The sequence below is a fragment of the Octopus sinensis genome, linkage group LG7 (assembly GCF_006345805.1).
Source record: "Octopus sinensis linkage group LG7, ASM634580v1, whole genome shotgun sequence".
In the NCBI taxonomy this organism is placed as follows: Eukaryota; Metazoa; Mollusca; class Cephalopoda; order Octopoda; family Octopodidae; genus Octopus; species Octopus sinensis.
Genome location: NC_043003.1, coordinates 91,998,865 through 92,070,953, shown reverse-complemented (window position 1 = coordinate 92,070,953; position 72,089 = coordinate 91,998,865). Strand labels below are relative to the sequence as shown.

Genomic DNA, 72,089 nt, shown 5'->3' with positions numbered 1-72,089 from the left:
ATTGCCAGTTTAGCCAATAAAAACACACGCACTATATATTTGGTGTTATTTTACTTCAGTGTTATTTATTTTTTACATTAATCTTAATCTTTATTGGCTAAACTGGCAATATGACCATTCCGAAATATAACAATATCTGTTTCAACACACGACTTCTCATAAAAAATCTTGCACAACAAATATTTAAACGTATATATATATATACATATACATATATACCAAAAGAGAGTTAGAAATAGAAGACTAATGTGGTTCAATCCTCTGTTTAACCATATGTCAAGTTAGCTAGTCATGCTTAGATAATATCGCGTCCAAAATCGCACACAACAAAAGGAAAATTACATATCCACCGACTCTATTTCATACTCCAGCCTGTCACTGCCTAAATACCACCAGCTGCTCATTAGATAGTACTACCTCTCAAAGGCTCCGGTTTATAGAGCTAGCAACACCTCATCCGATGCTACCAGAGGAACTACACGGATCTTACAGCCAATGATTTCAAAGGAAGTTTAAGACAACGTTCGCACTCTTTTGAATACAGGAAGAGGAAAATCTTTACTTCTCGACCCCGCTTCGTCTGGAAACTCTGGGGGACTGATGAAGCTATTTCTCCTCAACACATGGACTATCCTTGACACTGCTTCCTCTAATTTACCTGAACCTTGTAATTGTCAACTCTGTTTCCGTGAGAAAGTGCACATACTGCAACAACTGCACTATCCACTAACAAGAAAACTAAGCCATCGTATAGTTGCCATCAGCAAAATAATCTATTAATGAAATGACCTGTCGAATTAGTCACCAGAAAGGTTGTTTATTTTAGCTGAACAATACACACCTGCTGAGTAAATAATCTAAACCTGCCCATAGTAAGATTAACCCCTCTCTCAAACGGCTAGCGCAGTCTACCAGCGCTAATACTCAGCTATGAATGCATCACACAGCTAAGCATAACACACCACTAGGTGTCGCAGTGGTGTTGTAAAAATACTGATATGTAACATAACACCAAAAGTCCAATAACCGCCATTTAGAATAATATGGACATTCTTTTGCATTGCTATCTATCATCACTGCAGTGTAAAATCTCACTGTAGGTCAAGTAGGAGGTTACTAGATTATCTCCTATACTACGTGGAATTATCAGAGATAGCAGTTCCAACAATTCATCCACACAATATGAACTGATCAATGGGTCACTTCGAAGAGATTTCATGACTGACTCAGATCCAGAACATCTGACGACATCGGCAGTTATCTGCGTCTTCGAAACTTCAAACAACATGTTGGAGTATTTGGGTTCCATTTTCAATCGTTTATACAGCTATCAGCATGTATGTATGTATGTATGTATGTATGTATGTATGTATGTATGTATGTATGTATGTATGTATGTATGTATGTATGCACGCATGTGTGTGTGTATGTATGCATGCATATATGTAGTGTATGTATGTATGTGTGTATGTATGTACGTATGTATGCATGTGTGTATGTATGTATGTATGTATGTATGTATGTATGTATGTATGTATGTATGTATGTATGTATGTGTGTATGTATGTATGTGAATGAAGGCATGTAGCCTAGTGATCATGGTGCTGCTTTCACGATCGCAAGCTTGCGGTTTCGATTCCCGGACTGGGCGCTATATTCTTGAACAAAAAACTTAATCTATCGTAGCTCTACAATCACTTCAACATCTGGCGTGCGGTGCACCGTGCACCTTTACAAACAATGTCGACTGGATGGAGGAAGGAAGTTTATGTACAGCACAAACATTTAATCACTTTAAACAATAAATTGCAGAAAGCCCCATCAGTAGTATGGTTTTTGCTAGATTTTTTTTCTCGCCCTTTTCAAGCCTAGCCAGGCTCATGGGCCAGGTTTCCCGGTCTCTGTGGCGTATGTGCCCCCCCCCCCCAGCTGGACGGGACGCCAGTCCATTGCGGCGTTACTCAAGAAACAGGAAGAAAGAGTGAGAGAAAATTGGGGCGAAAGAGTACAACAGGGGTTGCCACCACCCCCTGCCGGAGCCTCGTGGAGCTTTTAGGTGTTTTCGTTCAATAAACACACACAACGCCAGGTCTGTGAATCGAAACCGCGAGCCCGCTGCCCTAACCACTGGGCCATGGCGCCTCCACTTTTGCTAGATTAAAGTTGTTTTATTAAATTACCAAATATATCCTGAAATACTTTCCGCATACTGTGTGTGTGTGTGTGTGTGTGTGTGTGTGTGTGTGTGTGTGTGTGTGTGTGTGTGTGTGTGTGTGTGCGTGTGTGTGTGTGTGCGTGCGCATATATATATATATACACGAGGAGCGGACGAAGAGTTCATAGGCTGACCAGGATACACTCATGGAATGTGACCAAATAAGGTTTGGCTGTGTGGTAAGTAGTTTGTTTACCAACCACATGGTTCCGGGTTCAGTCCCACTGCGTGGAACCTTGGGCAAGTGTCTTCTACTATAGCCTCGAGCCGACCAAAGCCTTGTGAGTGGATTTGGTAGACGGAAACTGAAAGAAGCCCGTCGTATATATGTATATATATATATATTATATATATATATATATATGCGTATATATGCGTGTGTGTGTGTGTGTTTGTGTGTCTGTGTTTGTCCCCCTAGCATTGCTTGACAACCGATGCTGGTGTGTTTATGTCCCCGTTACTTAGCGGTTCGGCAAAAGAGACCGATAGAATAAGTACTGGGCTTACAAAAGAATAAGTCCCGGGGTCGAGTTGCTCGATTAAAGGCGGTGCTCCAGCATGGCCGCAGTCAAATGATTGAAACAAGTAAAAGAGTAAAAGAGTAAAAGAGAGAGTATAGTTCCCCTTGCGACCCACACATTTTTTCCATTCGTCATTGGTGTTGCAGTGCTTGGATCCCATTGGAAGCTTTCATCCTGTTGGTTAAATCATCAACAGCAGATATGACGTCGTTATAACTGCTATATTCTTTCCCAGCCAAGTGTTTTGGGGAATAATTTTATTTTATTTATTTATTTATTTTGAGGAACAGATGGAATCAAATCAAGAGAATAGGGAAACTGATCAACCAGTTCAAAGCCATAATCACACACAGCAGCCATTGAAACTAAGGATTTGCTTGGTGAAACAAAACCCCTTTTGTCTCTTTTCCTGAGCTTTAGATTAGGTGTCCAAAGACGTGACATCCACCGAGCAGAGACCTTCGTCATGCCAAGTTCATTGCGCAAAATATTCTCATCTCTCTCACGGGAGATGCTAATGGCATTGGGTCTTTGATTTATAGCCAATCGCCTGTTATCCATCACCATGTGATGAACACGATCAATGTTTTCTTCGGTAGTGGTAGCCAGTTGCAGGACGTCCAGACCCTGGGTCATCTTCAAAATATATATATATATATTGGTGCAGATATCACTGTGTAGTTAAAACGTAGATTTAGTCCCACTGTGTAGCACCTTGAGTAGCAAGTGTTTTCTACTTAATCCAGATCTGACCAAAGTATTGTGAGAGGATTTGGTAGACGGAAACTGAAAGAAGCCCGTCGTGTCTGAATTATGTACGTGTGCATACACATGATCTACGCATTTGTGTCTTCTTGTCTTTACATCACGTAATAGCTAAAAGAAACGGTGTTATTTTTCCCTGACATTAGCAATAGAAATGAAGTAAAATGGTAACAATTCGTCGTTGAAATCAATCACAAGCCGATTTCTTCGAGAGTTAATTGCTATTCAAGGTTCTCGGCATCTAACAAGAAGCCTTGACTTACTAGAAATAGCAGCGAAATATCCCTCAAGATACACCAGTCTTAGAAAAGGTAAAGAACTCAAAGAACTGTTCTTTCCTAGTGCCTATTTGCAGCTATGTGTTATAAGACAACGTAAATGAAATATACAAAAATGGTAAAATAATGGTTTGTTGGGTCCAGTTTCAGCTCTCATCTGATTACTTGATTCAAGCTCATTTTGCATCACAGCTGTGGAACTTTGGGCAAATTTTCCTGCCTTAGCATCAGGTGATCAGGACCTTGTGATTGAAATTTGGTAAACGGAAAGTGTGCACAAGCTACTGTTTTCAAAGGTAGACTTAATTCCTTGCCCAGTTTAACTCTTTTGATACCAACCTACGTGAGACTGATACTTGGTTCTATGATATAAACATCCTGTTTTAAAGTGATCCTACTTTTCATTTTAATTTGTTCCAAACACAGCCTAATAGTGACTAAATTGTTTTTAAAATGCATCACCATTGACAAAATTTATTAAAACAAAGCAGTGTACTTCAACTGAAATATAAAAGGGTAACTCGTGTATCATTTGATGCATGAAAGCTTTTAGCAGAGTTCACTGTTACGAGAATTCAGATCAGTTCTCCTCCTTTCCATCCATCAGTCGTTGGTCGTAGAAACCTTAAAATAAAACGTCAGGTCGAACTTTAAAAAGATTTACGTGAATCAATTTTAACGCTGGGACTCGAAGTAGCTAATGCTATAAATAACAGCACGTACAATATTGAGTTTTAAAGAACCCTTAGACGAGAAAATCTCTTCAAGATTCTAAATTCTTATAAAGATCTTTCAAGTCTCAATAGTAAGAGCAGAACATCTAAAATGGAGGGAGAAACTTCAAACTGTTGCTTTAGACGCTCGAGCGTCTGTCATGTTTATAGAAAATACGAGTTCGTGTCCCATCTCTAAATATCTTTTGTTTCCCCCACCTCATCCAAGATATTTTAAGACCCAATTTTCTACAAACTGCAGCTTTATTTATTTCAAGCTTCACCGCTAAGAATAATTTACTTCACACCTCTCAAAGTTTGAAACACTTCTTATAAACATCTCAGAAAAATATGAGATGATCTTTATTGAAGGTACTGGTATGATAAAGGGTTCCATTTGTTGTTGGCGTTTTGTACTCAACTCGTCATCAACCTATATTAGCTAACAGCTAAGTGAACTAAGTAAATGTAAAACCATATCATAATAAACCAAATTGAAAATCATTTATCCTAAATTCCAAAATCCGAAAGTTATTTATTTTGATGCTGACATGACACGCTATCGTTGCATTCTTTGTATGTGAATACTGATAACTTGCCGAACTTTCCAATGCACAGTGGTGTCATTTATAATATACCCTCTCCTTCAAGTTTCTCGGATCTGACGTAATTGTAATATCTAGGTCTGCGCTTATGTTTAAATCAGTAAGCGGTGATCAATGTCTTTTGTTTTTTGTTTTTGTACAGTAAGCACAAAACGGGTTTTGTTGTTGTTTTTACGTAAGGTCTGAATTTCACCTCCATGTATGAGTGTAACATGACTAGATCAGTCCTTGCACATTACTTTAAAAATGAAATGCTGACTTTATTTCCAGCCTTCATCACATTTACATGTAATCATATTCAATACCTTACATAAAAACTAATATTTGTATAGCGATAAAATAAAATACAAATGGCGTACGTATATTGTAAACTTTTAATCAAAACATGACATCTTTGGTAGAGACTGACATCTTACTTTTCTGACGGTGTTATGTATAAAAAAATCATTAAAAAATTTATATAAAATTACATTCAGAGTATATGTATAAGCTATATTATGAAATGTAAATGGATGCTGTGTTTAGATTTAGGTCCCATCCCCAAGCTGCGCCGTTTTATAGATGCAAATATAAAAAATATTCTGAGATCTGAAACACGTTGGGGTCCCAGTAATTTCGATAAAGAATTGTCAATTGTAATACTGTGTAACTTCTTTTTTTTTTTTTTTGTCACTGTTATTCTCTATTTGCTTCTTTGTAGAAATCAAAGGAAATGACTACAATTCTCTTCAAACTTTGCTTTTGTGATTTGGACATCTGGACGGCAATGTTTTGAAACTGACCTATTTTCCATTACAATTCAGACAAATTCAGCGCTGAGTCACTCAAGCAGAAATATCGTTATAACATATTCTGCTCAGTACCATAGATTTGCTTGTCAGTTGTTTGACCTTAACCACTTGAGCACATCCTTTAGTGGCTGACTATGATGAGCAGGAGTAGTTGGGGAACATCATAGCCATGTGTTGAGAGGGATTCTTTGAAGTTTGAATAAATGTAATAAAAGCAAAGTTTGAAGGAAATATTAGCCGTTTCGTATTTTCTAGTGGTAAGCAAATAGCAAATAACAGTTGCTTCCCAAAGACAAAAATCGTTTTACAATGTAATGGATTTGAAATGACAGCTTTCTACAAAAATAGCTTCAAATAACTTTGCTTGTTCCGTCAGCATTACACTTTGCAGCAAAAATACTATTTTAATGGGGTCCTTTTTCATTTTCTTTTATATTTATATATAGACAGGTTAACAATGATGATGAGTTTACCACGCGTGGCTATTATTGCTTTAATTTGTACCTTGATGTGCAGTTATGGAAGCAGTATGACTCTGGACGAGATCAGAAGGTAAGACATTTTGCTCACATTTTATTTTAACATTTCATGCTATTCATCCGCAAAAACACTGAAGTTGTTGTTCACCTCCAGGTTTGCTCCCATCCAACAGAACTACGGTCAAACTTCAACGGTGTTCCAGTTGTGACGAGTCCATTGTTTTGTTTTTTTCTATCATTATATATATATATATATATATATAATATATATATATATATATATATATTATATATATATATATATGACTACCTTATCCAATGTGGCCTTTGCTTTTTCTTACAATGAAAGTGATTTGAAGATTTGGCTGCTACTTCTAGCAGACTGAGCGACTGCAGTTCAACTCTTTCAATTTGGTTCGCCGAAGTGAAAAATCTATGATCAAATGTTCCAGCTGCAGCTATCCCATCATTTTATTTATTTTTATTATAAGTATCTATGACTACCTTATCCTTTTTTTCTTATAAGGGAGATTTTGGGTGTTATTTATAGCAGATCAAGCGATGTGTAACACCTCCTTCGTTTTGGTCCATGGAACAGTGAAGCAGGACCAAACCGTAAGACAAATAGGTTCGATAAAATATTTAACCTATATTCTCGATGGTTTTTTTTTTTAATCAGCTACTGATAAATTTCTTTAGATTAAGAAATATGGTTTGAAACAGGTGACACAATCTTGGATGCTCAAATTTGAAACAGATGTCCAAATCACAAAAGCAAAGTTTGAAGAGAATAGTAGTCATTTTCTTTGATTTCTAGAAAGAAGCAAATAGGAAATAACAGTAGCTCTGCCTCACGCAATATTAACAGTGAAATTCAAGAATCCAAACTGACTGGAATCAAGGCCTACCTCTATGCACCGGAGCTTGCCACTCACACTTAGCAGTTAAAGAAAATAACATAGTATATAATAGTATATAGTATAGGCTAGATATTTTAAAGAGAAATCTGGACTGGGTGTTTGTACAGTTGATTTTGTAACAGAACGGTTTTAATTTGCTACAAGATCCAAAATCTTCATCATCATTGTTTAACGTTCACTTTTCCATGCTTGCATGGGTCAGACGGAATTTACTAAGGCAGGTTGTCTACGGCCGGATGCCTTCCTGTCGCCCAAACCTTAACTGTTTCTAAAGTAATATTTCCCCGTAACCAGTTATGGTTTTCACGGAAGGCAGGAAACGAACACGAACATCGCTCGCTCGTTTGTAACCATCACATAATGTCAAGACAAAAGTACACATAAAAACAGCTCTTGCTTTCTGGAGCTATTTTTTTTCTTCTTTTATTTGCTACAACCATTAAACTGCGGCTATGCTGGAGCAAATCGACCCCTGGACTTATTCTTTGTAAGCCTAGTGCTTATTATATTGGTATCTTAAGTCGAACTGCTAAGATACGGGGACTTAAACACACCAGCACTGGTTGTCAAGCGATAGTGGGGGAACAAACACAGACACACACATATATATATATGACGATCTTCTTTCAGTTTCCGTCTACCAAATCCACTCACATGACTTTGGTCAGTCCGAGGCTATAGTAGAAGATACTTGCCCAAGACGCCTCGCAGTGGAACTGAACCCAGAACCATGTGGTTGGGAAGCAAGCTAATTACCACACAGCTACATATACAAACAGATTGGCTGTATTTCTCTGAGATTGGTGAAATGATGTAAAAACCTCTGATGAGACCCTAATAAGGATTGAAAATTGATTGTGTACGTCATTTCTTCCAGTCAATTGAGAAACAGATAATCCTGCCACATTCGTATGTCCACGACATAGTTTTACATAATGCCAACCACTTCATAAAGTATAGTGGGTCCTTTTTTCTTTTTTGTGGTACCAGCACTAGTAACGTCGCCATGCAGTTTGGAAAACTAAAATCCCCTTTGACTGAGAGGGGCTACAAAACAGAGGGATGTGACTTTAGCTAGATGAAAGGTTAAAAGCATTAGGTCTGAGAATTATGTTAAGGGTACACGTCTGTTGAATGCTCAATCACTTGCATATTAATTCAGGGGCAGGTAATTCAGTTGATTAAACAATTGAATCCTCATCGTTGACCGACGAAAATCCAACACCACCACCACTGTCTCATTTTTTTTTTTTATAACAACGGTTATGATTTGAGGACGAATTGACTGCTGCTTTTAGCAGGTCAAGGTTCTATTGTATGACTCGAGATTAAATGTGCATTTATTCGTTGTAGATCAATTCCGAAAGGGGCGACTCTTTATTCATATGCTGGAACCTGTGAAGCCTGTGGTGAATTCTATGGTAGTAGCTATACTTATCGCTGTCTCACAGACAAAACCTTCGAAACTTACCATAAATGTAACATTGCTGTCAATGAGAAACGCAAATAAAATATTTGAAAGAAAGCAGAGTTTGGAAAAAGGAAGAGAATTCGTACAAGATGCGGAAAAGAAAGGGATGATAACTGAAATAGGAGACAGTGATGCTCCTTTTTGTGTGATGGGATGATGAACACCAGCGATGAAAGTGATGCTGAAAGTTATGCTTTGACATGTTTAGAAAAGGACGTTTATAAACAATTAGAAATTAAGATATTAACAATAAAAGTTTTGAAAAAAATATCTAAAAAAACGTGCATACATACAAAAACACACACCACAACGTCCATACAACATGCATACATCTGTTTGCTACTTATTTTGATAGTTTATTAGGTGGATTAATGATTTGTGTACATTAAAATCCCACAGCCTAACACATTTCAGCATCACCCATCACTAAAGGCTTCAGTGTCCACATTATTATTATTATTATTATTATCATTATTATTATGATTATTATTATTGTTGTTGTTGTTGTTGTTGTTGTTGTTATTGTTATTATTAATTAATTCTATTATCGAAATGAAGTGGGGGCAAAAATTGAAACAATTCTTTAAACAAGTGACTAGGGAAATACTGGAGAGGAAATTTTGTTTTTTTTTTAAATTTGTGCACAGATATATGCAGGTGAATGGAGAGTAAGAAACAAACACACAAATACACACACACCCATGTGCGCACGCACGCACGCACGCACACAGGCACACACGCACGCACACACACAGACACACACATACACGTTTTTCAAAATCAACGATAAAAAAAAGTAAATAAAGTGTATTTAATCAGTCCTGTTGTTAATTTTTCGTTATTGTTTACGAGATGCATATTATATGTTATTAACCTGATGGCCTGCTGCTTGTTCTCTTTGTGAACTGGTGAGAATTTGGTTAGAAGCCAACATCTAAAGAATAGCTTGTTTCATCATTATTGTTTTAATGTCCAGTTTTCCATGCTTGCATGAATCAAATGGAGTTTACTGAGGCAGATTTTCTAAAGTCAGATGCCTTTTCTGTCACAAACCCTTACCTGTTTCCAAGCAACACAGTATTTCCCCATGGCTAGACATGATTTTGCAGAATATTGGAAATGAATAGCGTTCATTTACAAGAATCACACCGTGTCAAGACATGAAGACACAAACCTACACACATCCACTTAAATTCTTTAGTTGGCCCGTGTAGATTCCATTCTTACTAGATAGTAGGACAGACAACTGGTTCTGAATTGTAAGTCCTTCCCCTATGAAGAATGTAATCAGAGGATAAGAGCTTGATGGATTCAGAGACATGACACCAAGAAGGAAAATATATAGAAGCTGCAAGATCCCTCAGTCATACATGGGTTCAAAGAAGTATTAGGTAACGTATATAATGGGAAGAGAGACTTACAATACGGACAACAGTTAGTTTTTACATCACCTACTGCAAATCAAAGGCAAAATCTGTGGATAGAACAAGGCTCCAAACAGCTGAAAGGTAACAAGGTCGTGGAATGATATGATAGGCTAACCCAAAGTTAAAAGACAGGCCTAGGTAAAAAAAAAAAGCGCAGGCAACAAGGTACAATATCAGGTATAACAAGGAGAGAAACTAGATGTCAGGAGAGATGCTGAAAGTAAGAGGTGATGATTGGATCAGTCATATTAGATGCTGTGGATCACAAAGCAGTGTCATCATCATCATCATCATTCTTATGTCCACTTATCCATGCTTGCATGGCTCAGACGAAATTCAATGAGGCAGATTTTCTATGGCTGGATGCCTTTCCTGCTGCTAATGCTCATCTGTTTCCAAACAAGGTAATATTTTCCTCATTGTCAGACATGTTTTTCATAGAAGACAAGAAATAAAATAACGCCGCTTGTATGATGAAGCTCATTTACAACCTTGATGTCATGGCAAAACAAGGGTACACAACCATATATACAATATGTTTCTTTCAGTTTGCGTCAACCACAGCTCTGGTCAGCCTGAGGCTATAGCAGGAAAACAGTACCATACAGTTGCCTGCATCTATATGACAAAACATTCAGTGAAGTAGAACACATATTGGAAAAAGTTGCAAGAGCTATTGGCTCTGCTAGCAACAAATGGATTCCCTTTGCAAGCGAAGGGCAGGTTGTAGGTTGCTTGTGTACAATGTATGATACAGGATTGTAGCGAAACATAGACATAAAATACAAAAGATGTGAGGGCTGGAAAGAAGGAAGGTGTATAATGTTAGTGTACATCAGGGGTCGGCAAAGTGATCAATATTGATCCTTGAAAGTCTATGTAGTTCTCCAAGGGGTCAATAAACTCTTGAAGTGATTCTGAGGATTAAGAGCACTCAATTATTAGCAAACTATTTTTTTCAACCTGAATAACATTCAAATATATGGAAATATAATATCTCAAATATATTATGGAAATTCAAAATGCCTTAGCAGGTATGTCATTGGCATACACCTAGTAAACATGGCAATGCCAACTAGCTAATTGACAGGCCTGTTAAGAATAAGAGCATAATTTTCATGAAGACATCATAAGAGGCATGCAATAGTAGTTTGCATTTATTGCTCATTTATAAGAGTGACTCTCTGCCAGTATGGAACCTGGACATTAAATGCTGACAAAGATGGCTTCAGTTGTCTGACAATTTTGAATTTACTCTAATTTCCAGCCAAATATTAATGCAATATCTAGTATTTACCAAACATATTTCACATTAAATATTCTGACTAAAGCAATATAATGACTGAATTTTTATTGTTCTTATCAATTTCATTAAGTATTTTCACTGAATTTCTTTAAATAGTTCTTAAGAAAAAGTGGTAATGACACAAAAGAACAAAGGAATTACTGTTTTTAAAAATCAAGAATTTTTTTATTAATTATACTTTTTAATTTTACTTTAGAAATTTACATGATGGGGTTGATAAGTTAACAATTCCATGAAAGGATCAGTGATTATAAGTTTGCCAACCTCTGGTGTAAATGAACAACAGAGTACAACTGTGAGGAGAGGAAAACTGAATATAAGAAGAATCAGGTGGAGCATGTAAAAAGAGAAGACTGTATCGATATGAACATGGTGGATACATGGTGGATAGCAGTTGAGCAAAGAAGAGGCAAGGGACAGATGTAAAGAACCTGCTGGAAAGGAAGACCAAGGAAGATATGGGAAGAAGTAGTGAAGGCTGATCTCAAAAATTGAATCTCACCTAGGCTCTGACAAAAGATTACAAGTAACAAGATGCTAAGCTGGAAAAATGGAAAAGACTAATCCAAACCATGCAAATACAGAAAAAGTGACAGAACGAAAATGATGACAATGTTTTTATATATATATATATATATATATATATACACACACAGAGGCAAGGTGGCTGATGCCGGTGGCACATGAAAAGCACCTTTCGAGAGTTGGGCCTCATGGAGGCAATGGCCAAGACCTTTGGCATTATGACGTGCTTGAGGAGAAGACCCATCAAGCCAAGTAAAATCGCAGTTGTGGCAGATATCAGTGTCAGGCAAATGGCACCCATGCTGGTGGCACGTAAAAATCACCCATTACACTCTTGGTGTGGTTGACATTAGGAAGAACATCCAGCCATAATAACCATGCAAAACCAGACTGGAGTCTGGTGCAGCCTTCCAGCCCTGGTCAAACTGTCTAACCCATGCCAGCATGGACAACAGACACTAAATTTTCCAGCAAGTGATGGTCTGCCACCACCTTTAATTTGGATTACTTATAAGATGGTAGTTGAAATCCATATGCTTGCCATTTTAATTCACTGCATGACAACAGGTGGTGATATATGTACCATGTGCTTACTTACATACAATACTGCACTTGTGAGTGGCAATACCAAAATTTTGAGAGCTCTTCTATATATTTAGCTTAAAGTTGCTCTTAGCAATGGCTGCTACAGGTAATAGAACTGAGAGCAGCAGTGGGTTAGGGTTAGGGCAAACATAAACAACAATTCACATTGATACAAGATAAGCAGAACTGCTGGAAAATATGAACCTTGCATCCCAGCCACATGGTTACGAGTTCAGTCTCACTACATGGCACCTTGGGCAAGTGTCTTCTACTACAACCTCAAGCTGACCAAAGCCATGTGAGTGGATTTGGTAGACAGAAACTGAAAGAAACCCATCCTGTGTGTGTGTGTGTGTGTGTGTGTGTGTGTGTGTGTGTGTGTGTGTGTGGGTGTGTGTGTGTGTTTGTGTGTATGTTTGTTTGTCTCACCACTACTTGGCAACTGACGTTGGTGTGTTTACATCCCTGTAACTTAGCTGTTCAGCAAAATAGACTGATAGAACAAGTACAAGGGTTAAAAAAATATCTTGGAGTCAATTTGTTCAACTAAAACCTGTCAAGGCAGTGCCCCAACATGGCCACAGTCAAAATGACTGAAACAAGTAAAAGATATTATTTCAGTACATAAGCTGTGTGATATCTATGGCACTGATTTCATCTCCTGTTTAAAAATATCAAGAAGCAAAGGGACAAAACATTGATGTATTATGTAAACAATGATTCATAGAAAGCATATGACAACTAGAGAAACTATGAAAGATGGTAAGAGTACTGCTCATGATCAAATGATAATGGAATGGTTTCAACAGTGTCAAAGCCATGGACTGGATTCGTAAGATAGATTAGAGCCATTAAAATTCTAATACTTGCCATCTTGGAAGTATTTTTTTATATGTACAGTAATTAACAAATGTAGTAATGTAATGTACAACTACTGGTATTTCATTTATTAAATATATATTTAATAACATGTATTTGTTTAATTTAAGTTTCTAGATGTTCATGGTGGTTTAGACACATGGGAAGCATATAATTAATAGGTTAGATGTGTGTTGATGAATTATTATTAGGTGACCACAGATGGTTCAGAAAAACTGTAAATCAATCAAGGCTTTGGAACTAGAAAATCAGTGGTGTAACCATATAAATGTTTGCTTGTGTGTGTGTAAGAAATATGTTAAAATCTGTAAATAGCCAAGGAGATAACTGGATCAGCTGCTCAGAGACACGAGTTCTCATTCACTGCAGGTATTTTGTGTCAGAGGAGAATGCTGAATTGTAGATGCTGGAATTCAACTTACCAATCGAGAAAAGGTTCCAGATTTAAGAGAATATTTACCTGTAATAGTACTGAAATCCTCTGCAAGGATAAAAAAAAATTGACATTTTTTCTCCTCTTCGATAACTGAGTACCAAACCATAGATAAATGAATGAATGTGGATACAAACACTTGACTATAGTGGAGAATTATCTCCCTTTGTTAGACTGATATATAGCCAAGTCAGCTAATGCAAGAATAAACATAGTTACTTGGTATCAATACAATAACCAATCTTTACAATACCAACCCACCTGAGACTGCTCCAGCTTCCAAGATACAAACTTCATGTTTTAAAGTGATTTCAAAATTTTCCATCAAAGTTTCATATGAATTTATGAATTAAGCATAATAATGAGTTATTTTACTGAATTGTTATTTTCAAAATTGAACTGAAACAAGCAAAGTATTCCAAGAGAAACTTGGTAACAAAAGAGTTAAGCCATTTTTACAAAAATATCAAATTTTTTGCTCAAGAAAGACAAATTAGGTTCAGAGTTACTGACTGGGACAAAAAAAAAGGGCTTTGAAAACCCATTTTCAAACAGATTTAAAATAATATAGAAAAAGAGCAGAAAAACATAAATTTCATAGTTTACAATTAAATTATGAATTTGCCGTGAAATTTACAGTTTTCTTGCTTTTTAATTATTCCAAATACAATGCCCTCAACAGTTATTTTAGCTTATGCTTTAAATATATTCCAGCAGTGTGTATTGCAATGTAATAATATATTGGAGTTTAACAATGTCTTAATAATTTAGCTCTTAAATACCAAAAATGGAAATACATTTATAATATAAAACTCATTCTCCTTTATCTTCTAGCCATGTCTAACTCATTGTATATATAGTTTTCTATTCTCATTTGAGAGAAGTTTTGAAATCAAAACTGGCCCCGTAATCTAAAGTTCGGAAGGTTTTGTTTTTGTTTTTTACACAGATGAGTACTTTGTTAACTTTACAAAAAGCACTTTGCAATGAAATGTAAACAGTTTTCCCAACAGTACCTTAAAATGTGCAAAAGTCATCCTATTCATTTAATGGGATGTAAAACAATAGAAAAGCTTAGCTGTTGTTTGCAAATGAATATGACATGGTGACTAATACCAAGCTTTCACTGGTTGTTTAGTGCCAATGGAGTTGCAAATAAAAATACCTTCTTGTTCCTATGACCCAGTGAAACATCAAGAATGTGACAGCAGGATGGGGACAAAGTGCTGTACCAAAAATCAGCTGGTACTCGTTCTCAGCTCATTAGACTGGAGCAACATGAAATATAGTGTCTTTTGCTTAACCCTTTAACATTCAAACAGGCCATATCCAGCCCAAATATTCTCCCCACTTTATGCTCAAACTGGTCAGGTCTGATTTCTCGTAACTACCCTACAATTTCATTCTAAAAATAAAAATAACATTATCAAAATCTCAAAGCTACAAGATAATTCAGGATTACTGAAAACAATATGAATAAACAAGCATCACATTTAACAGAAAAATCTGAATGCTAAAGGGATAATAACTAGTCCAGGAATCAAACCTATCACCTTATGATCATGGGCCAAAAACCCTAACCACTATGCCACATGCTTCCAAAGACAAAAAGTGGAAATGCTTAAAAAATGGGCATCGTTTAAGAATTCATAAGTTTGAAATTTGAAATAGTAGCAAAAGTTTTTAAAGAAGTTATTTTAAACTAGACACTGAACCTAAATCAAATTTTAAATATTGAAGCAGAATAAGCATTTATGTTATAATTCCATTTCAGTAACTGGCAAAGACAGCACAAGGACTCAATATAGTTGAACAAGTATGTTTGTTTCTGTTAGATGTTAAGTGGGTCTCTTAAATTCTTCATCATCGAAATAGAAATTGCACGTTTTAAATCCTAAATCTTAACAGATCATGATCCAAAATAAAAATAATGATGACTCTGATAGTATATAAGAAATATTAATCGAATGCTTTGTATGGGTTTGTATGTATTATCTAACAGCTGCCTCTCTAGCTTAGATCTGCTGAAGAACTGGCCATGGGCACCCCAAGAAGAATATAATAACAATAAGATTCAGTTATATTATATACAAATCCAACAGCCTTAATAATACTAAACCATAGACTGAAACCTAACCTGCTAATTCCATCTGCTGTTTTATTTCAGAGAAAAAAAAAGAGGAAATATAGAAAAAATACAAAAACAGACACAGTGAGCCAAAGAGAAAGATAATTAAATAAAATTACAGTCAGGTCTTTTTATATATATATAGAAAAGAAAAAAAAATCATTAAATGGTTTGCTTTGATTAGGCATATAAGCCATATAGTTTTTAGAACAATTTATAGCATCGTCTTTAGCTTCAACCAAGTGAAATGGCTCATAGACTAAGCTTGCTTTTAACACATTAAATAAAACAACATTTTTTGGTAATTTTATTTCATTTTCTATCCAGGGACACTTTCTTCAGTGTGAGATTTTAAATGAGCGACTAAAGTACATTTCTGTGAATAATTTTTCCCACATTTATCACAGCAAAATGGTTTCTCTCCAGTATGAGTCATTAGATGAACGCTAAGGATAGCATTACGGCTATAATTTTTGCCACAAATCTCACAATGGAAAGGCTTCTCTCCAGTATGGCTTCTGATGTGTCTTTTTAGAGTGGACCTATCGGCAAAATTCTGTCGGCACACTTGACAATGGAACGGTTTCTCCCCACTGTGTCTCCTCCGGTGGTTATTGAAAGAAGACCTATCACTGAAGGTTTTCCCACACTTTTCACAATTAAAAGGTTTTTCACCAGTGTGTATTCGGAAATGAATTTGCAAATCACCACCTCGTGCAAAATGTTTACCACACACATCACACTGGAATGGTTTCTCTCCAGTGTGAGTTCGGTAATGGATTTTCAAATCACATTTAAATGAGAAATATTTATCACAAATTTGACACTGAACTCTTTTCCCTTTATTCTTATTGGAATTCTCTGGAATGTCTTTGTCATCTTCACCTCCATCATTACTCGATTCTTTCTCTTCAGCTCCATCATTATCAGATTTTTTCCCCTCAGTTCCATCATTACCAGACTCTTTGTCTTTACCATCATTTGCATGTGGCTGTGTTCTTCCCTCATTGAATACTTTTGTGACGATATCTTTCCCTATCCAATTTTCTGAATAAGGTGTTGTTATTCTTATTGGTAGATGTGAATTTTTATTATTGTGTACTTTCAAGTGGCCTGTCAAATGAGCCTTCCTTGCAAAAGATCTATTACATATTGTACATAGGAAAGGTTTCTCACCAGTATGAGTTTTTAAGTGATTCTTCAAGACATTTCGATAGCCAAACGCTCGACCACACACACCACAATGGTATGGCTTCTCTCCAGTATGTGTTCGCATGTGCCGTACGGACTTTGAAGGATCAGCAAAATCTTTCTCACAAATTGGGCAATGAAAACGTTTCTTGTTGGTGTGTGTAACTAGATGAACTCCAAGATCACTCTTATGTAGAAACTCCTTCTTACATATATCACACTGAAACAGGTTCTCACCTGAAAGAGGTTCCATCTCAGGATCCATCTCAGGATCCATCTCAGATTCCATCTCAGGTTCCATCTCAGCTTCAATCTCAGCTTCCATCTCAGCATCCATCTCAACTTCCATTTTCGGTGAATGAACAATTAAAATATTGAGGCTTTTGGTTCTCTGATATTCTCACAGTTTTATCTGAGACATTCAAAGAAAAATCTGAAAAAAAAAAAAAAAGAAATGAAAAACAAAAGAAACAAATAATAAACTTCTTGAAATTTTATATATACATACATACATATATATATGGCAGGGGAGTGCATAAAATTCTATGAGTTGAAAGCATTCCAATACACATTCTCTTTTTCTCACCATACAAAATACTCTTATTGTCATGCTGGTTTCATCCTTAAATCCTTAAAAATGTTTTAGCCCGAAGGCCGCGGCCATGCTGGGGCAATACATGTATAATGTACTGATCCGTGATAGAATAGTCAACAAAGAAAGTACTCCATCTGGAGTATATGTGGTTTGCATCTGAAGAATATGTTTGAGTACTCTCAAGATATGAAACTATTAGTAGCGCTTTAATACATGTATTGTGACCTTTAAATAATAATGATAATAATAATAATATTATATGTATATACACACACACACACATAACATCCACTTTTCTATGCTTGCTTAGGTCTGATGGGATTTATTAAGGCAGATTTTCTACAGCTAGATGCATGCATACATGCATACATATATGCACACATACACATATCTAACAAAGGATTAATTCATAAGGTGTTGTTTGTTTTCAGCTCTCTCCATGTAACTATTAGTGTTGTTTGTTGTTTGACAGACTAGAGAATTATTACCTTGTTTGGAAACAGGTGAAGTCTAATATCAAGAAGAGCATCCAGATGCAGAAATTTTGCTCCAATGTAGTCTCAGCCAACTCATGGAAAAGTGAATGTTTAAAATAAGAAGAGGAGATTTTATATATATATATATATATATATATATATATATATATATATATATAATATATATATATATATATATACATATATACAAATCAAAAATCCTTTCTTGGTATATGACCCTGCTTCATCTGTAGAAAAGGCATAGGTAGAAATTCCATAAGATGTACCAGGTGTAAGTTACGGACACATAAGAGATGCAGCAATAGCAGAGGAAGGTTAACAGCTTTTGTGCATGGAAGATGCACAGGTACAATAAACACTGAAAATGTACAGAAAATAGACTCCATCAACTGCCAGTGGAGTGAGCTAGAAGTAGTAGGCAGCTTCTGTTATCTAGGTGACCAAGTTAGTAGATGCTCCGAGAGCATAGCTCAGAGAATAATAATAGGCTGGGCAAAGTTCAGAGAGCTCCTACCTCTGCAGGCAACAAAGGGCCTCTCCCTCAGAGTGAAACGCAGACTGGATGACGCCTGTGTGCGAACAGCTATGCTACACAGCAGTGAAATATGGGCTGTGACAGCCAAGGACATGTGTAGACTTGAAAGAAATGAAGCCAGTATGCTTTGCTGAATATACAGTGTCAGTGTGCATGTGCAACAGAGTGTAAGCATCATGAGAGAAAAGTTGGGCATAAGACACATTAGATGTAGTGTGCAAGAGAGATGACTGAGCTGGTGTGGTCATGCGATAGATATGGACGAAGACAGTTGTGTAAAGAAGTGCTGATCTCAGAGACAGACTTTGTGATAAAAGTAGACCCAGGAAGACATCGGTTGAAGTGGTAAAACATGATCTTCGAATCGTGAGCCTCATGGAAGCAATGAGTAGTGACCGAGACCTTTGGCGATATGCTGTGCTTGAGAAAACTTGTCAAGCCAAGTGAAATTGCTGCCATGGCCATTACTGGTGTCACATGACTGACACCTGTGCTGGTGGCATGTAAAAAGCACTTTTCAAACATTGGGCCTCATGGAGGCAAGGTGGCCGATGCCAGTGGCACATGAAAAGCGCTTTTCAAGTGTTGTGCTTCATGAAGGCAATGATGAATCACCAAAACCATTGGCATTATGCCATGTTTGAGAAGAAAACCCATCAAGACAAGTAAACTCACAGTTATGGCAGATACTGATGTGACGCAAATGTCACCCATGCCTGTAGCATGTAAAAGTACCCTTATATATATATATATATATATATATATATAATATATATATATATATATATATATATATACAAATATATGCTGATGTGTGAAGTCAGAGAGATAGGCCTATACTTTTTGGCATCTGCTCTGCTTCCTCCTTTATGGGTGGGGCATATTATTCCCTCCTTCAGCTTGCTTGGCAGACTGCCATTTTCAAGAAAGCTCTGGAAGAGAATCTGGAGGGGTTTTGCCAGGGCATGCTTACACGCTTTGAGGAGGATTGCTGGGAAACGATTAGGACCAGCATTGAGTTTGTGTCCACCTCATCTATGGCTAGTAGTATATCTTCTTCGCTAACGTCAATGTATTCCATCGTAACTGCCTCTCTGGTTATAGGTGAGGTGGCAAAGATGTCCACTGGTTCGTTCACTTGTCTGTGTTCCAATGGGGTGGTAAAGAAACTTTTGAACTGGTCATTCAGCATCTCACTGATCTTAGTTGGACTGTCTGTGAGGGAGCCATCCTTTTGGAGGAGGGGTTCTATCTTGTAGTGTACTGAGACTGTTTCTTTCGCATAATGAAAGAAGGCCTTTGGGTTTGACTTAATGTTTTTTTATAATCCAGGCTTCTTTCTCTACTCTTTCGCTCACATAGAATTGTTGCAGCCTGTTTTCAATCTCCATTGGTGTTGTTTTTAGGCGAGACTTTTCGCTACTTTGGGGATTTTGGTTGAGGCAATTTGCAACTTTCTTCCGTCATCTCATGAGGATCTTCCTCTTCCTTGGAATCTTGTTCCTATTTGTTTTGGCTTTCTGCTCTGGGACATATCTCTGGTATATGGCTTGCACAACAGACATGATATATTCTAGTTTCATGCCACTGCCTGGTGTGGACAGACATTTCGGCCATATATATATATATATAATAATAATAATAAAAGAACAGATAAATCTCCCATAATACCGTCAAATTCCACTAAGTAGTCACATAGACTCTTGCACTAGAGATAAAAATCCCAAATTTCACATATTCCCTTTCTACCAATATAAAGACAGAATCTCTACACAAGAAAGAATCAACAAGAAGAATCTTTTTATTGAAAAATTCCAAACACGTGTTAATATGCAAACTCCAGGATAACCATACTCCTTTTTCTAGCATCCTATCTGACAAAAAATTGATATAAGCATCCTGTTTGACAAAAAATCCATCATTCCAATTAAAGAGCATAAAATCCACAGAATTGTCTCCCTTTACTCACAGGAACTGGATAACTCCTACCCCATTTCCTGTTTTGACACACATTCACCAACTCTTTTAAACAAAACACTACATTTAAACACATGCATCCTAATCCTCCAAAGAAGTTTTTCCAAGGACTATTCTTGAACTCTAAAAGCATAAAGACTCTACAATGTATTGGTATACTTATTTATTAATTTTTGTATATATGTATTATTATTTTTTTGAAAAAAACATTCTGAAATTCTTTTTTCCCCTTCCTCAATTTAAAAAATTTTTTCCCCTTTCAAATCTTGAAAATTTGCCTTGCCATGAAACAGACTATCTACAAAGTACTTCTTCACAACTCCTGAAGTATCTTTTCTGACAGGGTGGGGAATCACGAAATTTTCATACAGCTAGAGGCTCCAATCGAAACAGGGGACCCGAAATGATAAGGTTCAGAATCGCTGTTATAGACTATGCCTAACTGAAAATGATCACAACCACATCATCCAAACAGACCGGGTGAAACCAGGCTATATATATATATTTACTTATATATATATATATATATATATATATATATATATATATTTATATAAAAAAAACAAGTCAAGATAGAAAATGCTAAAATAATTTTATAAAGAACATTTCAGTACCGGTTTCAGTCATTTAAGACCTTTTCAACTGTAACGATTAAATAATTAAATTTAGAAAAATTTTTTAAAAAGTTTTTTTAAAAGAATATTTGTATAGTGTTCAAATATAAGTGGCATTTTCCTTGTTTCTGCCTTTCTCTGTCTCTCTTGTTTACACTTGTTAATTCTTGGTAGGGAAGAAGAAGGATGAGGAGAAGGGGAGAAGAATTTGGAAGTGCCTTGATTGTAGTATTTTGAGTGGTCAGTGGCCACTAGCAGTTGCTGTTCAATTCATGAGAATATTTCTATTTAAAGGTTTGTTTATAGGTGTTATACTAAAAAGCATTAGTGATAAAGTTAGGAAGTAGAAGGGGAGGAGGAGGAGGAGGAGGAGAAGGAGAAGAAGAAGAAGAAGAAGGGAGAATATGAATGAATGGAAGTAGTGAGGTGTTGTATGACTTAAAGTTGGCACATTATGGGTTATAGCTGTGATTGGGGCTGATTTTTAATGGATTCTTAGGAATGTAATATTTGTGTGTGTATTTGTGTTATTCTAAAGCCAAGGTGGATTGTAAAAGGGGCCTGTATTTTGTAATAAAGAGAGTTTCTTTACTTATTTGTTGGCTCGAGGTTGTATCGTCCCTGAATTGGTAGAGGGGGGAAATCCTGAAGCTTGGTGTTTTGTTGTTGGCGCAAATATCTATGTGTTGGCTGAATGCTATTTTTCTGCTTTGAGGAATTTTTATCTGGGATCTGTGCAGGGCCATTCTTTTACGCAAACTATTTTTTGTTTGGTCTATGTATTGCTCTTGACACCCAGAGCAGGTTAGTGTGTATATCAGGTTCTCCGAAGCACATGTGAAGCTGCCTTTCACTATGAACCGTTGTCCCTGTTTGAAGGAGAACTCTGATCCCTCAATTAGATAATTGCATATCCCGCAATTGGGTCTTCCACATTTTTTTACTGCTGGCTTCTGTGTTGATGAGCGTATTCGGGCTTGTGTTAGGAGATTTTTCAAAGATTTAGGCTGTCTCTTGCTTTTTATGATCGTGTGTGTTTGGAGGATTATGTTCATTCTGTGGTCTTTTTTTAGCAGGGGTATGTTTTGGAGGATGGTGTTGAAGGCTTCATTGTTAAGAGGGTTGTGTGTGGAGATGTATGGTAAGGCTTTTGGTCGTAAACTTTTCTTTAATTTGGGATGTCTGAGTTCCTGGATGTTGAGTTGAATGCATATGTCAATAAGTGAAGGTGGGTAGTTCCTGGTGATGAGGGTATCTTTTAGTTCTTGTAGTCGTGTGTCTCTGGTGTTTGCATTAGAAACTATAGTACATATCCTTTTTGCTAGATTGAAGGGGATATTCATTCTGGTGTGTCTGGGGTGGCATGAATTGAATGGAAGATATTGCTTAGAATCTGTATATATCTGTTTCTATTACATTATTAGATTTCCTAATGAGGATGTCGAGGAAGGGGAGTTGTTGCTGGCTATATTCCATCGTGAATTGGATGTTTACGTCCAGTCCATTTAAAATTGCTTGGAATTCTTTGAGTTTCTCTATATTTTCATGCCAAAGAATGAAACAGTCATCTAGGTATCTCTTCCAGTTGTTTTCTATGTAGAGGGAGAAAGGGCTACCATATCTTTCTAGAACCTTACGATACAGACTGATTTCTAGATATCCCATGACTAGGTTGGCAAAGGAGGGAGCCATTCGCGTTTTTATCAGTAGAAGTTGTCTTTGAAGGCGAAGAAGTTACTTTCCAGGATGAATTTAACCCCTTCTATCACGAATTCTTTTTTGATGCGATGTGGGAGTTCGTTGGCATGATTCTCTAGCCAGAATTGAATTGCCTCTATTCCTAGGTTGTGGGGGATATTGGAATAGAGGTTGACTACATCGAAGGATACTAGTAGGGTGTTTTTGTTTTTAGTATTAGGTAGGTGATTGAGCATATCCAGGTCGTCCCTTATATCGCTGTTGACATGTTTGAGGAGTGGTTTTAAGAGGGTGTCTAAAAAGTTACTGAGACGGTGGGTTTCGCATGCGGGACCTGCTATTATGGGTCTCAATTTGAGGTCATTAGGATTAGGGACTTTAATTATTTTGTCTGTGGCTATCTTGCATGCGTTACTTATTTTCTCACTTTTGTGTATCTTAGGAATATCATAGAATTGGGTGGTTTTACTTGTGAAATTGGTCATATAGTCATATTCTTTGTCGGTGAGCCCTTCTTTGTATGGGTTTAACATGGATTTTAGTTCCCTCATTATTTTTTGTTGACTGTAGTTTTGTGCCTTTTCATAATATGTTGTGTCTTCCAACATAGATAGTACTAAAGTTATGTAAAATGTTGTGTCCATTAAGACAACTGCACTCCCTTTATCGGCCTCTTTGATTGTTATTGTTTTGTCATGTTTTAATTTGTTCAGCTCAGCCCATTCTTTTTTGCTGAAGTTTGGTTTGTGTTTTTGTTTGTGCATAGCTATATAATAGCTACCGTCTCAACCACCACATTCCTTTTTTAGACCCAATACGCAAACACAGAGACACAAGATAGCACCAAACAGGCAGGAGGAACCAAAAGTGATAAAAATTATCAATCTAACTCACAATGAACAAACAGCAAACTAAATAAATATACTATCCAAAGGACTCAAGTTTACACCCACCCCACAACACCCCAACTACAATGAAATGAAAGAAGACATCGCAGAATTCTGTAGAAAATTACGACTTACTGAGGAGCTATACGACAAATACGAGGACAAATTGTTGGTCAGAAATAGGAGTAACTACACCCCCTCAAAAGATAAGAACAAAACACTTGATCATTTCTGTGAACACATCTCGAATTACCCATATCAACATATGCACAAACAAAAACACAAATCAAACTTTTCCTGCTGCAGGTGTGCAACATCGCTGGGGTTCTGTATTTTCTGTGAGACTTTCGTATCATCTGCATAGCTTGCCAGAGTGGCTATCTGGGCATTTAAGGGCATATCTGAGAGGGCCACTATAAAAAGCAGTGGTCCCAAGACTGTGCCCTGTGGAACACCACTCACTATTTGTGTGTTCATAGAGGTGGCTCCATTAGCCACTACTGCCTGACTCCTAACTTTCAGGAAGTCATGTAACCACTCTCCAAGTTTTCCAGCTATGCCAAGGTCACGCAGTTTGTGGCATATCATATCATGGTCCACCTTGTCAAAAGCTTTTACAAAATCAAGGTATATTACGTCCACATTTGATTTGTTGAGTAACTGCCTCAACACCCAGTCATAATGTAGTAAGAGCTGGGTCAGGCAGTTCCTACCTGGTCGAAAACCATGCTGGGTATCACTCAGCAAGTTATTTTCTTCAAGGAATGCGATTAGTTTCCCTCTGACTATCCATTCCATGACGTTGCTGATGTGTGAAGTAAGAGAGATAGGCCTATAGTTTTTGGCATCTGCTCTACTTCCCCATTTATATATATATATATATATTTATATATATATATATTACTCAACAAATATATACACATATATATACATATATATATACACACACACACACATATATATATATACATATATATTCACACACACACACACATATATATACATATAAATATATATACATATATATATATTCACACACACACACACATATATATACATATAAATATATATACATATATATATATTCACACACACACACACATATATATATATATATATATATATACATATATATCCAACTAAAAGGCAAAGGCCAATACAGCTTGGCACCAGTGATATCGCAACTCATTTCTACAGCTGGAGCAATGTGAAATAAAGTGTCTTGCTCAAGAACACAACACGCAGCCCGGTCCAGGATTATATATTGGCACTATATACTAGATATATACACTAGCACTATGACCCGGCGTTGCTGGGTCATAGTGCTAGTGCACGCATATACAGCTGCATGCGTGCGCACATACACGCGAGTACTGTCCAAATCTCCAACCAATCACATACAGCTAGCTGGCATTCAATTGGCGTATCAAGTTTCAGGCATTTTGATTGGGTTTTGGATAGAAAATTCACAAAAAAGTCACTTTTATTGATTTTTTAATGGCTTTGCGGGGTGACTGGGGAAATGTAAAGATGTGCACGACCACCCTTGGACGATTTGGAATGACCATAGAAAGTGCGAGCTCCCTAACTGAAAATTTGTGGATTTGTATAAAGGACACGCACACACACAGACAGACATTTTGCCGTTCATATATAGAGAGAGATATACTATATAGGTAATAGATATATAGTATATAGAGAGGAGTTGTGAGAAACATACGTACACATAATTCGTATTTAGAAATAGTCAAAGAGAGACAAGTAAGAATATTTTTAAAATACAAAACATGAGTTAAGTCCCTTACATATACATAGCATTTCATATAAAAAAAATCATAAAACAATTGATAATTTTGTTGTATTTTCATTTTGTTTGGAGAAGGGGAAGTAACAGATAGCTTTTGTTTTATTCCTTGAACCGCATAGATGGAGCACAAAACTCAACGTTGCTTAACTTCGGTGATCGGACGAGAATCGATACTTTCAACCAAATTCCCAGAGCAAATGCTTTTCAGTTTTTGGGGTTTTTTTTAAATTTTATTTATCAATTTTTTTCCTTCTGCAACTGAATTTAAATGGAAGCTCAATATTGTCTGCTTTCTCTCAGATGGTGTATGTACCAGGATAGATTCAACCAAGTGCAAATGTATGACCTTGTAATATGAGAAACCATTATTAAAAGTTTTTTCTAAATATGCCACTTTGCACCAATTTAAACAAAGCGATATAGAATTAATATAAAATTAGGAGCACAACTAAATTCTTCATAATCCTAAATTTTTAACATTTAGCTGAAAATATTAAATGTAGTCAACTCTACTTTTCGTGTCCAAAATGAAATTTAAACAAGTACAAAGGTAATTCAATTTAAGGAAGATAATTGCAACACAGAAAAAGAACTATTCTATAGTAATTTAAAATTTGTAAATTTGTTATTTTATTGACCAGGTTTTTGAGGTTATGAACTTGTTACTTTAATAATCAGTTATTAAATGTATTAAGTTTAGTTTCATAGACTAGCAGGTCTCAGTTGTAGAAACTTCTTTTTTATCTAAACCAGTGGTTCTCAATTGGGGTCCACATGACCCTTGGGGGTTCATATAAGAATTTGTTGTTAAAATTTATGGGCAATAAATTCGTTATTCTTCTACAATGCACAAAATATTTAAATTTTTTTATACATTTCCTAATAATATTTAATAACAATAGGATTTTTAAGCATTGAATGGTTTCAAGGGTCCATCAGAGTGAAACATGAATCAAGAGGGTCCGTAGGAAAAAAATTGGTTGAGAAACACTGATCAAAACAATACTAAGAGACAGCCAAGGAATGTGGAAGAGCAAGAAACATCCAACCCAACAACATTGAGGTGCATTTAGTTTCTACCACCTAGGGTGGCCCTTGAGTTTTCTACATGTCCAACACAAACAAAACATTAAAAAAATTGCCATGTGGACCACCTCTTTGCTTGCCTCTTCTTTAGCTATGTTACCAACTTAGAATACTTAGTTTCATCCCTCTGCATTTTGAGTTCAAATGCCACTGAAGTCAGGTTTTTCTTTCCTTCACATACAAAGTAAACGAAATAATTACTAGTCATACACAGCAATTTATTGTATCAACTACATTACCACTGATAGAAAAACCTCCATTAATCTGTAGCACCATGTACCTCTCTACCCATACAGGGTAATCTTTCTTGTGGCAATGACATCCTAAACAAGAATGACAGTTCATCACATACATCACACCTGCATGTGCTTTCAGACGTCGACATTCCAGTGCTTTTATGCTTTGACCCTTCACTACTCTAGAGTTCATTTCTATTGCCCCTGTCATGATGTGTTGGTGGTGCTTCTCTACTTCATGCAGTCAACTACAAGAGTCTCTCAGCACTTAATGTCAGTCAAGAACCTTCATGTCTCTCTTGCAGATATTAATTGTAGCTCTGTTAGGGATGGCTTGTTGTTCTCCATCCATTTTCCAATTCCATTTAAAGATGCAACCATCCACAATGGACATGGCCCCAAATGAGCAGTGTGCATCCTGATGAAGCTAGTACAGGTGGAAACCCCAATATTTTCACCCAGCAAATTACTTTGTCTTGCTATGAAATCCTCAAGATGTGACAGACACTATTCAAATGGAAAGAGCTGACTCTTCTCTCCTACTGTGCATACATACTGTCATCTTAGTCTTAATTGTTAGTTTGGTGGAACGGGCAATGTAGTTGCTGCATTTTGAATTCTCTTATCGATTTCTGTATCCAAGATGTCAGTCTGAAACAGGTGATCTAGAGGACAACATCTGGTTCATAGCTGTTGACGGTAATGACTGACAGACTTTCAGTGTCCTGTCTTCAAGCTGACAGTCAGTCCAAAGTCTTTGCAGGTTAGGGAAAAATGATATACTAGTGTCTGAAGTGGTTGTTGAATGTGGGTTCTAAGTGCTACATCATTAGCAATAGGGTGTCTCTAATGAAGGTTTTTGCAGATATTGGTTTCCAATCTGGGACAGGCAAGATTGGAAACCCACCTACTATCAGAATTGATGTAGAGATAAACTTCCTTTGTTGCAGTACCAAAAGCATGTTTCAGAAGCAAGAAAACCCCAAAGAACATAAGGACAAGAACACATGTTTGCTTGGTTTTACTGCATATGTCAAGAGGCATGGAGAAGTTGCTACTGAACTACATTGTTCTTGTAATGTTGTTGTGGAAAGAGACAGTCAACCTCTACACTTTTGGCAGCTGGCATATGTCTAGAAGAAGTGGGAAAAGTCTTTCTCTGCTAACCAGATCAATGCCTTGGTTAGGTCAATGCAAATGACAAACAGGGGCACTTACCATTCTCTACACTTCTCATATCCAATGACCTTTCAGTGTAAGAAATTAATTTTAGCTAACCAGATAACCAAGAACATTAAGTCAACAGAAATGATAAAGCAGACTAACTACCACTCCAAAGTAGGCAAATTAGAGTAAAAAAAAAAATCAATCACATACCTAGTCAAACTAAAACAATAAAAGGGCAGAAATTTAGCAGAAAGGGTACTGTTGAACTTAATGCTTAACTCAAACTGGCAATTCCCTTTTCATTCGACTAGGGCCTCCAACAGTAGAAATATACAAAATCAATTCTACCAACTATAACCATTCGCATAAAGATATTCACATACCTTTTAATAAAATTTAATTAATATCTGCAAGAGAGACATGAAGGTTCTTGACTGACATTAAGTGCTGAGAGACTTGTAGTTGACTGCATGAAGTAGAGAAGCACCACCAACACATCATGACAGGGGCAATAGAAATGAACTCTAGAGTAGTGAAGGGTCAAAGCATAAAAGCACTGGAATGTCGACGTCTGAAAGCACATGCAGGTGTGATGTATGTGATGAACTGTCATTCTTGTTTAGGATGTCATTGCCACAAGAAAGATTACCCTGTATGGGTAGAGGTACATGGTGCTACAGATTAATGGAGGTTTTTCTATCAGTGGTAATGTAGTTGATACAATAAATTGCTGTGTATGACTAGTAATTATTTCGTTTACTTTGTATGTGAAGGAAAGAAAAACAGTTTGACAGGGATTTGGTTTATACTTCTTATTCCAATTGATTCTTAAAATGTGCTCTTAAATTGTAGGTACAGGTCTCAAATGTCTAGCCAAAGAGGAATGAGATTGTAAGATCCTCAAACTTTCCTTGAGAGTGTTAAAGATGTTAAATGGCTGCAACCATAAACCAAGAGTGGGTCACAGGTTTAACACTCTTAGAGATTGCCTCTATACCAACACTAATTCTTACACACACACACGTATGTATGTATGTATGTATGCATGCATACAAGCATGTATGTATATACAGGTACACCACCAATTTTCTGTCAACTGATGGTCCGGCACCTCCTTTAACTCAGACTAATTAGGGAACTTGAAATTCCCCTGGCCACTAGTTTAGTTCACTGCAAGACCACAAGTGGCTTTGTGTGTAGTGTGTTTACAGACATTATCTACACTGCACTTGTTAGTGGCTATACCAAAATTTTGAGAGCTCCTCTACTTATTTAGCTTAAAGTTGATCTTAGCTATGGCTACTACAAGCAAGAGAACTGAGAGCAGCAGTGGTAATGTCAAATGTAAACGACAATTCATATACATTCAAAACAAGTAGAACTGTTGTAAAAAAATAAAACCATAGCATTTTGGTAAGTAAGCTGTGTGCTATAATTAGTAATCAATGTATATTCAGTAGATTAGAGATGAATTATGAATGTGACAGGGATGTCTTTGGAATAAAAGATACCTGAAAATCGATGGTAAACTTGTAACAATATACCTTACCTTAAAACTTCAGCTCCCCTAGATGGAGGCATAAGAGTATCATCATAAGCCTACAGCATGTCTTCAAGACATTTTAGACCTGACAGAACCCATCCCTCTCCAGGTCTTATCACAACCACAGGAAAAGAATATGAAAGAGACAGAGAAGAACCAGCACCAATACCAAGCCGATATTTTAGCAACCCTGAAAGGATGAAAGGTAAAATTGACCTCAGATCGAACTGAACTCAGAATGCAGAGAACCAGAGCAAAGCAATTTAACTAGTACTCTAAAGACTCTATTGGCTACCTAATGTGTGTATATATATATATAGGTATATATTAAATGTGCTATAAATGAGATTCTTCAAGTAAGAAAACAGTGACTGGCACATTCTATATACATGCTTATTAACAAGAACAAATGGACTACTTAAGTAACAATAATTTACCAAGAATAAATAAAGGTTGTTTTAATTATTTTAGAAAGCTACTTCAAGTGATGTTAAGTGTTCTTTAGTGTATCAAGTGTCGTTTCAGCTGAAACTATCCTGATAAAAAAAAACAATAATATATGAAATGTCAATTAAAAGCCCTTATCATATCAAAAAAGTACAGGGAAATGGATACAAATGAAATATCAACCATGTTTCAGTCACATTTTTGTCAGTTTGAATCATCATCATCATCAATTAACGTTCATGTTTCACGTTGACATGGGCTGGACAATTTGACAGGATCTGACAGGCCCAAGGCCTGTATCATACTCCCATGTCTGCTTTGGCATGGTTTCAACAGCAGGATAACCTCCTTAATGCCACCCACTTCAAAGTGTGTAATGGATGCTGTTTTCATTCCATTAACACTAGTGAGGTCACCATGCAGCTGGTAAGATTACAAACCCTGAGGTGAAAGCTTTACACTAAGAGATGAGGGATAAAAGTGTAGAAGGGGGTTTGCAGTTTTTGTCAGGGATAAAATCTCTTCATAGACATGCTGTGTTAAAAACAATATACATGTCAAAGCAAGACAAACATCATTCTAGCAGTGACTCAAGAGAACATCAGATGTGTTTCAGCTTCCATGCTCACTAGTTACATGAGAGTTTTAAAATAATAACAATTATTGTTGTTGTTTAGCATAATCAGTAGAGCATTGGACAAAATGCCTTACATCATTCTGGAAATGGCTTTTCAAGATCTGATTTGAAATCCCAGTGGTCAACTTTGCCTTCATCCTCTCAAGGTTGATAAAATAAAATAGCAAGTAACAGGTATTAAGTAGGTAACTAGATCTATCGTGAATCTACAGATTCATTAGGTTTCATCTCTTCTGAACAAGATGACGGTCTTTATAAGCTGTTGCAGCAGCTCATTTTCAGCTGAGTGGACTGAAGCAATGTGAAATGAAGCATTCTGCTCAAAAACACAACATACTGCCCAGTCTGGGAATTGAAATTATGAACTTACAATCATGAGTCCAACACCCTAACAACTAGGCCATGTGCCTTCTCTAAGTAAGTTTATTGTTTTAATAAATTTTTTAGCACAAAAGTGTTCGCTAAAAGGGGATTTCCTTTCTCTAAGAAAAATCTGTTTCAATCTGCAATTCACACACATACACAGACACATATATAATTCCATTGTATTTTGTGATATTCTTTCTATATCATCTAGTGCTAGGTTTTCTGTACATGGGGTAAAAAACAGAATGGTCATGGTTGGAATACCTTAGATCAGAGTCAACAGTTTAACCTTATTTCTATTGAAATACACCACCTTTGTTTCAATTAATTTTGAAAATAACAAAATCTTTAGTAAAATAACTCATCATAATTAAGCTGGTGTTTGGAATATAAATTAACCTGGAATTTTTATGGAAAGTTTTACTTTAGACTAGCACTATGACCTGGCGTTGCCAGGTCATAGTGCTAGTTTATAATCATTTGGTCTTGCAAAACCTCGGGGTAAACAATATTTCTGGTTTTACCCTCAGGGGCATATACAAACAGGGCATTCTTACTTCCAACACGGGAGCAGGCAACATAAAGTTGCCCATGTGAAAAGCAAGGCTCGCCCAAATGTACTCCCGCGACTGAGAGTGTTTGTCCCTGCGATTTGTTAATTGACATTGCAAAGCAAAGCTTCACCGGAAATTGCGTCCGGCAGAAAGTAAAGGAAATGTCTGATGGTGCAGAAAATATGTCCATTCTTACAATGAAGACGGTTTTCCCCCCTTTCCTTGTCCCATTATGATGATCGCTTCAATCAAGTCATTGGACAATAACTTGACGACCAATCGCGTGCCGTTGCACTGTGTCGGCGGACGCAAATGCCAGATTAGCACAATGGGATAGCCCACTCTCAGCCACAGAGTGTGAGGTGGAAGCCCTGATTGCATCAAAGCGTGCAACAACTCGATCGGGATTTGGGCAGCTTCCTGTGGGTCTGGGATTCTGTCAATTGACTTGTAGACACGTTTCTCATGCTGAATTCGGTTGAGGAGTTGTTCGTTGATGTCATCTAAGGAAACGTTTTTGGGAGCCAAGATGGCTCTTTTGCTGAGATATGCCATGTCGGCATACTTGTTTTGCAAATCCGGCAAAACCAAGTCATAGAGGTTGGAAGGGCGTTCAACTGAACTGCAAAGGTGTGAGATGGAGATTTCACTTTTATCATTTTTGGGAACCTTCCCTTCCCCAAGGTCTAAAAGGTCAACGATGCAGAGGTTGCATCAGCGAGTAAGTGGGCGCACATGTTTGTTTCTAACCGATATGTATCCACTTTTGTCCACAACTCAGAAGACTTTAGGCACGCTTGGACCTCATCAGCCCTGGTACCCTTGGGGATGATGGGAAGTGTTTGGCGGAAGTCGCCGGAAGTCACCTATCCACAGCTCAAGAGCACCCTTATGTGCCATGGTGCACTCATCCAATACGATCAAATGACAACATTTCAGGACGTCTGCTTTATCTGAATTTTTTTTAATATTACATGTTGTAGCCTCGGACCTTACAAAATCCAAAGGCAGTTTAAATGTAGAATGTGCTGACCCAGGAGCAACGTAGTCACGAGGCCAGAGATTGCCACGGCCAGTGCAATTTTCTTGTCCCGATGAACCTGGGCAAGAATTAATTTAGTTACAAAAGTTTTGCCAGTGCCCCCAGGAGCATCGAGAAAGAAAATTCCACCTGATCCTTGATTGACGGCATGAATGACAATATCGTATGCCTGCCGTTGATCATCCAGGAGTTTGGGTTCATTTTCCCTGATGAATCCCGAAATGGTACTGATCTTCTCCGTAGGCAAAAAGTAGTGGGTATTGTAACACGTCATAGGAGTGATGGGTTTCCCGAATCCTCTGAAGGCCACCACCACGTTTTGCAATGACTACGTCTCTTGGGTTGGATTGGTCTCCATGCAGAAGAACTGCCACCTCATTGCACGTGGGAACATTGTATCGGCCAAGATGTTCGCCAGACAGTCGACTGTCGGCATCAATGATGATTTTGAAGTTGGGTGAATCCATTGATTCCAGGGCGTACTTCAAGCTCGTAATATACGTGTTGTTGTTATGGAGCATATTTTGAAGCCCCAGAAGAACCTCTCTGTTGAAAGTTGGAGTGTCTTGGTTGTTGCCTCTGCGCTGTGGGAAGAAGGCTTCTCTAGCAGTGGCCTGCCTATCGTAGTCGGAGATGAAGTATAACTGCAAAAACGCCGGTGAGTTGTTGTCTCTTGGAAGCAAAGATCCAATCAGGTGGTACACCTGCCCTTGAACTTTGAATGTTGGCATCCACCCTTGTTCTCGGACAACTTTGGCGCCGAAAGAAGTCATCTGGAATGCAGAATTGTAGGTCTGAATGGCTTGTAGGAAGTCCAATGATCTTGGTGCAGTGTCAGCGAGAAGGTCCCAAAGAGGCTGTGGAGGGTTTCGAAGAGGAGGGAGCTGGACTTTGCCATTGGAACAGCACATGCCGGACGTTACACTAGGCCAGTTCATAGCGTTGCAGTGCTCGCAGATTGAGCGCATATTTCCAATACGAATGTCGGTGCAAGAGGAGTAATTCATCGTCGGAACATAGTTGAAGGCCTTCATGCCCCAGAATTTAGGCTTTGGGCTTGAAATTGTAATCTTTTCCTCTTGTCGTGCAGTTGTAGCCTGCATCCTTGTGCGCCTCCGCTTGGGGCTTTCTGTTGATCGCGCAATGGCCATGGCAGCAGCATTCTGAGAACAGCAGGCCTGTGTTTGTTCTGGAGTTTCAGCAGCCCTTGTGGTGGCCATGGCAGCAGCATTCCGAGCTAATCAAATAGATCTGTCTTGGGGCTTTTCATTGGCCCTTCTGGCCCTCTTAGCCTCTGAATCAGCCGTCCTTCTCCCAATGCGAGTTCTCTTTTTTGGGGGCATTTTAGTTAATCAACAAAATGTAGGTGAACCGGAAATGGGTTTGGTTATGTGAACTGAGGTAACTAATTCCCAACAAACAATACCACACTTTTTTAAACGAAAAAATGTTTCCTTATGTTAAAAAATACTCAAAAAAATACTGAAAATCGATTTAGGCAATTATTTAGGCATTACTCAAAACGTGTACTGGCCTCTTAGTTTGTGCATTGAGTCATGCATGCATATACAGCTGCGTGCATGCGCACATACACGCGAGTACTGTCCAAATCTCCGACCAATCACATACAGCCAGCTGGCATTCAATTGGCGTATCAAGTTTCAGGCATTTTGATTGGGTTTTGGATAGAAAATTCACAAATAGTCACTACTATTGATTTTTAATGGCTTTGCGGGGTGACTGGGGAAATGTAAAAATGTGCACTACCACTCTTGGACGGTTTTGAATGACCCTAGAAAGTGCGAGCCTTCTAATTGAAAAATTGTGGATTTGTATAAAGGACACACACACAGACATTTTGCCGTTTATATATAGAGATCACTTTAAGTTTGTATCATAGAAGTAAGGGCAATTTAAGGTAGGTTGGTAATACAAGGTAAGTTACAAAAATTATAGTGGGTTACAAAAGTATAGTGGGTTAGTATCAAAAATTAGTTCAGGTTTAATTAGCAAAAATGAATTTAATGTACAGCAGCATGTACTATGATATACAAATAATTAATAATAACACAACTCAACAGGTACTTTGTTGATAGAATATTTTTATGTAATTTGAAGGGTTTTTTTATATACTGAATCCCAAAAAGGAATCCATTTTTTACAATCACATTTAGTTTTCAAGACACCCAAACCCACTAATCATCAGTGGGTGATATGTGTGAACTTTAAGATGGTCAATTTTCTCCTGGGACAACAAAGTGGATACACCAAATATCCATGCTTTTTATGAATGGGGTAAGGGGGAAATGTTAGGTGATGAAAGTATAGCTGCAGCAAACATCAGTTCTAGGGTCTTTTAATGAGGTTGAAGAGCCTTTAGTTCAACCAGGAAAAATCATCCTACCTTCATTCCATATGAAATTTGGCATTATGAAGCAGTTTGTTAAAGCTTTGGATAAAGATGGACCATACTTTCACAATATCTGCAGCACATTTCCCAGTTTGAACAGTGAAAAGATAAAAGCTGGAGTATTTGATGGGTTTGAAATCAGAAAAATGAAGAAAGATGGGAACTTTGTAAATTCAATGAATTGCATTGAAGCAGCAGCATGAAATTCATTTGTAAGAGTTGTAAATGACTTTCTGGGCAACAAGAAAGCAGGTAACTATGTCAAAATATTCAACAACATGCTGCAGAACTTTCAAAAGTTGGGAGCAAATATGATGAGCATAAAGTTGCACTGTCTCCGTAGTCACCTTGATAAATTCCCTGAAAATCTTGGTGTCACAAATGATGAGCAGGCAGAATGTTTCTGCCAGGACATAAAATCAATGGAAGAAAGAATATCGAGGCAGATGGGACTTACTTATGATGACAGACTATTGATAGAACTTGGATGTCATTTTCAGATTGTATGTCAAAAAAACCCCTAGTTCAAGACCAAATTTTTGGACAACAGAAAAGCATTTCTTTTGCTGGTCTGTGTGACTAGGAAAATGTAGTAAACAGCTGTGATTTTAACATTATATATAAGGTATTGAAATGAGTACATTTGTCATTTTGCAACATTTTGTCAAAACAAAGAGACATCCACAAGTGTCTAACTGCCAGTTAATTTAACAAGCCACTATCTCTCTTCTTTTTCTTGTTTAGCCTAAAATCAAAGAATAATTAACATACCTAAGACTACATCATCCAAGGGAGCCTTTTTTTACTTCTTTTTGAGACAACAGGATATGATTGAAAATGATTTAGCAACTATATCTAACATGTCTAGCAACTACATACAAGCTCCCTTTTCTATGCTTGCATGAGTCAGATGGAATATTGTTGAGGTAGATTTTCTACAGCTGGATGCTCTTCCTGCCACCAATGCTCACTTGTTTCCAAACAAGGTAATATGTCTCCATGACCAGACATGATTTCTACAGAAGATTGGAAATAATGGCACTGTTTGTATGACAGATATTAAGACAAAGGACTCAAACACAAAATCACACAGGCATACATACAATGAGCTTTTTTCAGTTTCTATCAATCCAGTCTGACTCAAGCTATAGTAGAAGACACTTGACCAAGTTAAGGCACAATGGGATTGAACCTGAAACCACAAGATTGGGAAGTAAACTTCTTAATCACACACACACACACACAAAGGCTGCAGTGCATGTGCATGCTTATATATATTTGTACATGTTTATTTGTCCCACCACCCACTACCGCTTGACAACCAGTGTTGGTGTGTTTACATCTGCGTAACTCAACAGTTCAGCAAAAGAGACTGATAGAAGAAAGTACCAGGCTTTAAAAAATAAGTACCAGGGTCGATTCATTCAACTAAAATTCTTCAAAGCAATGTCCCAGCACGGTCACAGTCTAATGACTGAAATAAAGTAAAAGATAATTTCTTAACTGATTTGTTTCCAGGTAAGTGAAGCAAGAGAAGGAAGCTGAGTACCTGAATCATCACAGACCATGAGGAGATAAATTTAGAAAGCAACATTTTCTTCTATTACACACAACTATAATGCCTAAGATGTAAGAGTAACTACAACAAGAAAATTGCTAACTAGGACTAAATTGCGGACTTTGTTCAAGAAAAAATTACTAACATCCCTTGAAACAGATATCAGATGTTTGGTGAATTAAGAAACAAAATCACTATTACTAGCTAAAAGAAACTAGACTGCTGTATCGCTGGTGTGTTCCAAAATTAGTAACTATTATTACTCTCTTTTCAATGAATTTAATTCAAAATATGAAATCAGTAAACAAAGTAAATATTGATATTCAAAAAAAATTTTTTTAAACCAACCTCCCATATCTTCCTCAGATTCTTTCCACTTGGATCACTTAACGCTTTTTTCTTTACCCAACCACCTCCACTATACTCCAGACACACCACATCCTGTACCAGTGTAGCTGCATATCATTCACACTACATCTAATTTCTCTTTGCGAAGTTTTCCCCTCAGCTCATTTAATTTTTTCTGTTATTCATACACAATAAAATTTTACATCCAGCAAAGAATACTCCCTCTTTTCTTTCCAGCCTTTACACATTCTCCACCCATAATTCACTGGGAACACAAGTTTCATAAAATATACCCTTCACTAAGAAAGGCAAGTCTTTTGTTACCAGCAAAGGAAATAGTTCCCTAAATATTTTCCACCCTATTCTTACTCTATCTACTGTTTTCAGAGCAACCACCTCCACTATCAATCATACCCCAGAAGCTATCAACTACTCCTAGGAGCCTTCCAAGTATTTGAAAGAATTTATTTTATGATTGTCCTCACTCTCAACTAAGTCGACAGGGCTTTTAGTCTTGCAAACTAGATGGCAACATCACTAATGTTGGTGCAATGAAAAAGAGCATCCAATACACCCTATAAAGCGGTTGGCACTAAGGAAGAGTATCAGCCATAGAAAACCTGCCTCAATGAATTTTGCGACCCATACAGGTATGGAATAATGGACATTAAAACAACGATGATTGTGTATAGAATTCCTCCCTCCTATTTATTGAGCAAAGCCACTTCTCAGATAGCAGCAGAATCCTGTCTTCCTTCTTGCTAACTAAAACTGTTGTCATTGCTAAGTTTACTTTCAGCTCTCTCAAATCTGGTCTTGGCTTTCATGGTTAGGATTTCTTCACTAAATCTTCTAAAGATTCAGCTATGAAAACCAGGTTATCAGTATACAAGACTTCTCACAGATAGCCAATTCTGAACTCACCTTTTGGCCTGGAGTGGGGCTGAAAACAAAGCCCTGATAGACATCTACCTACACACTAAATCAAGAACTCTTTACTGTCAACTTGCAGAGAACTTCTCTGTACATGGCTTACACAGCTCTGTGTATTTATTAGGTTGCTTACCAACCACCAAACTACCAAGCATTGTTGCCCTGCAAAACGCAATTCAGTCTCAACAAAACCCATCTTTTTATGACACTCCAACATATGATTGTTTTGTTTCAATGAAGAAACACTTAGTTGTTTAGCCCAGCTCAGATGATTGTGCAGACCTATGATCAACAACCTTCCTTTATTTATTTTTCAGGCAATAAAGAGGGAGAGATTTGGCTGGTATTTCTAGCAGGCCAAACAATCATATAAAAGAGTCATGGGCATGACTAATGAAAAAGTGCCTTCACATATTTTAGTAATGCAGCCAGTATGTCTTTCACAGCCTGCTTCTCAGAAAAGATTGCCCATGCCTGATGTAAGACCTTCATCAGTGATTTATTCAGAAATAACTTAACCTTTTTGTTACCAAATTTCTGTTGAAATACACTGCCTTTGTTTCAATTTATTTTGAGAATAATGAAGAATTTAGTAAAATAACTTTGTCATTATTAAGATGGTATTTGGAACATAAATTAACATGAAGTTTTCATGGAAGGTTTTAATTTAAATCATTTTAAAAAGGAAATATGTATCATGGGACCAAGAGCAGTGTCAGGTGGGTTAACCCTTTAGCATTTAAGCTGGCCCGAATATTCTACTTATTTTATGTTCAAACTGGCCAGATCTGTCCTCTCACACCTACCATACACTGTCATTCTTAAAATAAACAATCACATCATAAAAATCTCAAAGCTGTGAGATAATACATGATTTAATTCAAAACAATGTAAATAAATAAGCATTACATTTGACAGAGTTATCTGAATGCTAAAGGGTTAACCACCAGTCAAAGAATGGATTCCATGGTTTAGATTTGATTGATGGTTGGAACTAATCTACATATCATCATCAGCATCATTTAGCATCCATTTTCTATGATGGCATGGGTTGGACAATGTAACAAGTGCTGGTAAGGTCAGGGGCCACACCAGGCTCCACTGTCTGTTCTGGCATGGTTTCTACGACTGAATGCCCTTCCTAACATTAGCCACTCCACACTGTACTGGGTCTTTTTATGTGGTACCAGCACCAGTGCTTTTAACGTGGCATCAGCACCAGTGCTTTTTATGTGGTACCAGAGCTTACATTTTCCTTTTTTAATGTTTTAATCCTTAATGATTACTTCACCAATGTAGGATCAATTCTCATTTTGTTACTGCCCACAAGGGGCTACACACAGAGGGGACAAAGAAAGGGATTAAGTCAATTATATCGATCTCAGTGCGTAACTGGTACTTAATTTATCGACCCTGAAAGGATAAAAGGCAAAGTCGACCTCGGCGGAATTTGAACTCAGAACGTAACGACAGCATTTTGCCCGGCGTGCTAATGATTCTACCAGCTCACCACCAATGTAGGATCAATTCTGTCAACCTACAAACATTTATCGCATCTGAAGAAACCTGTTTATATTGGTGTTGTTAATATAGTGATGAACACGATAGAGAGGTAAACTCAATTTCAATCCCTAATTAAAGAAATGCCATTTAATTAATAATAGAGTTATTGAACTCTTTCTTCTAGCAAATCCCTTCATTATGTCAAGCAGTGTCAGTGTCTCCCATGTGAAGAATATAGTGTAAAATGGCTGGATACAATAGAACAAAAAAATAGACATGTATTATATGTTATTAATTTAGTTAAATTTAAAGAATTCAAATCCTGTTGCTTTCAAGTTTGCATTACATTCTTCTGGTGTTGACAAAATAAAATACCAATCAAATATTGGGGTTCAATACAATCAACTGTTCCTTCCCCACAAATTTTTAGCCTTGTACCTATGAGATGAGCTTGGCTCTTCTAACAAGTAACTCAAGAGCCAGCAAAGATTCAGAGGCAAGCTTGCAATTGACAGTCTTGTACAAAATTTGTGTTTGGTTAACATTGCCAAAACCCCTTGATCACAATGATAAGTGAATGGGAACAACAAAAAGCTCTCCACACATTTTCTAGACACACAGAATACCAGAACTTTGCTGCAAATGATATTTCAAAAATATATTTGGATATGGAATTATTTAGAAATTCCGCAAATTCATTTTACAGCTTGTCTGGAACTAATCTGTAATTAAATCTAAAAGGATTTCAAATGGGTTGATATGGAAATCTAATACCTCACATCCACTTTTTCATGCTCACATGGGCTGGATAGAATTTATTGAGGTAGAAGCAAAAAGCTTTTCAGATAGCACATTAATGTCCTCTACTTCCAGCAGTGTAAAGCTTTCATACATCCCAAAATGTCATAATGACCTGCCCTTGATTTTTTTCCATTCTACAACTTGTTTCATCTGAAATGGTTCTACCTTGTTGACAAAGTGTACAACAGAAGTTAGGTTGCCTTGAATGGCCTTGTTGATTTCATTGAGTCAAATGAAAATATTATTCAGGTTGGCTATCATTCATTTGTTGTCAGAAAGTTAATTTACAAACTTGCTTGATTTATCCTTTTGATTTCTTTAAAAATTCCATTTTGTCTTTCATCACTGCAACTCTAGCTACCATATTACTAGTTGAAAGACATCTCACGTCTGTATGAAGCAAAAAGTCTCTCATTCAGCATTTAATTTTTAATTCAATAAGTACAATATCCTTATACACAGAAATAGATTTGACAAAAATCACTATATCATCATTAAAAATAGATTTGAGAGCTAGAGACTGTGTCTTCATACATAATAGCATAGCTATGGATCACACTGTGCATTTTCTTTATATCAGGCTTGGCATTTGACACTCTTGCAAACAAACCAGATCTATATCTCAGCATTGCAGGAGCTCTGTCAGTTGTACTGCTAACTCCCATTTTCTAAGAAAGACATTCTTTTCAAAAAGAAACTAGATATAACTTCATTATGATCACTTTTCTTAAGCATTCCATCGAGTGACAAAACAAGAATTCTTCTTTAAAATAATAATCTTTTAGGTGTCGTGAATACATAAGCAGCTCAGCATCAGATAATATACCTGTGTGCTCTTCATGGTGGATAGTAAATATACCTAGCAGAACCTCTTTGATTTCCAAAATAACTTTAGTTTTATATCATCTAATATATAAGAAATTCAAAAGACAGCAAGCTGGCAGAATAGTTAGCACTGGGCAAAATGCTTAGTAACATTTTGTCCATCTTTACGTTCTGGGTTCAAATTCTGCCAGAGTCGACTTTGCCTTTCATCTTTTCAGGGTCAATAAAATAAGTACCAGCTGAGTACAGGAGTCAATGTAATCAACTTACCCAACTCCCCTGAAATTGCTGGCTTTGTGCCAATATTTGAAACAAGTATACCAGATATTCATCAATAAACATTTATCCTTTGACAGTAGCAGTGATCAGTTTCTTTGCCTCATTCTCTCCAAACATACAATCAACAATATCTTTGCAGTGGAGCAAGATTAAAATTTCAGCAACTGAGTAAGGTTTCTTATTTTTTGCAATTCTCAAGACGAGGTGATACTTGGTAGGAAAGCCACTCTGGTGAAGTTCGCATACATTTCAGATAAGATGCTTTCTGTCCAAAATATGATTGTTCTTTGTCAGCTTTTGGTTGTGATTCATGTACTCCAAGTAATTCTTCTTGTATACTCTTAGGGAAAAACATATGGTTAGAAAACACCAGAACCAAAGCCCCTATTTACTATCTTTTGAGAAAAGCATGAAAATATAAGACATATTACTTTAGCCCAATAAAACTATTTCTTATCTCGAGTTAGACATAGCGACGATCCATTATACACACTGGAGATCGAAGTTTCATTCGGCGGCAATCTTTCGATACAGGTACACGACGTCATTCACCCACAAAACTTTCCCTCAAGATATAAAGAGGCGAGGCTGAAAAGGGTGAATGACGTCGTTTCCACATACCGATATCGAAGGATCGCCAACACATTTTTTAATACACATTAGAAAACTAGTCCCAGATACTCCATAAAGTACATGAGGATTGCAGCTGGAATAAGCCTGTCATCATAGATGTGTGCTCAATCAAATTTTGCTTCGGGTTAAACAACAACTAAGCAATGCTGTAAAACAGATAAAACTGATAACGAAGACGTAAAACTTTAATACATACGTGTACATTGTATCATGGCTAACTGCAACTAAATCTCCACTCAAAACTCGCCCTTATTATCTTAAGGAAAGGACATCGTATACTATTTGTCGTTGACTAGAAGGGATGGTCAGGTCATGGCGAACGCCTCTATCCTAAACCTGCTGAATGCCTAGGACAAAACAACATCACAATTCTTATTCATTCAAACGATTTTCTTTTTCTTCGTAATTTCACTTTTCATAACCTCTAGATTTCTTTAACGAAAATATATTCTTTACAAAATCGCAGTGACAACTTGCGTGTTTATTTATTTCATTTACTTTCCCACTACACAATGATTTGTACGCAATAACACGAGTAAAAAAATATCAAAACAAAACCTCTCTAAAGGGAATAATCAATGCTTTTCGAAATTGGGTTCTTAATCGCTTCTAAAAGATACAGAACATTGGCAGAAATATTTTAAGGGAACACTATAAATTGTAGTTCGTAGTGTTACTAGTACTATACGACCTAGGTGGGATAATGAAAGGTGAAGTTGACCTGACAGGATTTGAACTTGAAGTTTACATCGAAGTGGCGATATTTAAATACTCTTGTGTCGGTGTTCAACTGCATGAACGAAGCATCTTCACTGTCTCATCAAATGCATAATTTCTTTTATTGGCACAAGCACTTTTTATTGTGAAGGTAATCGATTCCAATGAAATTAAATATAAGACCACACTTACTCCGACTGTCGCCCTATTCTACAGCCTTTTCCATGATAATGATGTCTAATCTTACCATGAGTCTGCATATTTTGATCAACGTAAATCGACCTCAAGTACATAAATTATATCTTTATCTTTCTTATCAACCAACCAGCCACGGAAAGATAAAGCCAAACTTGAGGACTTGGCGGGATTTTAATATAAAGGGACATAACTACTACTCATGACATCTAATCCGGCACGTTACTAAACTAACAACCTGTACCTTGAAAGTCTTTTCATAATAATCGGTTTTTAACTGTGGCAAAATATAATAAAATTTGAGACTGAATCAAAGAAATAAAGCGTTTTCATTTTATATGCCCTGGAAGAGATGAAACACTAAAGCACTCCATCTCTTCACCATGTGACAATGAATAATATTTAGTAAATATATTTTATTAAGTAATAACATGTAATCTTTAAGAGTGAATATATCGAATAATAAGGAAATAATAGAAGATTAAGTAGTATTTTATATTGCAATTAGATAACTGATTTCTAAACAAAGGCACAGGGTCATTACGGGGAGGCGGAGGAGGAAGAATAATGATCATTGCAATAAAGGTATAAACGCAATATGGACTGAATATAGCTAAGAACCTGTTTAATTTGTTATTTTAATTGCAGAAACTAAATAACAAAATATATCGGCGAATATACATATATGCCCGAATAGTTAATTAACAAATCAATTTAATTGATGACTCGATCGTATAGCTTCATTCAGTTACATTAGCAAACGAATACACAAACTAAAAGCAATATATTCCAGTCTTTTTTAGATAGATTAATAGCAGTAATTTTTATAATGATTTTAAAAACATTTCAGATTTTGTCCACTAAAAAGTAGAAAGACTAGATCAGGTTAATTATCCTTTCGTGTACGTATGTATATATATATATATATATATATATATAATATATATATATATATATATATATATATATATATGCATGTGTACGTGTGTATATATACTCTTTCATCGACATCGTTCAAATTCCCGTAGTTAAAATGCCGTTATACATATGAATCAAAACCGGAAATTATTCAAGCTATAAGTTTTCAGTTTGTAGATGTATAATACAATAACACTACCTTTGATATGTGAGGAAAATGAGACATATCTAGTTAAATAACATAAGCAAAATATGTCTTCAGAACAGATCCTTTCTTCATACGTATAACCTTATGATAGTCGTCAACAAGGAAAATATGAGGCACATACCTTGCACCTATATCCGTATTTCTTTTCCTCGATTCCAGTTCTTCTTTTTTGTTTTAGATTGTTAGAATTCCGTTTGCTTGTTATAATATATCGCTGTGATTATGAAATCCGCTCAATCTAGAGAATGTTGCCAGGATCTTCGGTGGTCATACGATATCACCATCTCAGTCGGATTCTTTGTTAAACAGAAATCAATCAATTTTGAGGTCTTTGAAAATGGGTTACCTCCCTTTAAAGTATTGCAACAACGTTGAATTTACAAAGAAAGTAAATATTTAGATTAAACTGTAGAATCACCTTACCTTGTTTATATAAATGATACTACCTACAACGAACAATCACAGTAATATCAACGACCTTGTCTTGTAATCTAAGCCATTAAATTACCGAGTCCTAACACCAGTGCACAGGAAAGGCTAATTTCTATATGGATTACCAAAAGGGACATTATTGTTCGAGTGTCATGGCTTCTGAGATATGTACAGAACCACAAATTTGTGGAGCAGAAAGCTGGATTTTATATTAATTTAATGCTTGATTGGTTATAGGTACTTATTTTACCGACTCCGGAAGAATGAAAGTTGCTTTTTGTGGGATTCGAACTCAGATTATAAAGGAATGCAACTAAATACTGCAATGCATTTTCCAGACCCTCAACTTGTTCAAATGCAGCATTCTTTACCATATCATAAATGACACCATGCCACTCAATTTGAGATGTAACATTCAATTTTTTTCTTGAACCCAAAATTACGTCATATTAATGGTATATAAGTGGACAAAATAAAGAATAAAATATTTTGGTCGAAGATCGAGGGCAGAGGCCACAAATAGTAGTATAAGGTGTCAAGGACTTCTTGTGGTTTTAATAAATGACAACGAAACATCAATAATAATAATAATACTTTCTACTAAATTTTGGGGAAGGGGACTAGTCAATATTTGACCAGTGCTTAATTTATCCACCCCAAAAGGATATAAGACAAGGTCGACCTCGGCGGAATTTGAACCCAGAACGAGGTACCGCTAAGCATTTTGCCCGGCGTGCTGACGTCTCTGCCTGCTCGCCACCTTCAAATTTTTCCAAAGGATAGCAATTTGATGGGAGGGAATTAGTCGATTATATCAGCCCTCAATGTTTCACTGGTACTTTTTTATCGACCCCGGAAGGATGAAAAGAATTTGAACTCTGAACATAGCGACGGGCGAAATACTGCCAAGCATTGAATCTTTTCGGTTTGACCGGCAGTTTTTTAAAATAATTTCCACGTAACTAAACACTTTTAAACTTCGTATACTGGTAGAATGTGTTTATAAAACATCTTTTTCTCTTGGCTTTATTGAGAAAATTCTATAGTTTGTAAGATATTTGTAGTTTTTTTTCTGCAATTTCAACCAATCAATGACGTCTATTGAGGTGAAAACATTCGGTGCCGTATTAATATGTCCCTCGTTTAAGAAACAGATTGGGTTTATTTACATTTCTGAAGAAAAAATATACCCTTCCCCCCACCCCTAACCCTAACCCTAAAATAGATTGAAATGCAATAGATCGATACTAGGGTCATAATTATGGGTGACAATTTTATATGACACCGCTAGAAAAAACTGCCGTTCAAACCGAAAAGATTCCAAGCATTTTGTCTAGCGTGCTAACGATTCTGTCAGCTCGCTGCCTTAATAATAATAATAATAATAATAATAATAAATAATAATAATAATAATAATAATAATAATAATAATCCTTTCTACTGGAAGCAGAAAGCCTCAAATTTGGAGGAAGAGATTAAGTCAATTACATCGACTCCAGTGCATAACTGGTACTTAATTTATCGACCCCCCCCCTAAAAAAAGGATGAAAGGCAAGGTCGACCCCAGCGGCATTTGAACACAGAACATGAAGACAGACGATGTACTGCTATGCTTTTCGCCCGGCGTGCTAACGATTCTGCCAGCTCACCGCTTTAATATTAACAACACAACAACAACAACAACATAATAATAATAATAATATAATAATATAATAATATATAATAATAATAATGCCTGATGCAGTACCAGGCAGTGGCTCTCATGCCTGATGCAGTACCAGGCAGTGGCTCTCATGGCTTCTGATCTTAACTGATTGGAAGTGTTATTATGTACATTGTTTTGTCTTGGTATAAAAGATGGGCTACAGCAATATTCTGCTCAATACCACAGATTTGCTTGTCAGTTGTTTGACCTTAACCAGTTGAGCATGTCCCTTAGTGGCTGACGATATGTGCATCTCTGATCACGAGCAGAAGTAGTGGGGGAGCATCATAGCCATGTGTTGAGAGGATTCTTGGGGTTTGAATAATTCACCTCTGGAAACATGGGTGGTTCTTTCAACATCTTAAACAATCCTTATTCAGGGACCTTTTGAGCGGGATGGGCTACTCAACCTGAAGAAAATTCTAACTGGGCCCCACCTGCAAGGTCATGTGCTGTTTATCTTGATATGAGATCACCATGTCGCGCACATATGGTTGTGATGCATGTGCCTGGTGTACCTTTATCAGACGGGTAGTCATGATGGGTATATTGGGCTTCGTATATATTTTACCCCAGTGTCACTTTGATGGCATGCACTGCTCTCTCACTCAATAATAATAATAATATAATAATAATAATAATAATAATAATAATAATGATTGCCCTGTTTCAGTACCAGGCAGTGGCTTTCATGCCTTCTCATCTTAACTGATTGGAAGTGTATTCATGTACATTGTTTTGTCCTGGTATAAATGATGGGCTACAGCAAATATTCTGCTCAATACCACCGTTGTTTGACCATAACCAGTTGAGCATGTCGCTTAGTGGCTGACGATATGTACATCTCTGATCATGAGTAGAAGTAGTAAGGGAGCATCGTAGCCATGTGTTGTGAGGAATTCTTTGGGATTTGGATAATTCCCCTCTAGAGCGGGATGGGCTACTCGGCCTGAAGAAAATTCTAATTGGGCCCCACCTGCAAGGTCATGTGCTGTTTATCTTGATATAAGGTCACCATGTCGCGTACATATGGTTGTGATGCATGTGCCTGGCGTTCCCTTATCAGACGGGTAGTCATGATGGGTATACTGGGCTTCGTATATTTGTACCCCAGTGTCACTTTGATGGCATGCACTACTCTCTCACTCAGTAATAATAATAATGATGATTTCTTTATTAACCACTAAGAGCTTATATATAAAGAAAAAAAAGCATTGTGACAACACAGGACAAATACAATGTGTGGTTACATAAAATTCATGTTAACTATGAAAAACTAAAACAATAATCGAATATAACAACAAAATTCCCCAAAAGTGGGAAACCTCCTAGGACTGCTCGTGAAACCCCCACAAGTTCACAACAGTCCTGACCACCAGGGTAAGTGCCCTTTCCACTTTGTCTACAGGCGCATGCTTAGAGTAGGCCCATTCACTCGGGCCATTCTTGCAACATTCAACCTCCTTTTAACAAAATTGCTTGGAGGCAGCACTTCCCTATCTACACTCACTTTCCTTTTCAAGTGTAACTTGAAAAAGTTGATGAGAACTTGACCAAAGAGGAAAATGTGTTTTCAGCCTTTTCAATCTGATCCACCTCACAACCTCTTTCGCTAAGGCCATCAGGAAAGAAAAATAGCCTGTTCCCTCCCTGCCAAAGCAAGGTGGCGGGACGCGAAATTTTTTCCCAAAAAGTTCCGGACCCCAGTTATGAGCTCATTTGCATTCAGCCAATCAAAGCTCAACTATCAAACTAGTGTCCACCTGGTCACGAAAATACTCTGGTTGAGTTCAATGGAAAATGTGCGTTATAACAAAATCCAACTGTTCTAAATGGGTTAATAGGGATGACAAATGTAAAGTTTAGTGTATAAAGAGAATGGAGAGCTGTTCACCGACAATGCCATAAGTGTTGCCAATTTGCGTAATTTACGAGAAAATATGTGTGTAATTTCGTAATTTTCTGATTGATTTTTGTACACTCCTCATTTAAAATGTTGGTGTTGATCTGGAAACATCGTAATCAATGGCGTTGTGTCGTATTGCACCCTCTTTGCATATATCAGTGGGTACATGCAGTATCACTAATCTCAGTCTGAGCATAGGTACCTAATGGTAGTTCCATATAGAGATGGTGCTCAATTGATCTATGAGGACGGTGGGGAAATGTGGTGCTTATGTGAGACCTGCTATGCTGTACTCACACAGTGACATACACCATTCTATGCCTGACTGTCTGTACTGTAGTAGTACACGGTATGTGGATTTTCTAGGTGAGCTCTGATTGGCTGTATGCAAATGAGTTCATTACTGAGGTCAGGAACTCTCGTGGGAAAAAAAATTTCGACGGCGGGACTATCCTCACGATGGACTTAGACGATAGCTGGATCCTTCACGCGACAGCAGGTGTTCGACATAAACCCACAACTCAGAAATACTCAAGCACTGGACGAGAGCGTGCAGAACGTTTTCGTCGCTCTGCGCGCATCTCAGGCAAGCCCGGCTGACTGCACTTCCGTGCTTGTAGAGTTTATCTCGAACAGGTAGTGCTCCCCGGTAACACTACCAAGCCAAGGATTTCTGGAAATTATCCATAAGCCCCGTCCCGAAAGTTCTCCAGAACAGACCACCCAACTCGTTCTTGTCGACGTCCAGAGTCTCCCTGAGAGCATCGTCGCACTTATCCGCCACTGACCCCCTATAGAACGCCATAGTGGAATTTCCACCGACCACATTGCCCCACTGACAGAGGAGTGTGAGCGCCTGACGATACTTTAGGTGCCAGGCGCCTTTCCTCGGTCAATGCTTGATCCAGGACTGTAGCTCAGTCAAAGAGACAAGCTGTGAGAAAACGCATTTGACAAACGGCGACCACATCTGCTCACCATCTAGGAAGCGTTGGAGATACTGCAGCCTGAAGGAATGTCTACGCATCAATAGCCACAGTATGCCTAGCCCTCCATATAGCAGGTGTTGACAGCAAATGGAGATCCTGACCAATGGAACGCGTTCTTTCCACAGAAAGCGGAATAGTAGGCGCTCCAGTTTGGTCAGACTCGAACCGGGACAGAGCATGACGGTCAGGCGATAGTAGATTACGGATGCGATGTAAACATTCACCACCCCACCCGACCTTTCAAGGATAGCTTTCTCTCAGCCCATTTCTGGATGAGATTAGCCACTCTGCTCGCTACCTCGTCCTAGTTCTTCTCCACCTGGAGATCTAGACCAAACAAGACCCCGAGCAATTTAACAGGTCCTTTCGTTCAGCGTCCACGATGTTGTTGGAAGGTATGGACATGCATCTTCAGGTGCCGAGTTGCAAGTCCACTGACTTCTGATTAATTTTTGCTCCTGTCACCGCTTCGTATTCATTTAGAGCGGTACCGACCAGTGCTTGGTGTGCGACACTGTGACGGTTCTCTCACATCCTAGGTCGCGCTGGATGCCTCTCAACGCCTCCAATTTCCGCAGTAGTGTCTCTAGAGCCATCACATATAGAAGAGACGAGAGGGGACACCCTTGATGGACCGAACGCATAATGCTGAATGATTCCGATAGGTAACCATTCACCCGAACTACCGAGCAGATGTCGTTGTACATTGCTGCGATCCAGCCACAGAAACCAGCTGCCGTGAGGACGGCCACCAAGTATTGGTGGTTGACCCTATCAAAAGCTTTAGACTGATCCAAATTGATCAACACCTCACCCATGCCAGCTTCATTCCCCGCCCTGTCTGTGATGTGTCGCATGAGGATATGTCGTGGATGGATATGCTTGGGATGGTGCATGTTTGCGCATCATCAGTCAGTTCCTCGACGACAAGCTCCAACCTCTTCGCTAACATCTTGGTCAAAATTTTGAAGTCTGCGTTTAGCAGCGTTACGGCCCGAAAATTTTCTATTTGATCCCACTTGTTTGGGTCGTTTCTCAGCAGTGCCCTCCACTTCTCGGCTCACAGAACTAGAAATTCGCCCGTTCTCTTGCCAGGTGCGGTAGATATCTGCTAAGAGGTCACCAAACAAGTCTGTCATATAATAGTAAAGCACGTAGGGCAGACCATCCAAACCAGGCGATTTTCGCCCCGTGTAGCCCTTCATTGTTGTTCATCATTTCTTGACATGCTGAGGCTCTTCCACTCAGGATCATCGAGCGGCTTGAATTCACTCGTTTCTTAGAGGAAAGCGGATAGATTATCTTCACAATAGATTCAGCTGATAGCTGGATCCGTCCAACACTTGACAGTAGGTGTGAGGCATAAACCCATAAGTCAACAATGCTCGGGCACTGGACGAGAGCGTGCAGAACAGCTTCGTTGCTATGCGCGCATCTCGAGCAAGCCCGGCTGACGGCATTGCCATGCCTACAGAGATTATGCTGAACCAGCCATGCCCACCACATCTGGTAGCACAGCCAGGACAAGGATTTCTGGAAATTATCCATTGGCCTTGACCCGAAAGTCCTCCGGGACGCACCAGGTAGGGGATTTTCATATACATCCAGAATCTCCCCGAGAACGTCGTTGCACTTGCCCGCCACTAACCCTCCAAACAACGCCAGAGCGGAACTACCCCCGATCACATTGTTCAACTGACAGAAGACTGTGAGTGCCTGACGACACTCTAGATGTCAGGCGCCCTGCCTCGGTCTACGCTAGATCTAGGACTGCAGCTCGGTCAAAGAGACGAGTTGTGGAAAATCCTTGTGACAAACGGCGATTATACTTACTCACCGTCAAGGCAGCCCGGGAGATATCGTAGCCTAAGCGCATGTCTGCGCATCTGCAGCCACGGCATGTCCAGCTCTCCATTTAGCGGGTGTTGGCAGCAAATGGAGTGCCTGACCAGTGGAACGCATCCCCTCCACAGAAAGCGGAAGAGTGCGCGCCCCAGTTTGGGTCGGACGTAAACTGGAACAAAGTAAGACGGTCAGGCGGGAATATATAATGGAGGTGATATAAGCATTCGTCACCTCTGCCTGATCTTTCATGTATAGTTTTCTCTCGGTCCATTTCTGAAGGGGACTGGCCACTCTGCTTGTCATCTCGTCCCAGTTCTTCACCTGGAGGTCCAAACCGAACCAGACTCCAAACAATTTAACCGGTTCCTCCATCCAGCGTCCCACGACGTTATTGGACGACTTGGACCTGCATTTCCATGTGCCACGTTGCAGGCCCACTGACTTTTCTTGATTAATTTTTGTTCCTGTAACCGCCCCATATTCTTTTAGAAAAGTGAAAACCAGATCTATGTGCCTGGTATTCGATACTATAACGGTGACGTCGTCTGCATATGCCGACACGGTTCTTCTACCTCCTAGTTCGCTCAGGCTACCTCTCAAAATCTCCAATTTCCGCAGTAGTGGCTCTAAGGTCTGTACGTACAGATGTTGAATGGTTCCGATAGGTAATCATTCACCCGAACTACCAATCAGATGTCGTTGTTCATTGCAGCGATTCACACACGGAAAACTGGACCGAAACCGGACGTCGTGAGAACAGCCGCCAAGTATTGTTGGTTGACCCTATCGAAAGTTTTAGGCCTAAAACTTTGAAGTCTGCGTTCAGCAGCGTTACGGGCCTAAAAGTTTCATCCTTCTGGTTCGGGTCTTTCCTCAGCAGTGCCACCTCTCCTCGATTCACAGAATTAGGAATTCTCCTGTTCAGCTGCCAGTTGCGGTAGATATCAGCTAAAAGGCGACCAAGCAAGTCTGCCATTTCAAAGTAAAGCTCGGAGGACAGATCATCCACACCAGGTGTTCTGCTCCCCGTGCAGCCCATCGTTGCAGCCCGTACTTCTGCGGCTATTATCGGCATTTTGCAACGCTCAACTCCCTTACCGAGCGCGTTCCGGCTGCCATTCGTCCCAAACAGTTGGGCAAAATGCTGTTGATATGCCTCACACCTCACACTTCGGGCTTGAGTATCGTACGCTCACTTTGGTTCGCCAATGACCGAACCGTGGCTTTGTTGCTACGTTGTCCCTCTACCACTCAGACCTATCGAGCGACTTCAGTTTCCTCGTTTCTTAGAGCACGCGCTTTGGCTCTAACAATACATCCTGCGTACTTAGCGTTGAAGAATTGGTCCAATCTCGCCGCCAGCATGTTGGTTACGATGTCCTTCCAAAGCGCATCTTCTAAGTTTTTAACTAAGCTTCCCTCTATTCGATTCTTTTTTATTGTTAATGCCTAAACCCAGTTGATTATACACTAATTGTCCTTTTCGGGACAAACCACCATTTGTTGTTGACAACTGACCCTGTCAACGCTCGCTTAATTAATTCGCTAATCCGGTTTCTGTAAGCTTGGCACGCTGGGAGTGACGATTCAGCTTCCAGTAACCAGATCCCTGCCTACGAAGTCTATCTAAGTCGACAGTGAAGACCATAAATTTGTGGTCTGTATAGCCGACGACTTTGAAAAGTGGGCAACGTATACTACCTTTATCTACTAGCCTACAGAATAGTCTATCTAGATACGACTTAGATGACCCGATGCGGTTCGTCGATGTCCACAGTGGCACATTCGGCAAATCCAGTCGGTATCGGTCAGACAGTTGAAAACATTTGAGCAGGTTTGTGAGGCTTTTGCACTCCGCTCTTCTAACGGTTAGTCCCACACAATTTAAGCGTGCGTTCAACATAGTGTTCCAGTCACTCATTAGCACTAAAGGTCGAGACATTCCCAGGAAAGCCTCCAGACGTCTGAAGAAATCTGGTTGTCCTGCTCTTGTCGAAGCATAAACACCCACCAGTCTGAAGGTATCACCGTCGCTGTTGTCCACATTCAGGACCACCAACTTAAATTCAGGGTCCAGGAAGTTAGTCCTTATCTTGAGATCTAGACCTTTCCGGAACGATACTGCAGTTACACCCAACATTTGCGGTTGGCATGGAGATAAGAAAATCTCGTACCCACCGAAAATAGGTAAGGAAGCTTGTCGGTTGGAGAGTCTGATTTCACTGATAGTCACTACATCTAAACTTAGTGACCAGTGGTCATCGAGTAGGTGGCCCTGCTTCCAAGTTGACTCTATGTCACATGCATTTATACAGCCTGTCCTTAGCAAAGCCATGTTTGTTACCGTATTTCTGTGGAGAGACATATTCTTTCCTTCTGGCTATTTGTGAGTGTCTCCACAAGCATTTTATTTATGGTCCCACGAAAATATCTAATTTCTTTGGGATATTTTGCTTTCAGTTTGTTGTTTATTGTGTTGTTTTTATAATTTTTATGTGAATTGGTGTTATGCGGGAATGCGGAGTATCATTCAAAGTAATATGCATGTTCTTGTTGTTTGTGTCTACGGTCGTTTAATTATTGATGCCTTGGGAGTGCTGTTCATGTTGATCTGGATTGCTATGTGTTTACGTTTACTGAGGTGTTTGTAATGGTGGTGTTTGCAGTGTCGGAGAAGTTTGTGATTGCATTGGTGTGTGATGGTTTATTAATTTGTGTCTTCTCCTCTGATCATTTTGTTTTTAGTTTTGTACCGCGCTTTTCATTTGTAATTTTTTCCCCTTTTTCCTTTCACCAGGATCCATTCTGATGAGTTTCCAAGACTGTTTTCTTCACTAGACGAGATTTCACGTAGGAAAGATCTGTGTCAAGTGGGACAGGTATGTCTGTACAGTCATGCGTTTCTAATCTGGTGATTTGGTCGACAGGTGAAGGTAAGGTTTAACTCGGTTGCATTGGTGCAGGTGTTGTTATTGTTTTCTCGGTTGTGGTACTAGTGCTTCCTGCTGATGTTGCTGAATGGGTCTCTCTCTTGCTGTGCTTTCTGATGATGCTGTTTTTGGCACTGATGCTGTTGGCATTGTTGTTGCTTCTGTTGTTTTTGTTGCTGCTATTGTTGTTATTCGAGGTGTCTGCAGCATCGATTTCTTTTCTTTGCTTGGGATAGAAAGCCTCTAAACGGTTTGTTTCGCTACAAGTGTGGTTTCACGGTTTTCTGCCTTCTACTGCTACAGATAACAGTGTTCCATTATGGAGGTTGATCAAGTCAGGGATAGCTTCGATACTGTTCCGATCAACGTATACCATCAATTCCATACTTGTGCCTGACCAATTCTCCTTTAACATTCTGTAGGCTCGCAGAATTTTTGTTTGTTCTCTATGTCGTATAATACCAGCAAAGGGATGTTCACATCTGGTGGAATCTCCGTTATCTTTATTATGACGACCCTCTGATCGAGATAAGTCGGAATTAGCCGAACTCCTAACTTTTGATGATTGTCGTTGCATTTTCTATGGCTAATTCTTCAGTTGAGAATCTTACCTCAATTGTGCCAAAGCGTCTCCTAAGGGCGACATAAGTTGTTAAACCACAGACCAGTTTCAGGCGTTTTTCCATCTGGCCTGCATCGCCCAAGTCTTCTCGTATTCATTGCAATACATTTATATATAAGGTTTTTTTCTTCTTAATGTGTCCTTGCACTTTGTCTGGTGTGTTAAAGAAGACTGTTCAGTCATTCTTTGTTCAGTCCATCTTAGCGTCACTCAATATTTTTCCATTTTCTGATAGTCTTGTACGAAACTGTTTCTAATCTGCATAAAATAAAAAGAACAGCCGATGTTGTCGTTTTATTAAGGTTTGTGGTAGTGGTGGTGGCGGTGACGGTGGGGATTTTGTAGGTGTTGGGGACAGTGGTGGAGGTCGTGCTCGCATCATTTTTAAATATATCTTGTTCGTCACTGCTGCTGCTACTGCTGCTTGTGCTTCTATCTTTGTTGTTACTGTTGCTGCTGTCTGTGCTTCGTTTTTCGACCATCTCAACTAGTAGTGAGAAAACAATGTCATAGCGACTATTCCAACAGCCTTCGCTTCACTCGATTGAGAAGCCATATTGATGTTTTTACGTATTAAAATATTAAATTTGCAATTTCAAATCTCAAAATTCGCCCTTTAAAAGGGCGAATTCTCGCCAAACCAGCTCGCTCCGCTTGCAGCGAGCTGAGTTATTTAGTTAACAGTTCCACAAAGTTTGGAATACCAACTAATAAAACAACAAATTTTAAAGAAAGCTCTCGAGCTACGAACAAGCGTCCTCTCACTCTCCAGATACAAACAAAAACAACAACAATGATAATAATAATAATAATAATAATAATAATAATAATAATAATAATAATAATAATAATATAATGATAATAATAATCTGCTCAATACCACAGATTTGCTTGTCAGTCGTTTGACCTTAACCAGTTGACCATGTCCATTAGTGGCTGACAATATGTGCATCTCTGATCACGAGCGGAAGTAGTGGGGGAGCATCATAGCCATGTGTTGAGAGGGATTCTATGGAGTTTGAATAATTCACCTCTGGAAACATAGGTGTTTCGTTCAACATCCTTAAACAACCCTTATTCAAGGACCTTTTGAGCGGGATGGGTTACTCGACTAGAAGAAAATTCTAACTGGGCCCCACCTGCAAGGTCATGTGCTGTTTATCTTCATATGAGATCACCATGTCGCGCACATATGGTTGTGATGCATGTGCCTGGTGTACCCTTATCAGACGACTAGTCATGATGTGTATACTGGGCTTCGTATATTTTATCCCAGTGTCACTTTGATGGCATGCACTGCTCTCTCACTCACTCAATAACAACAACAACAACAATAACAACAACAACAACAATAACAATAATAATAATAATAATAAATGCCCTGATGCAATACCAGGCAGTGACTCTCATGGTTTCTTCTCTAAACTGATTGGAAGTCTTATGTATTAGGCTGGCGGTTTTTTTAAATTGAAATTTTTTAAAAGGTTAATTAAAAAATAGCAACTAATTAATCAATAATGTATTCACCCTTGTTGTTTACAACTTCTTCCCAACGTTCTACAAGATTTTCAATACCTCGTTGGAACGAAACTCCGCGCGTAGCATTTGAAAGAGATCGAAAGAGGTGGAAATCCGTTGGTGCCAAATAAGGAGAGTACGGCGGGTGGGGCAGCACTTCCTAGCCATGCGTTTGAATGGCTTCCTTGGTCATATTGGCGATATGAGGGCAGGTGTTGTCGTGCAGCAGAAGAACTCCATGCTGACGATTAGGTCTTTTCTCTTGAATAGCCATGTTGAATCGTTCCATCTGTTGAACATAGAGTTCCGCGTTGACCGTTTGGTTCCGTTCAAGCAATTTGTAATGGATAATCCCTTCCTAGTCCCACCATACACACAACATCGTTTTACGCGGATGAAGATCTTGTTTCACGCACGGTGTCGCTTGTTTACCGGGGTTAAGCCATTCATTATACTGCTTCATATTGATGTACAGGCACCGTTTTTCGTCACCATTAACGATTCAGTAAAGAAATCGTTACTTGTGTTCATGAGTTGAGCAGTGACGAGCAAGCAAACCAACGGAGATTGTGGCTCGTTGATTTTTGTTGTTATCACTTAAAGCATGCAGAACCCATGCCCCATACTTCTGAACCTTTCCCGTCCAGTGAAGATGCTTCTCTATAGCAGTGTGGGAGCATTCCATATTCTCTGCCAGTTCCCTTGTCGTTTGACGAGAATTTTCGTGCAAAATTTGGTTTAATCGCTCCTCATCGAACTCAACTGGATGGCCAGAACGAGGTGCGTCTTTGAGGTCAAAATTTCCATTTTTGAACTTGGCATACCAATCACGAGCAGTTCTGTCAGCTATGGCACCCTCTCCATACACAGCACAAATGTCGCGAGCAGCTTTTGCGGCCTTAGAACCTTGATTAAAAGCAAAAAGAAGGAGGTGTCGAAAATACTCGTATTTCTTAACTTGTAATTCCATTTTAATGATCTGAAAATAAACAAACATTAACTAAAGTTAACTAGAAAAAAAAAACAAAAACAAAATAGATTCCAAAATGATTCAAAAATAGAATTCTCGAAAAAAATAGATTTCCAAATTTAAAAACGCAATAAATTCCAAAATTTAAAAAATGGCGAGAACTTAGTTGCCAACCCAATACATTGTTTTCTATATGTGCACCTCTGATCATGAGCAGAGGTAGTTGGGGAGCATCATAGCCATGGACTGAGACAAATTCTTTGGGGTTTCAATAATTCACCTCTGGAAACATGGGTGTTTCGTTCATCATCCTTAAACAACCCTTATTCATGGAGCTTTTGAGTGGGGTGGGCTACTCGACCTGAAGAAAATTCTAACTGGGCCTCACCTGCAAGGTCATGTGCTGTTTATCTTGATATAAGATCACCATGTTGCACACATATGGCTGTTATGCATGTGCCTGGTGTACCCTTATCAGACGGGTAGTCATAATGGATATACTGGGCTTCGTATAATTGTATCCTAGTGTCACTTTGTTGGCATGCGCTGCTCTCTCACTCAATAATAATAATAATAATAATAATATAATAATAATAATAATAATAACAATAATAATAACCCTCTCTACTATAGGCACAAGGCCTGAAATTTAGGAAAGAGAGATTACATTGACCCCCAGTACTCAACTGGTACTTATTTTATCGACTCTGAAAGGATGAAATGCAAAGTCGACCCCGGCGGAATTTGAACTCGGAACGTCATAAGTCAGAAGAAATACCGCTAAACATTTCGACGATAACACTGAGACGATACTAAACAATATAGCGAGATGCTCTATAAAAGAACGAGTAAAAAACAGAATAACAGTAATAGAGAAACAATAAATTCTAAACAATGAATAGTTGCCCAAAACAGAGAGACTCCGAGGTCTATTCGTGGAAGCACGACAAAACCAAGATCGGACTGACCAATAAAGCAAGTACCTTCACACAGTTGTCCTCCTCCAGTTTACAGGTACACGCTCAGAAAAGGTTCTTTCGCTCGAACCAAGCTCGTCGCTCATCTACGTTTCAATAAATTTCTTGGCAATTTCTTCCCTCCTCAACCTTACTGATTTACGAAGTAGAGGTTTATATTCATGCAAGAACTATAATCTATTTGTAGAAACCGTAGAAATGGTTAACGTATATTGAGATAATAGGTATGACAACATTCAGTGGCTAAGTTGGAATTGAGGTGATGTTTCGTTTTGTGATCCAGAGAGAGAAACTACTGAAGTCAGCCAATATCAGTTAAATAAAATACAAGTGAAATAGTTCTGCAGTATTCAACTAAATACGGCAATGAAATTAGACTGGGAGAATATTTTTCTTTGAAATTGAAAGTTGATCTGATAGAAAGGAATTATGTGATATTAAAACGATGAACATTGAAAGTATAATTAACTTTTTTGCATCGTTGGGATTGATTCGTACATAATTGGAGGTATTATGTATACAGATATACTTTTTCTACTCTAGGCACAAGGCCCGAAAATTTGGAGGAGGGCCCAGTCGATTACATCGACCCCAGTACGCAGCTAGTACTTAATTTATCGACCCTGAAAGGATGAAAGGCAAAGTCAAGTTCGGCGGAATTTGATCTCAGAACGTAAAGACAGACGAAATACCTATTTCTTTACTACCCAGAAGGGGCTAAACAGAGGAGACAAACAAGGACAGACATAGGTATTAAGTCGATTACATCGACTCCAGTGCATAACTAGTACTTAATTTATCGACCCGAAAGGATGAAAGCAAAGTCGACCTCGGCGGAATTTGAACTCAGAACGTAACGGCAGACGAAATACCGATAAGCATTTCCCCGAGCGTGCCAACGTTTCTGCCAACTCGTATTTGACGAAATTCTTTCTTCAGTTGGTCTCATATCCCATTACACCACCTTTTGGAGCTTTGTGTATTAGTGAGTAGCAGTTGACTGCAAAATATATGTAGCAGGTCAGTGTTGGTAGAGAAGTAATAGTTAACTAGTGTAATGTGTGGGGGGGGGGTAGAGAGAGGCAAGACGTGGTATGAGCACAAACCCAGCAGAGAGTGGTGGGGTGGGAAACTAGAAAAATCCTCTGGGATTTCCCAAATAGATCAGGTGCTAGAGCTTAACAAACCGGGCCTGGTGGTAGTTGGTAAGATGCCCCACATGACAAATAGTCAAGAAGGAGGGCGAAAAAATGGATATGTAGTGGCTTCATAGCATGGATTCGATCACAGGGCTACACACAGACGGGACAAATTACAAAGTAGAGCTTTTCTTTATGGGGAGAAAAGAAAAAAAGGGGGGGTAGGTTTTCGATCAAAAGGGATCATAAAAGGGAAAGAAAAAGAAAAAAAAGAAAAAAAAGAAAGAAAAGAAAAAGAAAAAAACGATCAATAGGGATCGTGCATCACAGGAATGTCATCATGTAAAGTGTAAAGGGGGAAGCAGATAGGGTTTATCCGTGGAAAGAAAAGCCAACGGAAAAACCACGGTAACCTCGGTCATAATGTTAACACATTTGTTTGCAAGTAGGTAACCCTCTGTTTTAAATTTTTCCGGGTTCATAGGATTATGCTCAAGGTGGCTTCGTCATTCAAACGTGCCATCCTTGCTACATTCACCCATCTTTTTTTCAAACATTCGCTAGACAAAACTTGCCTCTGTGATAAAATTAAAATACTAATTCTACTACTACGACTACTACTACTACTACTACTACTACTACTACTACTACTAATAATAATAATAATAATAATAATAATAATAATAATAATAATAATAATAATAATAAGCAATTACTCTCCAAAATATAAATAATAACAAACAAGCTTGTCCCTATTTAAATTTTCCGCTAATGACAAAGTGACACCATGCGCAGTTTAACAAAAAGTGGTGCGCTGTTATCGAACATCACAGCAGGGACGTTATGTTGCACCTTCCGGTATCCTAAACCTTGTGGTTGACGTTGCTTAAACAGAGGTGCGGTTGAATCTGACAGTCGCCTGTGCTGCTGAGTGCTTTATAGGTGCGAAACCAATGGTCACTCTATGGCCGGCCATAACATTAAACTTCCTAAAAAATTATAGACACACACACACACACCACACAATATATATATATATATATATATATATATATATATGAAATAGTGGCACAACAAGGTGCCAGTTTTTGTTGGAAAATAATATTATTGTATTGTAATAATGTGTGTGAGGTAAGTAGCTTGCTTACCAACCACATGGTTCTGGGTTCAGTCCCACTGCGTGGCATCTTGGGCAAGTGTCTTCTGCTATAGCCTCGGGCCGACCAATGCCTTGTGAGTGGATTTGGTAAACGGAAACTGAAAGAAGCCTGTCGTATATATGTATATATATATATGTATGTGTGTGTATGTTTGTGTGTCTGTGTTTGTCCCCCTAGCATTGCTTGACAACCGATGCTGGTGTGTTTACGTCCCCGTTACTTAGCGGTTCGGCAAAGAGACCGATAGAATAAGTACTGGGCTTACAAAGAATAAGTCCCGGGGTCGAGTTGCTCGATTGAAGACGGTGCTCCAGCATGGCCGCAGTCAAATGACTGAAACAAGTAAAAGAGTGTGTGCAGGCATACCTACACATGTGTGCCATCAACCGACTTCGTTTCTTCATAACTTACAGAAAAATGGATATTTTTTATAAAACTTTCTACAAACGCGCTTCAGAAGGTATAGATTCCGGTTATATCGGAATTTTTTGAGAAAGGACTTTTTCCGTAAGTGAGGAGAGGAGTTTCGGAAAATTCACACGACTCGGCTTTGCTTCCTTATGGCTTTCAGAAAATTAGTATTTTTTAATGAAATTTTGTACAAATGCCTTTCAGAGTGTGTAGGTTGCGATTATACTTTAATATAATATCGAAATAAAACCACAAAATTTATATATCCATATATATCCACAAAATGAAATTTGCAATGTCGAAATTGTGATGTGCCAGTATGTATGTGTGCATATTCACTATTTTTCTTTTCTTATCAAATTCCGATATAATCGAGTTCTACACCGTGTGAAGCGTATTTATAAAAAATTCATTCAGAATATCTATTTTTCTGGAAGACAATCCAGGAAAATCAATGAGGTCAATGGCAAAAAAATTTCGTGTGTCAGAAAAAAACAGTCAGAAATATTGTGCATAAAGATATCAGATACAAATCTTATGTGATGAGAAGAGGTCAATTCATGTAAAACAAAAAAGAAAGAAAGAAAGAAAGAAAGAAAGAAAGAAAGAAAGAAAGAAAGAAAGAAAGAAAGAAGAAGAAAGAAAGGAAAGAAAAGAAAGAAAGAAAGAAAGAAAGAAAGAAAGAATGAAAGAAAGAAAAAAAAAAAGAAAGAAAGAAAAAGAAAAGAACAAAGAAGGAAAAAATCGTTTAATCAGATCCAGAAAAGTTTTGAACAAACTTAAAAATCCATTAGATGGTGGGATTTGATTTTTTTCAGATGAGAAAAACTTTGTCCAGGACCAGAAAACTAATAGAAGAAATGACAGATGGTATGTACAGACCCTTCTGGGGTCCCAAGAGTAATGCACATAAAATTTCCTGCAAGTGTCATGCTTTTGGATGTTGTTAGCAATGAAGCACATTTGATGCTTCCTCACTTTTTCCCACAAGGCCTTAGGGTGGATACTGCTGCGTATGTTGAGTTTCTGGATAAAGTTGTGATCAACAGTGCATGCAATGGAAGGCCTTATGCCTTTCAACAAGATTTTGCAGCATCACACAAGGCTCAAATGACACAAGAATGGATGGCTGACAATTTGCATGATAACATCACCCCCAATATTTGACCTCCTAATTCTCCAGATCTCAATCCACTGGACTACTATGTATGGTACATCGTTGAGAAAAATGTCGTAGTTCGAATCATGTCCGATATGAACAAGGATCATTTAATCTGAGCTTGTAAACTATTTCGACCCCACGTAGAGGCAGTTACTGATGCTTGTGGTGGTTTTATTGAATGAAATTGTTAAATAGATAATTTCGCTTAATGTCTATGTTATTTTTATAAAAATACAGTTTTTTTTCTGTTATTACATAAATGTTAAACCATAAATCTATCCTCAAATACCGTCCGCACCCTTTGTGTGTGTGTGTGTGTGTGTGTGTGTGTGTATCGGGAAACAATGTAAATTAATATTAATACAATAAAAGAATATGTAATAATCATTATTTATATAATGTGTGCGTGGCGTGAGTACGTGCGTGGCGTGAGTGAGGTGAGTGCGGAGTGCGTGGCGTGGGTGAGTGCGGCGTGGCGTGAGTGCGTGCGTGGCGTGAGTGCGTGCGTGGCGTGAGTGCGTTCGTGGCGTGAGTGCGTGCGTGACGTGAGTGCGTGCGTGGCGTGAGTGCGTGCGTGACGTGAGTGCGTGCGTGCGTGTGTACAGTAATGTCTCGATATATGAGTTGATTTGTTCCCGGAGACCACTCGTAAAGAAAACTCGTAAAGCAAAGCAATGATTACCCATAGTACCAATGTTATAAACCATAATTCGTACCCAGAAAAATATTTTACCTATAAAATTTATAATACTCGGAAATAAATGGCAATAAAACAACAGTAGAATGTAAAGAATATTTTGCGTGAAGTGAAAAGAATGGCAAGGTCATTTATAATAAAAATTATCGTTATTATAATCGTTCTCTGAATCACTTTCACTCGCACTAGACTTGTGCACACCAACACTTGTAGACGCGATAGCTGATTCACAAGCACTCGTAGACTTGTAAATTTCTTTTTGAAAAACAAGTCTTGAGTTGTTTGCTTAGAAGAAGCTTTTTTTTTTTCTTCTATTTTTTCGCGTCGTAAACCCGAATGATATGTAGAAAAAGCGGACTTTTGGAATAAGATAGAATTGCTCGTTTTATTTAGTTTTGTGTTGTTTTGGTAGGAAGTAGCGGGGCGGTATGGAAAAAAGTTTCTACAGAATGACAAAAGTAATAAGAAAAACACACACACATAACGGAAGAAACAAATAAACGGAAAAGGTTGTTGTTGGGGGTCAAGAAGGAATGGTTTTAAAAAATGGAATTTTGAAGAAATCATCATTGTCTCAGATGATTTCTTGGATCTTTTCGGTTTGAACGGCAGTTTTTTCTAGCGGTGTCATATGAAATTGTCACCCATAATTATGACCCTAGTATCGATCTATTGCATTTCAATCTGTTTTAGGGTTAGAGGTGGGGGAAGGGTATCTTTTTTTTCTTCAGAAATGTAAATAAACCCAATCTGTTTCTTAAACGAGGGACATATTCATATGGCACAGAATGTTTTGTTTTTTTTACCTCAATGGACGTTATTGATTGGTTGAAATTGCAGAAATTGAAGGAAAACAACAACAAACATCTTACAAACAATAGAATTTTCTCAATAAGGCCAAGAGAAAAAGATGTTTTATAAACACATTCTACCAGTATACGAAGTTAAAAATTTTTTAGTTACCTAGAAATTATGTTAAAAACTGCCATTCAAACCGAAAAGATCTTGGAAATTACTTGGAAAATAAGAGGACGGGAGTAGAATTTGAATAACATGGAATTTTTAATTTTTTTTTTTTTTTTTTTTTTTTAGTAAGTTACAAGTGTTTCAGAAGGTGTGATATCATAAAATTACGAGAAATAGCATCGTAGAAAATACGACAAGTGGAAAATTTTACCATTTCGTTTCGATCTGTAATAAATAAAATATATAATTGTGATTTGCCCGTACAGGTAACTTGAAAACAAACATAAGCGGTGAAGTTCAAGCGATGTCCAATTGTTATTAAGCAAATATTTAAAAAATATTCATTATATTCAATGGAATTTGTTTATGATGATCGTACGTCCTCACAATAACCGGCTGGTAACATTAGACAAATATTTCGGGACTCACTAATTTCACTGACAATAATCATCAATAACATGATCCGTAATTATAATAAGCGCCTTCCACTTAAGCAGAAGGAAACATGGAATTCCAAACATTTTAAAGAAAATGTTTAACAATTTTATGTGTAAAGAATTTTTTAAAATCCAGATTTCGTTCTGTTTGCTTACAAAAAATGAAACTAAGTGGTTCATTTAAATTGCCCTATATAAAAGTAAAAATATGATGCTAAATAATATAGAGATGATTAATCGATTTAGCAACGGGAGATTTGTTTCCCTTCGTTAACAGGGAAGTTAACAATAACAATAATAATAATACGGATGACCAATAGCAACACAATCTAACAACTTATAATCGATTTTTTAACCTATTAAGGTTCAAAAATCGATTATAAGTTGTTAAATTGTGTTCCACATTATTCTGACAGTCTCCAATTTAACAACTTATAATAAACAAGTTGTAATTTCGCTAACTTATGTGCCACTTGTTGGTTCTTGTCTCCTCTGTGTGTGTGTGTGTGTGTGTGTGTGTGTACTCCACCACCGCTTGACAACTGGTGTTAGTGTATTTACGTCGCCATAATTTAGTAGTTCGGCAAAACGACCAGAGAGACTAGGTACAAGTGGTGATTCATTCGACTACAAATTCTTCAAGCCCTCACCGTTTGCTTTTACTGTCTTGTTCTCACTGTCCTGTTCTTGTTATCACTTTCACCCTCCGCAAAAAATCTCAAATTTTATTTAATTTGCTTTGCGGGAAGGACTGTTTCAACGAAATCGCGCATTGTCCTTGCCTTTCGGACATGCAGAGTGGATGAAACAGGGACAACTGATGAAGGGGAACATTCTTTATGTTGCATGTCTCGTTTCTCTGCTTGTTTTTTTCGTTGTTCAAAATATAGTTAGTTTTCCATGTTTTTGTTTTAATGATTTCGTTTCTCATTGTGTTCAACGTTTTTTCGATGTCCTGTGCCCATATATGCATGTATATATACATATATATGGGTTAATATAGGGCGTAACAAATATCAGAAAATCAAAACAAAAATGTGTGTAATAGGTGTAAAACAACTTCCTATGAACGAATATGAAAAAAAAAATTCGCGCACGCGAAAGGGGGGTGGGGGAGAGGCCTCGGAAAATTCACATCGGGAAGTTCCGAAAGCGTCTGAGGAGCTGACCCGGGCACCAAAACAAAAAAAAATAGTGTAATATGTGTAAAACAACTTGCTCTAAACGAATATGACAAAAAAAAATGCGCTCTCGCGAAAGAGGGGTGGGGGAGAGGCCTCGGAATATTTATATCGGGAATTTCCGAAAGCGTCTGAACCGGGCACAAAAACAAAAATAAAAACAGCGTAATAGGTGTAAAACAACTTGCTCTAAACAACTATCATGAAAAAAATGCGCGCTCGCGAAAGGGGGGTGGGGGAGAGGCTTCGGAAATTTCACATCTTCAGTCCACGGCCTTTAAACTAAGAAAAAATAGTGTAATTGGTGTAAAACTACTTGTTCTAAACGAGTATCAAGAACACACACTCACACATGAATCATAAACTCCGTATTTCGCAAAAAAAAAAAAAATAAAGAGAAGAAATTCTGGAAAAAGTGAAGAAATGTTGGATCTCCGCCATGTGAATCAAAATACGTGTCAGAAACATCTTGAAATACTACAGAAATTATGTTACGAAAATGATAATGTATACATACCTCTTTGAGTGGTCCATCGACAATGATGATAAAGAAATGAGTTGGATTTGAACTCAGAATATTGACTAACACAACTACATACTACAAGACTCAAAATATTCAGCCAAGTCACCACCCTTTAACTAGCAATAATAATAACATCAATAACATAACAGCCAAAAGATTTATTTGTTCTGAAAATAACAATCATAGTAAATAAATATGTTCTTTAATATTCACATTCATGTGCACAGTTAAACACACTTACATACAAACAGTCACGCATGCATAATACAGAACGGAACACATAAATGAAGGATGCATTACTTAGTATATATTACATCTAGAGAATTTTGATTAATAAGTCAAATATGCAAATTATAAAGATAATTAATTGCTTTACTAAACAGTGTTGTAAAGGTGAAAAAATAAATTTGGGAAAAAAATACACGCCAAAACTAATTAATAAAGGATAATTAGGGAAGGATTGACACAAAATAATAATTTTTTCTGTCTCTTTTTTCTGATAAATGCATCTTAATAAGTGAAAAGAATTGCATATATCTGAACTATTTCAAAGAAAAGCATAAATTTAATGTTTAAAATAGCTTTAACCAAGGAATGAGATCCAACATTTCTTCACTTTTTCCAGAATTTCTTCTCTTTATTTTTTTTTTTTTTTGCGAAATACGGAGTTTATGATTCATGTGTGAGTGTGTGTTCTTGATACTCGTTTAGAACAAGTAGTTTTACACCAATTACACTATTTTTTCTTAGTTTAAAGGCCGTGGGCTGAAGATGTGAAATTTCCGAAGCCTCTCCCCCACCCCCCTTTCGCGAGCGCGCATTTTTTTCATGATAGTCGTTTAGAGCAAGTTGTTTTACACCTATTACGCTGTTTTTGTTTTTGTTTTTGTGCCCGGTTCAGACGCTTTCGGAAATTCCCGATGTAAATATTCCGAGGCCTCTCCCCCACCCCTCTTTCGCGAGAGCGCATTTTTTTTGTCATATTCGTTTAGAGCAAGTTGTTTTACACATATTACACTATTTTTTTTTGTTTTGGTGCACGGGTCAGCTCCTCAGACGCTTTCGGAACTTCCCGATGTGAATTTTCCGAGGCCTCTCCCCCACCCCCCTTTCGCGTGCGCGAATTTTTTTTTCATATTCGTTCATAGGAAGTTGTTTTACACCTATTACACACATTTTTGTTTTGATTTTCTGATATTTGTTACGCCCTATATTAACCTATATATGTAGGTATGTACATATATGTATGTATATATGCATATATTTATATATTATATATATATGTATATATATATGTGTGTGTGTGTGTGTGTGTATGTATGTATGTATTATATATACATATATATGTATATATATATATATATATGTATATATATATATATTATGTATATATATATATATATATATATATATATATATATATATATATATCGATGATCTGGAACTCGACTGAGGATAGAAAACTGAATGACCCGTCCTTGTTTTCTTTGTATCGTCTGTCTAGATGTTTTGTTGTCCCTTTTTTGTATCACCTAACTGACTGGATGTTTTGCGTTCTTGTCCCATTTTGTATTATATATATATATATATATATAACTAGCAGAGAAACCCGCCCTTGCACAGGATTAACATAACATAGTTTTTTTTGTTTTTTTTTTACTTGTTTCGGTATTATAATCCGTTTTCATTCAGGTCTACTCGAGCCACATTTTAAAGATAAAGAATTTTTTTAAAAATCAGAAAATTTTATTAAAAATTGGTAATGAAAAAAAGCAAGCTAAATGTTTAAACAGTCTTTGAGAAGCGACTGGATAAACCTCGCGGATGCAGATGTGAAGGGCAAAGAATGAAGGAAAAATGCTGGGAAAAAAAAACAAAACACCAATTAGGTCTCTGCGCAAAACTGATATAGTATAATATGACTGCACGTACAATGTTTTGGATACAATATGTAGTCACACCCAACCTAATTTTGCAGAATCTGTGCCGCGACGTGAACCCATGGTTGGGAGTTTGATTGGCATGAAGAATTTTGAGAAAGTTACAATGACTCCAGCGACGGGAGAGTAATGGCGGTAGGTCCTTTGTAGACAACGGTCCGGGTGTTGCCCGGATTACCACAAATGAAGAGATTGTGTAGACTGCCGACACGGGAGCAACCGATGTATAGTTGACTGTGAGTAAATACCTGCTGTGTCAGATTCAAGCCAACTACTTGTAATAACTGTCCCTGTGCCTTGTTGGTGCTCATTGCAAAGCATACTTTTACGGGAAAATGTCGTCGCATATATTCAAATGGTACAGCAGAGGGACTAAGGCTCATGGGAGTTAATAACATTGTCACGCCAGCAGGCAGTCTGTTCAGAATGGTTGTCGTCGGAATTAAGGTTCCAATATTTTTGACGATCAGATGCATACCGTTGCATAGTTCTGATGGTTCCATGTTTCTCAGTAGCATAACTGGAACACCAACCTTCAGTCTAAGGTCATGAGGTGGAAGTCCGAGAGATAGTTTGCTATTGAGAAATTCATTAGGTGTGCAAATTTTCAGGTCAATCCGACCACATTTACTAGCACTTTTGCCTGTACGACTGCATGTGAGACAACGTTCGCCTTTTTCACAAATATATATTAGAATAGCAGAGATACCTGGCCTTGCTCGGTATTAAAAGCGGGGTATGTGAATGTGTATGTGTGTGTGCGCGCGTGAATCTTGGTTGGTTTTTTTTCTTTATTGGTCAATTATTTTTAGCGTTTTAACAGAAAAAAGTCATTCTAAAATTGTTTTTTAACGTAAGCGTGACCAAACAAGTTGAATGCTTACACATCATCCAAACCGACTGGTTGAAACCAGGCTTAGCTGTCAGTATATACATACATATATATATATAAATATATATATATACACTCACGGAGTGGTTGGCGTTAGGAAGGGCATCCAGCCGTAGAAACACTGCCAGATTTGACTGGGCCTGATGAAGCCTTCTGGCTTCACAGACCCCAGTAGAACCGTCCAACCCATGCTAGCATGGAAAACGGACGCTAAATGATGATGATGATGATGATGATGATATATATCACCATGATCACCGTGACCGACCAGGCTATCAGATGTTGTTACACATCGCTGGTCACAATGCGCTTCGAATTGTCTTAGCCTTCAAATGACGCCACCCCGCTGGCTAAGCGAGCATGCCAACAGAAGAAAGAGTGAGAGAAAGTTGTGGCGAAAGAGTACAGCAGGGTTCGCCACCATCCCCTGCCGGAGCCTCGTGGAGCTTTAGGTGTTTTCGCTCAATAAACACTGACAACGCCCGGTCTGGGAATCGAAACCACGATCCTCCGACCGCGAGTCCACTGCCTGAACCACTGGGCCATTGCGCCTCCACATATATATGTGTGTGTGTGTGTGTGTGTGTGTGTGTGTGTGTGTGTGTGTGTGTGTATGCATAATTATATATATACTTATGTATACACATTATATATATACACACACACATATACATATAAATATAAACACTTTATATATATATATATATAATATATATATATATATATATATATAATATATATATATATACCGGAGTAAACACATAAATGTGAAACAAGGTGGAAAAAAGAGTACTCAAATACCAGTGGTAGAGTAATATGCTTTATTTTAAGCAGCAGAAAATTCAACAAAATCTGTTACTCTGAGTTTCTCGTTGCCGTTCATCAGACAGTTTTTGCTAGAATGGAACCGATATATCAATTCAATCTAGACTCTTACAAACGCTACACCTTTAAAAAGAAATGGACTTGTTTGATTGGCCCTTTAGAAAAAAACGGTCAATCTTCGAGTGATAAACAAAAAGGTCAAAAATATATGTATATATATATAAAAAAGCTTATAAAAAATTATAAAATCCGAGGAAAAAACCTTACATTGAATAAAATACATATTGACGTTAATGAAGAAAGTATAAATTAATTCATAGGAATTAAACCTGTTATAAATATTACACTGCAATACATATTTTTATTAAAATGTGCATATATATATCAACATACACAAAAAGGATGCGCGCCAACGCCATACATAAACAGACGTATGAATATAAATCTAAATATACACATAAATGCATGTGTACATATATTCACGCAAAACCATCTCGCACGCAAGTTAAAAATCATGTATGTAGCGATTCTCATATACTGAGTAAGGGGGGGGGAACGAAAGAAAGGAAGAGAGAGAAAAAGGAACGAAGGAGGGGTGTGGAAAAAAACGAAATAAGAAAAAATTATGTATACAATCTGTGTAACGGCGTTATTGGCATATATGGAGACAAGTATACAAACAAGTTCGTATGGATACATACATACAGTCGTGTATATGTGTGCTTAAGCACAAACATACTCTCACTTACACATACACAGATACGCATGCTTACAAATACATATCCTCGGCTATACACATACTTACATCAACATTTTAATTTTGACAACATTGCTTTTTTTGAAAAAAACATTGCTTTTTTTAAAAAGAATGGGTGCATTAATAAAAAAATATATACGAAAGACATGTAAAATAAAATATAACACCCTATTTTGGATCATTTATAAATAATCAGGTAATATAAATGATCAAGGTAATCCTATACAATACAGTAACCTGAAAACAGGGTCGAAGGTTTTTCCTGATGTATATGTAGAAACATAAGACTTTGCTATACGGATTAAGATCCGCATAGCTTGGAAAACAAAATCCATCGTAGCGCTCATCGTTCAAGAGTCAAAATCAAAATTTCAAAAATCAAAAATACAAAATATATACTCTATCCATATGGTATATTTATATTCGACATTTTAAATTTAGCCGCGTGCCTACATAAGTTTATTAGCTCACTTCTTTGATTCAAAGAATTATTGTCTTTGAATAAGATGTACATTTTTTCTAATAGACAAAGTTTGCACTTGAAATTATTTGAAGGTGGGGCTTCCTTTTCTTTTAGTTCCCAGACATATTTTGCTAGGCTGGTCCTCTTCCTATTCTCTGGGTATTTAAATGAATTTTTATGAGAATAAAATCTTGTTTTAAATGAATTTTCTGAAGCCCCTGTGTATGTCTTGTATTCTGATGAGCCTTCCACTTCCACCTTGGCTCTATAAACTACTCCTTTCACTAGACATTTCCCTTCTAACGGACAGGAGCTTTCGTTTTTGCAATTGCATTTCTTAATGGGCTCGGCACCATGTCCGTTAGAAGGGAAATGTCTAGTGAAAGAAGTAGTTTATAGAGCCAAGGTGCAAGTGGAAGGCTCATCAGAATACAAGACATACACAGGGGCTTCAGAAAATTTATTTAAAACAAGATTTTATTCTCATAAAAATTCATTTAAATACCCAGAGAATAGGAAGAGGACCAGCCTAGCAAAATATGTCTGGGAGCTAAAAGAAAAGGAAGCCCCACTTTTCAACGTGACATGGAGCATTCTGGACAGGGCGGCACCATACAGGCATGGAGCTTACAAAAATAATTTCAAGTGCAAACTTTGTCTATTAGAAAAAATGTACATCTTATTCAAAGACAATAATTCTTTGAATCAAAGAAGTGAGCTAATAAACTTATGTAGGCACGCGGCTAAATTTAAAATGTCGAATATAAATATACCATATGGATAGAGTATATATTTTGTATTTTTGATTTTTGAAATTTTGATTTTGACTCTTGAACGATGAGCGCTACGATGGATTTTGTTTTCCAAGCTATGCGGATCTTAATCCGTATAGCAAAGTCTTATGTTTCTACATATACATCAGGAAAAACCTTCGACCCTGTTTTCAGGTTACTGTATTGTATAGGATTACCTTGATTATTTATAAATGATCCAAAATAGGGTGTTATATTTTATTTTATATGTCTTTCGTATATATTTTTATTAATGCACCCATTCTTTTAAAAAAAAGCAATGTTTTTTTCAAAAAAAGCAATGTTGTCAAAATTTAAATGTTGATGTAAGTATGTGTATAGCCGAGGATATGTATTTGTAAGCATGCGTATCTGTGTATGTGTAAGTGAGAGTATGTTTGTGCTAAAGCACACATATACACGACTGTATGTATGTATCCATACGAACTTGTTTGTATACTTGCCTCCATATATGCCAATAACGCCGTTACACAGATTGTATACATAATTTTTTCTTATTTCGTTTTTTTCCCCACCCCTCCTTCGTTCCTTTTTCTCTCTCTTCCTTTCTTTCGTTTCCCCCCCCCTTACTCAGTATATGAG

At 37.7% G+C, this 72,089-nt stretch overlaps 1 protein-coding gene and 2 long non-coding RNA genes across 6 annotated transcripts in view; 2 read left to right on the top strand and 1 right to left on the bottom strand.

Moving 5' to 3' along the window:
- The window catches only part of LOC115214011, a 22,263-nt gene extending 13,415 nt beyond the window's left edge, over window positions 1-8,848 (top strand). Inside the window, exons 2-3 of the long non-coding RNA XR_003881877.2 lie at window positions 6,339-6,440; window positions 8,641-8,848. This is a non-coding gene — a long non-coding RNA (uncharacterized LOC115214011). The remainder of the gene's footprint in view (window positions 1-6,338; window positions 6,441-8,640) is intronic.
- Window positions 8,849-16,137: 7,289 nt separating this feature from the next.
- On the bottom strand, window positions 16,138-44,730 carry LOC115214010 (oocyte zinc finger protein XlCOF6.1). 4 transcript variants are annotated; one of them, XM_036504934.1, is made up of 3 exons: window positions 44,370-44,730; window positions 29,881-30,064; window positions 16,138-17,665 (listed from the first exon to the last, which is right to left on the bottom strand). In XM_036504934.1, the coding sequence occupies exon 3, from the start codon at window positions 17,579-17,581 to the stop codon at window positions 16,361-16,363; it is 1,221 nt and encodes a 406-aa protein (XP_036360827.1). In that variant the 5' UTR covers window positions 17,582-17,665; window positions 29,881-30,064; window positions 44,370-44,730; the 3' UTR covers window positions 16,138-16,360. The 4 variants fall into 4 exon arrangements, with proteins under 4 accessions (XP_036360827.1, XP_036360828.1, XP_029638884.1 ...); XM_036504935.1 differs by lacking the exon at window positions 29,881-30,064 and having other exon boundaries at window positions 16,138-17,509; window positions 17,546-17,665; XM_029783024.2 differs by lacking the exon at window positions 29,881-30,064 and having other exon boundaries at window positions 44,370-44,729.
- On the top strand, window positions 20,562-25,662 carry LOC118764323. The gene is made up of 3 exons (XR_005000137.1): window positions 20,562-20,681; window positions 22,713-22,717; window positions 25,650-25,662. It is a non-coding gene; the product is annotated as an uncharacterized LOC118764323 (long non-coding RNA).
- Window positions 44,731-72,089: the final 27,359 nt, after the last annotated feature.

Coding starts and splice junctions, on each gene's coding strand:
- LOC115214010 (XM_036504934.1), bottom strand. CDS start 17,581: ATGGAAGTTGAGATGGATGCTGAGATGGAAGCTGAGATTGAAGCTGAG.